The following is a 72089-nucleotide window of genomic DNA, read 5'->3' on the forward strand; positions in this document are numbered from 1 at the left end:
ATATGCTGCCCTTACAAGTCTTGAATCCCTTCCTCCCTTCGCCTTCTTCTGCTCCCTTCCCCTTGTCCCTCTACTAATTCCTGATCTCCCCAAACCATGCCAGTCCTCAGTCTTCGTTTACCCCCCCCCCCCTTTTCAGTCTATATCTGAATTATATTAGGCTTTAGGAAGATTTAATACACACACATGTTAGTTAGGAACACGGGTTGAACATTGGTGCTGGCTAGGATGTTCTGTTTAAATACTGTTAGTAATATTGATAGAGTGTTCCGCTTTCTGCTCAGCTTGATTGATGTTGTTATTCTTTTATAATCAATAAAGCCCATTGAATAATTTAGGATTGGTTTGATCTCCTTTCTTCCTTGCGCCGAGATCCTATATGGTCACTATATAAAAGAACTTGGTTACTTGGTGACACTATGAGACAGGCCTAATTTTATATGCTAGCTAATGAGCATATTTAGTATACAAACCAGGCCTGGATGGTAACAGCACCTTTTCCAGTCCTACAATGTCCTCTTTTAGATGTGGTGACCAGAATTGTATGCAGTACTCCAGGTGTGGCCACACCATAGTTTTGTAATGGGGCATTATAATATTAGCAGTTTTATTTTCAATCCCCTTCCTAATGATCCCTAGCATGGAATTGGCCTTTTCACAACTGCCACACATTGAGTCGACACTTTCAATGAGCTGTCCACCATGACCCCAAGATCCCACTCCTGGTCAGGGTGCAGGGTGGTGATGTCATTGCAGTGCACAGTGGCAAGTGGCAGGAAAACTTGGTGGGGCCACAGCGACCAGGCAGGAGCAAGGCTGTGGCAATGGGGGCCCAAAAGTTTGGACACAGGGTGCCACCAGCCTTCAGATACCATTGAGAGGAGGGGATGTCTGGGAAGGACAGGCGTCTGGGGGCTGCCTGCTGCCTCCCCTACCTCCTCTGCACTGCATCCTGGGCACTTGGCCCCAGTTCACGCCAACCACTCTCTGATGTCATTGAGCTGGTGCAGCCGCAGCTGTTCAGTGAGGAAGAGCCATCCAATTCTCTAGCGAGGTGACTCCCTTTAAGGCAGACCTGTTCTCACTGGCATTGGGGAAGCCCTGTCCCCATTCAGCTGGTGCCGCCAGGCTGGCTTGGTGACATAATCATAATACTGCATTGGTTCGAGTGGAGCATGGCCACCCAGCCGGGCACAAGGTGGATGGCCAGCGATAGCAGGTGGGCCAGGAGGCAAAGACAGGCAGAGAGGCCCATCTTCAAATCCTGTCCCAGGGCCCACTCCAGCCTTGCTACGTTTCTGACTTACATAGCCAAATGATAGACTGGAAGGGGTAGTATCTCCTCAAGAGAGTGATATCTTTCTCACAGAATTTACCCTGAGCCACACACGGACATTCTCAATCCCGTTGAGGTCGTATTTATAGCCATGAAGAATGTGGCTGTTGATGTAATCCAATGCCACGGTGGCCGCTTGTTCAGTCTTGGGGGCCATCGCAGTCAAGAACCCTTGGAGGAGGGTCAATCGGAGGCGCTAAGGGTTTGCAGCTCAAGAGCAGAGCCAAGAGAACCAGAGCTACCAGCAATTCCATGACTCAGTGCTCAGAAGATCTAAAAGGAGTGTGGTGCTATTGGAAGGGAGAGTAGAAGGAGCAGAGAGGCTCACTTTTATATGAGATGCAACAACTCTAGCATTTGGATACATGAAATCCCGAAATATTTGGATACGTGAAGTCCTGGCAGTGATTGCAAACAACAGAAAAGTAAACATGCAGGGACATCCAGTCAAATTACATTTTACGAGATAAGAGAAAATATGCAAAGCCTAAAAATAAGCTGGCATCAGCAAAACAAACAAGAAAGTTAAAAAAGAAATCTAAGCCTCACACAAGAGTCCCATTTCTGCATGATCAAATGCGAAGCAACAGGGATGTACATATTGGCATCCCTTTTCTAGATTGTATAATAGACCTATGAAAAAGAGGGCATGATGGTTGAGAGGAAGCTACTTCCCCTTAGTCCGAATCACCACCTGCAATTAAATATGGGGATAAATTAACTGTCAGACACAACTTTGCAGTGCTGTTGTGAGGAGTGAACTTGAAGGGATTCTCAAACTCGGGCCAGTCAGCCTTCAGCCATTGTGGCTATGGATGAGGAGTGTTGAAATCCAACTACATCTGCAGACCCAAGTTTGAGAACCCCTGGAATATTGAGGACAACACGTATGAATCCTTTGGACGCTTGAATATTATTATCATATATTATCATTTTTAGCATTATTTATTTATTTATTTATTTATTTGATTTCAATGCCACCCTTCCAAAAATGGCTCAGGGCGGTTTACTCAGACAAATGATAAATATATAAGATGGCTCCTTGTCCCCAAAGGGCTCACAGTCTAAAAAGAAACATGAGATAGACACTAGCAACAGTCACTGGAAGCACTGTGCTGGGGGTGGATAGGGCCAGCTACTCTCCCCCTGCTAAATAAAGAGAATCACCATGTTAAAAGGTGCCTCTTTGTCATGTTAGCGGGGGGATTAATGGAATTAATGGAATACCCAAGAATATAAAATACTTTAAACTAAAGAGAGAGGGCTCAATCCATACATCCGTGTCTGCAAAAGAGTGCTATGTGCAATATTTTAGGCACATGTAAGATTTAACCAGCTAATGGTGAAAGCGGGTACCGCACCAGTACTTTGCACATATGTCTCATTGCACAAGGTTATGTGTTAAATTACAAATTGGTGCTTGAGTTATTTGTGACTAGCCTTTAGTTACTCTTTTCAGTTTGAGTATTTCCTGGATCCCATTGATAGCAGGAGCAAAAGGGTGGCAGGTCCTGAGGACAAACAAACAAACAAACAAACAAACAAAGGAACTGGGAATTGTTTTTCTTGCATGTGCCAACTGAAAAGGCTACACAGGAAGATATGAAGCTGCCTTATGCTGTCAGACCATTGGTCCATCTAGCTCCATATTGTCTGTTACACCGACTGGCAATGGATTCTCCAAGGTTTCCGGCAAGAGTCGTTCCTAATCCTACCTGGAAATGCCTGGGATCAAACCTGGAACCTTCTACAATCAAAGCACATGCTCTACAGCTGTCCTATGGCCCCATCTGTAAGGGATTAAAGCCTTTGTCTCAGAGCTAGCTCACATGAGGGAAAGAGAATGCTGATTAATCCCTGCTGAGCTGCCTGGTGGGCTTCTCATAAAACTATTCTGTATTTCCAGTAGATTTAAAATGCTGCCAACACCACCCGCTTATTGACAGAGCCCAAACTCCCCTGAGATTTGGAGTGGAATATCACAGGGAAAAGTCTCTTAATGATGCTATTGGACAAATCCAAAAAAATCTTCCACATGTATGCCTACACAGGATGAGAAAAACTGACGAGTGCTTGAGGATGCTTTTGCACCAGAGAAATCCCCTTTTCTGCCCCCCTTTTTCCTGAGTTAAAAACCAACTCTGAGAGACTTGTAAAAAGAAAAGAATTTTTAAAAGTTTTATTCAGTTACTACAGACTGCTTCCGTCTGAGGCTTTTATCTTTAGATACACTCAAAAATACTTAGTAGGTTACAAAAACAGGTTGTCTTAGGCTTCAGTTTTAGGTTGCATTTAGGCACACTTAGATGTTTACCGAGACTTTTGCAATGCCCTAGGTGGGTTGAACGTAGGCTAGTGTTTCTTATTTTAATTACGTTGCAGGTAAACAATAACAGAATAGTATCAGGGATATACAAAGCACACACACACACAAATATAAGTTCCTAACACCCAGTCTGACTACACAAACTGTTCCCTATGCTGGATTCCCTTTCCCTTGAAAACTTACCAAAACCCCTGATAAGAAATCAAGCTTCCTGCAGATCTCTCACTCAGAGATTATCCTGAAGCCTCCAGCCATAAGGCATCCACCCCCTTTGTTAGTCTGTACTCTCTGCACAGACTCCCTTTCTTATTCCCAGCTACAGCTGGAAAAGACTTGATGATCTTCCAGTCCCACCCATTGTTCAGTAGAGAAATCTGCTATGCTGTCCCCTAATAGATGATCATGAAGAATACACTGCTGCTCTGTTTCATTTTCAAACTCTTACAGTTCTTACAGTTATAATTTCTCTGAATGTCTAGCCTTAGCTGGCTTCCTTGCAATTTCAACCCATTGGTTCTATTCCTTCCCACAGAACAACAGAAAACAAGTCTCATCTTCCTTCTGTGTAACAGCCCTTCAGATATCTCAAGACAGTTATCTCCCCTTCATCTTCTCCAGGCCAAATGTACTCAGATCCATTTATCATAGGACTTGGTTTCCAGACCATTCACCAACTTTGCTGCCCTGCTCTGAACTCATTCCAGTTTATCAATGTCCTTTAAAAAAATGCAATGACCAGCACTGAGCCATTATTCTGAGTGAAGGATAATTATACCAGATCACAATAGAGTGAATAATTACTCCAGAGCAGAATAGAGTGAAGCTATTCTTCTCATGATCTAGACATTAAACCTTTGTTAATGGAGCCAAAGACTGAATTACTCCTTCTAGCAGCTGCATCATACTGTGGAGACACCGAAATCCTTTCCAGCAGAGATTGCTGCCAGAACAGTTCTTCTCCTATCCTATACTTGTGCAATCTGATTATTTTATTTATTTATTTATTTATTTATTTATTTATTTATTTATTTATTTATTTATTTGATTTCTATACCGCCCTTCCAAAAATGGCGGCTTACATAGAGAAATAAGGGCAGTTTACCTAGAGAAATAATAAATAAATAAGATGGATCCCTGTCCCCAAAGGGCTCACAATCTAAACATAAACATAAACTAGACACAAGCAACAGTCACTGGAGGTACTGTGCTGGGGGTGGATAAGGCCATTTACTCTCCCCCTGCTAAATAAAAAGAATCACCACATTAAAAGGTGACTCTTGGCCCAGTTAGCAGGGGTCTTATTCTTACCTCAGTGAAGGATTTTACAATTATCTCTGTGGAACTTTGCGTTATTGGTATTGGCCCAATGTCCACGCCTGTGAAGCTCATTTGGAATCTTGATTCTGTCTTCTAAGAAGTTAGCTAACCCCCAGCTTCATGTCATTTGCAAAGTTGATAGGCATGCCCACTACTTTCTCCCACAAATCTTTTATAAGATTATTGAAGCAGGGCCCAGAACAGAGCCCTGTGGCACTCCACCCTTCAGGAACAGAGGAAACAAATGATTATTGGGCTGAACCCTTGAGCTAGTCGGAGCTGAGTTACTGGCAGCCACTAGATGAGATGCTGGAGCCAGAAGGTGGGACCAGGAAGGCCCAATCACATTCAAGGATAGATATGGTTTGGACATCTAAAGCTTTTACACCATGTATGGAAAGGATGGATATTTTACCTAGGACCTTTTCAGATCCTAACCCAATTTGTTTTACATGGAAGAAGAAAGGAACGACTTCATTTCGTTGGAGATTGGATGAATACCTCCTGAAAAAACTAGATGTTGTGGAAAAAGCGAAAAAGAAGTTAAAGGACTATTTTGAATTGAATTTAAACCAGGGAATGGACAATAAAATTGTCTGGGATGCAAGTAAAGTGGTTATGAGAGGTTTTTTCATACAGCAAAATTCATACTTTAAAAAGCAAAGAGGATTGAAAAAAGAGATATTATTGATGCAGATCTCCAAAAAGGAAAGGGAACTATTATGGGCTAAAGATAAGAAGACGGTTACTCAAGCTATCAAAATGCTACAACAACAACTTTCTATGTTAATAGCAAATGAACTTGAACGGAATTTGAAATATGTTAAGCAAAGGATATTTGAGTTCGCAAACAAGCCAGGCAAGTTGTTAGCTTGGAAAATTAGATTTGAGAAGAAGAAAAATTATATATCCAAAATACTTACCAAAAATGTGCTCTCTTATGATGGAAAGGAAATAAGAGCGGAATTTTTAAAATATTATTCAGAATTATATAAAGGCAAAATAGTAGAAGATAAAAAAAATTGAGCAGTTTCTCAGGACCAAAAATATTCCAAAACTTACTAAGGAACAAATAGAAATTATGAATGCTCCAATAACAATTATGAAAGTAACAGAAGCAGTAAATCAAGCTAAGCCCAATAAGGCCCCAGGGCCTGATGGATTGTCAGCTTTGTACTATAAGTCATTTAAAGATCAAATCTTACAACCTCTTCAATGGACTATGAATGATATTCTACAAAAAGGGATTATGCCGGATTCGTGGAAGTATGCAAATATTGCAGTAATCCCAAAACCAGATCAAGACCCAACATCAGTTAAAAACTATAGACCAATTTCACTTCTAAATAATGATTACAAACTTTTTACTGCCATTTTGGCAAGAAGAATGAAGGTTATATATGAAGATCAAGCTGGATTTTTGCCAAAGAGACAACTGAGAGACAATGTCAGAACAGTCTTGAATGTATTGGAGTACTATGAAAAACATAATGATAAACAGATGGCGATGATTTTTTTTGGATGCAGAGAAAGCTTTTGACAATATTTCGTGGCAATTTATGTGGAGATTACTAGAGGTAATGACTGCTGGCAATAATTTTATTAGGGCAATTAAGACAATTTATTCGGAGCAATATGCTAAGATTATTGTAAATGGGGAACTATCCAACAACTGTGTAATACAAAAAGGAACTAGACAAGGATGTCCACTTTCCCCATTGCTTTTCATACTGGTTCTAGAAGTGCTTTGTAGAACTATCAGAGAAGATGATAAATTACATGGTCCAAAAATTGGGAAACAGGATTACAAGTTGAGAGCCTTTGCAGATGATGTTATGCTGTTTTTAGAGAATCCAATGGACAAGATGGAAAGACTCTTGGATAAAATACAACAATTTGGACAGCTGGCTGGATTTTATGTAAATAAGACCAAGACCAAGGTCTTGACTAAAAATATGGATCAGAAAACCAAGGACAGATTCTCTGAAATAAGTGAGTTGAAAGTGGAGAAGAAAGTTAAATATCTTGGGGTCTGGTTATCAAATAACAATTCCTTGTTGTTCACAAACAACTATGTTAAAATATGGAATTCGGTGAAAATTGATCTACAAAGATTGTCTAAAATGAATTTGTCTTTAATGGGAAGAATTTCAGTGGTGAAAATGAATGTCTTGCCTAAAATGTTATTTCTCTTTCAGACTATTCCCATAATTAACACTCTAACTTGTTTTAAGCAATGGCAGATGGACATAACCAAGTTTGTTTGGCAGGGGAAAAGACCAAGAATTAATTTTAAGAATTTAACAGATGCAAATGAAAGAGGTGGTTTTACCTTGCCAGACTTAAGGTTATACTTTGATGCTGTTTGTTTGACACGGCTAAAAGAATGGATATCATTAAGAAACCCTAGAATTCTTGATTTGGAAGGATTTGACAGAAGGTTTGGATGGCATGCGTATCTGTGGTATGAAAAAAGGAAAATACATAAAGACTTTTTGAACCACTATGTGAAAAGGAGTTTAATGAGGGTGTTGTTGAAATACAAAAATTGGTTTGAACCTAAAACTCTGTTATGGATATCTCTGATTGAAGCCTTATCACGTAAGGAAGTAAATATGCAAATGTGTTGGGGTACCTATAGGGATTTGTTACATTTTCAGGAAAAGGATTGTAAGTTAAAAAGTTTAACTGAAATAAAAGATTTGGTCAGAGATTGGTTTCAGTATCATCTGTTAAATGAGATATATAAGAAAGACTTTAAAGTTGGATTTGAGGATCAGACTTCAAATTTTGAGAAGGAATTATGTCAAAATGATGAAATATTAGTTTCTAAAATGTATAAACTGTTGCTTCTGGAGGAGACAAGAGAGGAAGTGGTTAAAACGACTATGATAAAGTGGGCTCAAGATGTGGGGCGTAATATAGAAATGGCAGCCTGGGAAAAGTTATGGAAAAATGATTTAAAATTCACTGCATGTTATGCAATAAAAGAAAACTATTATAAAATGATGTATAGATGGTATCTGACACCAAAAAAATTGGCATTGATGTATAAAAATGTTTCAAACAAGTGTTGGAAGTGTGGACACTCTGAAGTCACCTTTTTTCATATGTGGTGGACCTGTGGGAAGGCTAAAGCCTATTGGGATATGATATATAATGAGTTAAAGAAAATATTTAAAATGACATTTCCCAAGAAGCCAGAATCCTTCCTGCTGGGAATAAAAAAAAGGTTTAATCTCTACAACTAATTTAACATTTTTTATGTATGCTTCTACGGCGGCCAGAATTATATATGCACAGAAATGGAAGAGTAATGAATTGCCTTCAAAAGAAGACTGGCTGATAAAAATTTTGGAATATGCGGAGATGGCAAAACTTACAACACTAATAAGAGACCAAAACTTGGAATGTTTTTAAGAAGATTGGAAACCATTCTTGTTGTATCTAAAGAACTATTTTCCTACTATGGACTTTACAGCAGGGTTTGAAATTTAGCAAAAAACTGCAGGTTGGGTAGATTAGCTATGATTGTAAGGGTTTAAATTTATGCTTTGAATTATTATTACAGCAAGGGTAAACTTTATAGATGATGATTCATGAAGAGAAGTGTGTGGGAAGTCCACCTTTTTGTGTGTATTTGTAATGAATTACTATTGTTAAAATTAATAAAAATTGAATTTGGAGTGGGGGAAAAAGGAAGGCCCAGCAGAGAACCAGGAGCAAGGGAAGTCTAGGAACTGGAGTCAGGAAGTAAGCCAGGAGTCAGCATCAAAGCCAAGCACACAAACCAGAAGCTAGGGGTTCAGTGATAAACCAGAGTCCAGAAGCAGAGTCAAGCCAAGTAGACACTAGGGATATTGTACCTGAATTGAATCACCCCTGAATTGTTTTGGACTCAAATCTGGCCAGCTAGCACAGGGGCGATTTGTTTTGTCCACAAATTGCCCAAAACAGGTAGATTTGTATACAAATTGTTTTGTGCCCAAATTGATTCACACATTCCTAATAGACACACCAGGAGCAAGACCAGGTCAAGCAGTAAGCTGGAGGTCAGGAATGACACCAAAGACCAGAGAATCTAAGTAACTGAGCTAGACAGACGCACCATAATTCAACAAGACCAAGGAGACGTTGGAACGGAAGCCAAGCCTGAGCCCAGACAGCAAGTCTTTTTCTTGGAAAGAGCCCATAAACAGCCAAGACGCAGAGTCTGTTCAGGGCCCGAGAACTCCGTGCCTGAAAGGCTGCTGTGGTTCAGCTGGCTGTGGCAGGGCAGCAGTCTGCTGGTTTTCCGCTTCCCAGTGCAGGTAGTGGCTGACTGCACTAGGATCTCCAAGCTTTGTCATAGATAAACCTTATCTATGTTTCTGGCTGGCTGAGGCTACAGGTGGGCGGGCTCTTATTTCGCTGCTGCAATCACAAATGGGAAAGGAGCAGGACTGGAGATGGGCGCTGTTGTAGACTGTGGAAAGCCACAGCCGGCTGGAGTAGGCAGTATTTAGCTTGATGGACCAACAGCCTGAATCTGGAGTGCACCAATGGTACGAGTCAATGACAGTACTGGACTGTAATGAGTCTGGCTCCAACCAGAAAGAAAACAAAAAGGCAACGAGGGTTTTGAAAGCACTTTTATTTAACACCATTGTTTGATTTTCTTATTGCTATTATGGGTTTTCCAGCAGTGCCCCCTAATAGGACATAAGGGATCTGGGAAATTACAGGCTGGTTAGTTTAACTTCTGTGCCAGGTAAACTGATGGAAAGCATACTTAAGGACTGTCACGCACTGGCTTGGGATCACAGTCACCAACCACCTCCCTTCCTCTAATCCTGTTCATAGGCCGTGGAAGTGGTCTCAGGACTGATGGGGAGGGGGTTAATTGTCACCCTATTCCTCCACCAGCTGCCAGGGAGAGGTGTGAGAGTAAGACTGCTCCTCACCGGGAGTCTCTAGGGCCAAATCATTCCCATCTCTCCAGGCCGCCTCATCCCTGGCCATCCAAGCCTTAAATAAAGTCCAGGGCAATCCCAACAACCCTTCTCTGACTCCACCCTCTCCAGTGTCGCTGCCTGCATCCTCCCTCCTTCAGCTGTTGCCTGTTCTACAGCTGTTGAGGCCCTGCCTTCACCTCTTCACCAGCAGGAGGCAACCTGTGGGGCCCTGCTGGCCCATCCACGGTCTGTGGGTTCCTGGGTGTCCTGGCTCTCCCTGACAACCATGTAAGATCCCAGCTGGCTCTGCCTGTACCCAGGAGCTGTATTGCCTCCGTCTTCTCCTCCCCCCACCCGACCAGGTGTGTACTTGGGCCTCACCATGGCCAGTGAGAAGGCCCGACAAGGACAAAACTGTTAAACACATAGCAGAAAAAGCCTTGCTGAAGGAGAACCAGATTGGCTTCTGCAAGGGCAAGTCCTGACTCAGTAACCTTTTGGAGTTCTTTGAGAGCATCAACAGGGATGTGGATAAAGGTGATCCAGTTGATATAGGATACTTGGATTTCCAAAAAGCTTTTGATAAAGTTCCCCACCAAAGGCTCTTGTGTAAACTTAGAGGTCATGGAATAAGGGACCAGGTTCATGTGTGGATTGGTAATTGGTTGAAGGACAGGAAACAGAGGGTAGGAATAAATGGACAGTTTTCACAATGAAGGGAAGAAAGAAGTGGGGTCTCTCAGGGATCTGTACAGGGACCAGTGCTCTTTAATTTGTTCATAAGTGATCGAGAAGTTGGGGTAAGCAATGAAGGGGCCAGATTTGCAGATGACATTAAACTATTTAGGGTAGTGAAATCCAAAACAGATTGTGAGGAGCTCCAAAAAGATCTCTCCAGACTGGGTGAATGGGAGACAAAATGGCAAATGCAGTTCAATGGAAGCAAGTGTTAAGTGATGCATATTGGGGCAACACCCCCCCCCCCCAACTTCACATATATGCGGATGGAACCTGGGCTGTCAGTGATTGACCTGGAGAGAGATCTTGGGGTCGTGGTGGAAGTTTGTTGAAAGTGTTGACTCAATGCACAACAATAGTGAGAAGGACAAATTCCATGCTAGGAATAATTAGGAAGGGGAATGAAAACAAGAATGCTAGTATTACAATGCCCTTATACAAATCTATGGCGTGACTACATTCGGAGTATTGTGTACAGTTATGGTCACTGTATCTTAAGAAGGATATTGTAGACCTCAAAAATGTGCAGAAGAGGGCATCCAAGATGATCAGAGGCCTAGAAAAACTTCCTTATGAGGCAAGGATACAGCATCTGGGGCTCTTTACTTTGGAAAAGAGGCAACTATGGGGAGACATGATAGAGGTATATAAAATTATGCATGGAGTAGAGAGAGTGGACAAAAAGAATTTTTTCTCCCTCTCTCACAACACTAGAACCAGGGGCCATCCCATGAAACTGAAAGTGGGGAAATTTCGGACCAACAAATGGCAAATGCAGTGCAATGTAAACAAGTGTAAAGTGATGCATATTGGGGCAAAAAACCCCAACTCCAGATATACGCTGATTGAACTGCCTTGAGGTTGTTTTTAATGAAAGGCGGTATAGAAATTCAACAATAAATAAATAAATTGGACCTGGGCGGCCAGTGACTTACCAGGAGATAGATCCTCAAAAGGACTGCCGAACTGGTTAGTACACATCTCTAGGGGAGAACTGGGGGTGGGGAGGGCTAAGGGCTGCCTTCCACTGTGGTCCAGCAAAAACGTGTCCTTGGGCTGGATGCGGCACGTGGGCCATAATTCTTGTGCAGCCCTGGAATACAGCACCCCGAGTTTTTATAATGCCTGGGTTTCTCTCTCCAGCAAAAGCTGAAACTTTCTTCCCAGAGTCCTCTCCTCTTTCTCTCCCCCACCCCCCACCAAAAGTACTCCCTCAGGCACTTGCCACTGCAGTTTGGGCTCAATGGGACCGGTGTTGAGGGAGTCTGTTTTTCTGTCCAGAACCCTCTGCGGGCTCGCTGACTGCAGGGAGGCCCCTCTTCCCAACATCCAAACCTGGACGGGAGAGCAGGCGGGGGTGGGTGGGTGCGGAACCATGGGTCCATTGGTCAAAGCTGCCTCTGAACCCATATCAAGTCTGACTGACTGTCTGTCTGTCTGTCTGTCTGTCTGTCTCTCTGTCTCTCTCTCTCTCTCCCTCACTGGCCTTGTTCATATCAAAATTTGAATCTAGGTTTAATGTGGGTTACAACACTGAAGTGATTTTGTGAACGATGTCAATGTGGGAATCAAAGAGCCATTGCCAATTGGAGTAGATCAATGTTCTCAAATGTGGCTCCCCAGCTGTTGTTGGATCAAACTCCCATCATCCCCAAGCCATTATGGCTGGGGATGATGTGAGTGTTAGTCCAACAATATCTGGGGACCCAAGTGGAGAACACCCAAGGTAAATAGTGCGAGACTTGCTAGATTAATTGTATCTGTCCAAGATTATCATTAATGGGAATATGCCCAAGACTCTGATGTGTCCTCCCACAACTAAAGAAGGAAAAGCAAGCAAGCCTTTGAGTTTAGAGTTTAATTTATGAAGCACCATCATTGGGTTTGCTTATTTTCAGAATACAGATTTTCCATCACTGATGCTGTAATGTGCCTTAGCAATTTTGGACATTTTAAAAAAATCACTTGGAGAACACAAAAAGATGTGCTCTTTTTCATGAAGTTCTTGGTCCCTTCTGTTCAGTGCCCTGTATAGTCTTCCTTCTAAACTTTGCTTCCCACCAGATTGTGCATAAGAATGACTGCATTTGCATACAGCTTATTCTGCTTTTGCTTTCAAAGGGAGGAGATGAAGAATTATGCAAAATTCTCCTAAGTCCTCCTCCTAGGATAGGGGTTCTCACACCTGGGTCCCAGACTGGACTTCAACGCCTATAATCCCTAACCTTAATTGGCTTTTGACATTGTGACTGGGGATTATGGCACCAGAAGTCAAACAACAACATCTGGGGACCCAAGTTTGACCACTCCTGCCCTAGGATTCCATCAGGCACTATCTGCGTTTCCCCCCAACTGGTGTCTCTAGTCACAGGAGTTAAACTAGATTTTAAAACAAAGATGACGGTAGAGATGGAGGAATGCCGAATTCTGTGGTGGGCAGCAGAATCTGCGCATTTACAAAGCGAGTCATCAGAATACACATATGCTCGCTCTATTAATATGTTTGCAGGCTACTGATATTTGCTGTAGCATCGGGATGAAGCCTCCCTGGACTCAAGAATTTCAGTTCAAACTTAGGACTATATAAGAGATATGCAATTCACTCAGTGGTCTCAGGGTTTCTCTGCATTCTCACTCATGGGGTATATGCTCCAGACAAACCACTAGGCTCAGCCCTTAAGGCTCCAATTCTACAAAGTGAAATGCCGTGTCCTCCCTGGACAGAGTTTCAGGGGCTTAAGAGGAAATGGGGATGCTGCTGCTGTTCTCTTCAGGCTGGCAACCTCTACGGCTGCTCTTTTAACCACGGCAGGTAGTACTGCGGGCACAACACGTTCAGCAGATTCATGGGATTCATGGGATGCGAGTGTGTCATTGTGGGAATGAGTGAGGTTAAACATATTGATTCTATGTCCAGGGGAAGGACGGTTTCCTCCAATGTGTTCCTCCACAACACGTTCCTCAGATTCACGGCTTGTATGGGATGCGAATGTGTCATTGTGGGAATGAAAGAGGTTAAGGACAGTGTGGCCATGTCCAGGGGAAGGACGGTTTCCTCCAATGTGATGTCCAGCCAGGTGCTTATGGCTGCGGCTGTGTCCAGCCTGGAATAGAGAAAAACTCTGTTTAGTCTGCTTGTGCCATTCTTTTCATGTGCCATCCCAATGTGGATCTTTTGGCTTGGCACTCCAGCTTGTACATATACCATGAAGTGATTGATCACTGCCCAAATAACAATGCATCCATCCCCTCACCCAATATTAAAGTGACAATAGAGAGATCCCCACAGAGATATATGGCTGGTGGTCCAGTCTGCAGCCACTGTCCCCACCCCTCTGCTCACAAAAGAACCTTCAATAGCTAGAGTAGCCAGATGCAACAAAAGAAGACCAATCTGATGTACCTTGGAGGGCTGCATTGAAGCAGGAATTGCAGCAAGAACTGCTCCCTCCCCCCTTCTGCAGCACAAGAATGGTGATGGGCTGTGGCCACCAACATTTCCACTTCTACTCAACAATAAAAGATCTTCCGTGGTTCAACCACTGAAGGTCCTCAGTTAGCGACAGCTTATTCATCTGATTATCATGCAAGCTATGGATGTACACAAAGCTATCCTCAACCATGCCATTTACAGAAAATTGGGGTGGGACAGAGTAGGCTGGTGGAACCCATTTCACCAGGTGTCTCCCAGTACGTGTCTGGGCAACTATCAATATTCCTCATTGCAATGTTAGGGGCCAATAACAGCCCCCATCAACTCTAAAAGCAGATCCCTAGTTGTTTCTTAGGCTTGGAACAAAGAAAGATGCCTTATACCAAGTCAGACCCAAAGCAGATGCTCTACCACTGTGTTGCAGCCCTGGTTCCCAACCAGGGTTCCTCCAGATGTTGCTGAACTACAACTCCCATCACCCCTAGCCACAATAAATTGTTGGTAGGAATGGTGGGAGTTGTAGTTCAGCATCATCTGGAGGAACCCTGGTTGGGAACCACTTCCCTAAGGGGAATATCTTACAGCAGACAGTGCTCCCATGTAGTCACTCATCCAAATGCAAAACAAGGTAAACACTGTTTAACAAAAGGGACACATTATGCTCACAACCACAACACCAGCTCTCCAGCTTGCACTGTGATGCTCTGGCTGTAACACAATATTCCATGCAGCCTCCTACACTGTGCAGAGGCCACTTTCCCACTGTTCAGTAATGTGCTTTGTCCAGCACTGGTGGGGCTCCTTTAAGGGAAAAAGATCTAGAGCAGGGGTTCCCAACCTGGGGTCTTCCAGGTGTTGCTGAACTACAACTCCTGGCATCCCCAGCCATGATAAACTGTAGCTAGGGGTGATGGGAGTTGCAGTTTAGCCACAGCTGGGAGGACCCCAGGTTGGGAATCCAAGCTCTAGAGCTAAAGCAAGCTCTTGGAAGGTGTCTACAGAGTGCTGGGAAATGTAGTTCTTCCCGATGCTGTCCCCCTAGAGGTCTATGGGGAAAGCAGGGTGGATAGAAATCAATGACTTAAAAAATAAATAAATTAAAAAATTGGATTTTTACAATTTAAATCTGATTTTTTTATTTAAATCTGATTTTTTTAAAAAAATAAAATAAAATGCTTCTTGAGGGGAAAATCTATCTAAAGATAGTTTTCTATTTAAGATATATTATAGTCCAAAGGTGTTCATCATGAAATAAAGATAAGTTTTTAGTCATGTAGCATGAGGCTGTATCTAGGCCATGTTTAAATTTTTTGGTAAATGAATTCCATTAATCTGTTCGCAATGACATGCTCTTCCAGAGGTTTCTGTAAGATTATTTTGGGCATTTTTTCTATCTAGAAGAGGACCAAAAATGAAACCTTCATCTTGGTAAAAATATTAATATTATACCAGCAAGAATGAGTCTTTATGTATTTTAAAAAACCATGATTTAAATCTCGTCTTACTGACTAGCGATTTAAAAAGTGTTTTAAATCAATTTGATTTAAATCAAATCTACCCTTGGGGAAAGTGCTGGGAAATGGACTACACTTCCCAACTCTCCATCTGAACCGACAAAGATGGCAATGGGGATTAACAGGGCTCTGTTTTTCTTAAAGGAGCCCACCACCACAGCACCCAAATACTGGGGAAAGCACAGCACTGTGCAAATGTGCGGCAGCTGTGAAAAAGGCCAATTCCATGCTAGGGATCATTAGGAAGGGGATTGAAAATAAAACGGCTAATATTATAATGCCCCATTACAAAACTATGGTGCAACCACACTTGGAGTACTGTGTACAATTCTGGTCATCACATCTTAAAAAGGACATTGTTGAACTGGAGAAGGTACAGAAGAGGGCAAAGAAGATGATCAGGGGCCTAGAGCACCTTTCTTATGAGGCAGGACTACAACACCTGGGGCTTTTTAGTTTAGAAAAAAGACAACTGCGGGGAGACATGATAGAGGTCTATAAAATCATGCATGGTGTGGAGAAAGTGGAGAGAGAGAAATTCTTTTCCCTCTCACACAACACTAGAACCAGGGGTCACTCCATGAAATTGATTGCCAGGAGGTCTAAGACCAACAAACGGAAGTACTTTTTCACACAACATGTGATCCACTTATGGGACTCTCTGCCACAGTATGTGGTAACAGCCAACAACCTGGATACCTTTAAGATGGGTTTGGATAACTTCATGGAGGAGAGGTCTAACAATGGCTACCAGAGTCAGAGGACTGTACGCCACCTCCAGCCTCAAAGGCAGGATGCCTTTGAGTACCAGTTGCAGGGGAGGAATGGCAGGAGAGAGGGCATGCCCTCATCTCCTGCCTGTGGCTTCCAGCGGCATCTGGTGGGCCACTGTGCGAAACAGGATGCTAGACTAGATGGGCATTCTTGGGCCTGATCCAGCAGGGCTGTTCTTATGTTCTCATGTCAGCATGTTAGGAAAGGGTTCTCAAATTGAAGGCTGATTCCCCAAGTAGCCCCTACCTGAAAAAGAGTGAAGATTGCTGGCATATTATAGCATCTCCTTCACATTCTGCCATTCTCGGGCTCAGCATGGCTGGACCAAGTTGTGTCTTCCTCTCATCTCTGCAATGAATCACTGGCTTCTGGTAATGTCTCCCCCTCCTTTCAACTCCCCCTACAGCGGTTTCCAGGTCCCTTCTGACCTGTACCATGTCCTTTCTTTCATTGGCAGTTTAAGGCAGAGAGCCATTGGTCAGGCGCATGGCAGCTGGAGATATTCAGGCAATTTCCAGGGATGGCAAGGGAGCTGGTCTTGTAGTAGCAAGCATGGATGCCCCCTTTGCTAAGCAGGGTCCACCTTGGTTTGCATTTGAATGGGAGACTACATGTGTGAGCTCTGGAATATATTCCCCTTAGTGGATGGGAGCACTCTGGGAAGAGCACCTGCCTGCTTGCATGCAGAAGGTACCAAGTTCCCTCCCTGGCAGCATCTCCAAGATAGGGCTGAGCGAGACTTCTGCCTGTAGCCTTGGAGAAGCCACTGCCAGTCTGGGTAGACAATACTGAGCTAGGTGGACCAATGGTCTGACTCAGTGTATGGCAGCTTCCTATGTTCCAGTATCTTTCACTATCAGGGTCATAATGAGATGGTTTGTGACTGTAACTTCTCAGTGGCACATATTTTGCTTCCTATCAACAGCTGGGGATTCTATTTGCATGTACTGATAGATACAGTTAAAGAAAACAGAGCACAGGGAAGGCTGGAGTGTGGTCAAAGGAAGCTCCATCAGGAAGTAACATACCACAGCAATTTGAAAATAATACCTAGACGAGATCCAGGTACTTAGCTGGCTAGTGGTTCTTTGTAAATTTAATTCCTGGCTAATGTATTAAGAGATTTAGACAATGTGCGGCTAATGCCTCTGTGAGTCCTTCCAGACGCTGGTATTTTCCAACATCAGCTCTTATTACAATGGAGGTGGGGGCGGGGTGGGAAGTGGGAAGCAGAGAATCCATGCTGAAAAGACAGAGATCACTTATCTTCTTAGTGCCATCTGCTGGCCATCTGTGGCAATCTATGAAACAACTGTCTTTTCCCATGGTAGAATAAAAGGAGGAGTATCAAAAGACAGGAGTTTAGTGGGTTGCCACAGATGGCCAGTAGGTGGCACCAAGAAGATTAATGCGTCTTTCTTAGTGTGGACACTTTTTGGTTTTTTCCTTTGTAATTTCTGCTGGTGTTGGAATATTCAGCATCTGGAAGGACCCAATATGCTTCTGGATGGTTCTCTTCCTAGAGGAGACCATTGGTGGGATGGCCTCTTCCTTCCTTGTGAGTGTATGCCCTGCCTATTTCTGCCGCTCAAGAGCAGCAGGCTGTGTAGAAATGGCAACGCCAGTTCCTCATCCCCTCTGCTGCACAGGGGGACACAAGCCTTTTTCAGTGTGCAGCCGGACACAAAAGCTGCAGCTCCATCCCACCCCACCACAAAACATGCCATTCAAAAACTCGAGCCATGCAAAAGTGCACTGAGGCATCAGGAAGAAGTTAGAGGACGTAAAAAGTGACGTGAATAGTCTGGGAAGGCCCAGTAATAGACAAGGGGTCTTTCTAATGGTAAGAGAGACTAGGAAAGAGAAGCAGCAGGTCTGGTTACAGGCTGAACAAGCTACAGCCTAAACCGGCTGCTTAGATCCAGGAGCCAGGTCCCCACAGGCAAGCTGGGGGTCCTAGCAGGAGGTTGAAGGAGCAGCTGGAAGGAGAGAAGCTGGAAAGGGCAAAGGAAACGGGGTCATGGGGCTGTAGAGCATCTGCTTTGAGTGCAGACGGTCCCACGTTCACTCTCTGGCATCTCTAGGTAGGGCTGAGAGAGACTCCTGCCTGCAACCTTGGAGAAGCTGCTGCCAGACTGTGGAGACAATACTGAGCTAGATGGACCAAGGGTCTGACTCAGTTTATGGCAGCATTCTATGTTCCTAAGTATGCCTAGGTGTAATAACAAAATAGTTGGGTAGGCCAGATAAGTGCAGAGGCACACCTGGAGCATGGGAGTTGCACGATCTGGTGCAATGGGAGAGGGCGGGCTGGCTCCACAGAGGCCCCTACAGGGTTTCCCCAATGAATGTCAAGGCCAATGAATGTCAAGGAAGGAAAAGGGAAGGAGAGCTGAAAGTGATGCTTAGGATTTGTACCTCTTTATAAATCTCACACTGCACCTCTCCAGATTCATTAAGAGTCTTGAAGACTGTTGCCTTGCAGAACCCAGCGTGCTGAAAAAGAAAAGGGCGCTTGAGTCACCACTGAGGCATCAGGAAGAAAAGATGGTTTTCCAGCCATGCCATGTTGCACAGGAAAAAGCAGACACCCTTCTACAACACTGCAGCAAACTGAGAAATGTTCAATGAGTGTTGTGTCTGAGGATGAGAATGGAAAAAGCTAAGGACTTACGGAGATCCCTGGGACAATGCTAGGCTGCTGAGCATACTCAGAACCATGGTCTATTCAGAGATGGGCAGAAAGAAGACCATTTAATTAATTAATTAATTAATTCAACACACATTAGCTGGCACAAGGAGGAAAATTACTGTAGTCCCATTGAATGGACTTTTCATTCCAATGGGACTACTTTAGTAATTTTCCTCCTCATGCCTGTTATTAACTTTGCCTTATCTCTCTGGGCTGGTTCTCACAATTGATCTGATCTGGACTCTGGGGGAATCTAGAAATCCCGTTGGCACATGTGCGCTCTTGTAGAGCAATCTTGAGAACTCAGAACTTTCCCCTGGTCCCCATTTGGCAATAAACCAAACCCACATGAAACCCAGATCTGTAATCTTAGATCTGAATTTGGCTTGAGCATGTGAGCTTCAAATTGTTTGGTGCATTGCTAAGCAGTGATCGGGGGAAATTTTGGAGTCGTCGTGATCACTCTGTGGGAGCATGCTAATAGGGATCTCCAGATTCCTATGGAAACTATGTTAGATCAATTGTGAGAATTGGCCCTCTAAGAAATCCTGAGTAGTCACTCTTGCTTTGAAGTTTAAAATGTATGAGTGGACCATGGAGACTGTTAAAAAGAAGAATAAATCTCACAAGACTCTGGTCAGTCCACACGCACCCACCTAGAATATATTCGTAATTAAGGGAAGAAAGTGTAGCACTCTGCCTCTTGGGCCACACAGTCATCCAAATGCCTCATATTTTGAGAACCGTCATGTTATGAGAAAGAGCAGAATGATCTCCAAAGGGTGGTGCTGTCCAGTTTTTACAGACAAACTGGGGAGACATTCCCTAGAGATCTTTGCTGGGGGCCCCAAACCAGCAAATGATCATCTCCACAAAGGCACCTCTATTCTCTTACAGATGGTAAATGTCAGAGGCAGAGTGAAGGAATTCTCTGAATGCCCTGCCCCTTCCAGGTTATAGGGATCTCCAAACTTCAGGAGCCATTCCCAAGAATCTGACGGGCTAGATTAAGGCCTGGCCCTTTGGAGGCAAAAATGGGAGGCTGTATTTACTGAGGTGGTTTCCTCTTCTACCCAGAGGTGATGACTATTTCTTAAACAGTCAACCACATAATTTCCCTATTCTCAAGTTATCCTTCAGTTGAACATGTGTGTATGTGGGGTGGGGTGGGGATCAACTGGCAGTGTTCTGCCTAGCCACACCTCCTACACTGATGCAGTGGTTGGCCATGCTTCTTAGGAGTCCATGCTGCAATGCTGAATGTATAGAAAGCTCCTCCACATCATTTGGGACCCTTAGCTCCCCAGAGTTCCAAAACCACGTGGCAGAAGTGTCTCCAAATTCAGTGCTACCATTTGTGTACAAGCATTGGAGGTGTGGATGCCTGGTGAGCATGGCCAGCTAGCTAACTGGTGCAGGTCAGGAGGCATAGCTCTGAACAGCTTAGGTCCAGGTTACCTGCGAGAACACCTTTCCCCATAAGAACCACCATCCCCCACCACACACACTAATTAAGATAATCAGGAGAGGTCTATCTTTGGATGCCACCAGTTCATCAGGTGGCAAACCGGGATCAGGCCTTCTCAGTTGTTGCCCCTAAGTTGTGGAATGCGCTCCGTGTGGGTGGGTATAAGAGGCCAAGCATCTTTGGAGGCTTCCATGAGGACCATGAAGACCCTTCTTTCCAGCCTGGCTTTCAATAAGATTGAATTTAACAGATATCCACAATCATACAGTTCAGGAAGCAGGTAACTCAAATGTCCAAATGTGCCTGTCCTTCTAAAGACAGAAGAGTCCTGTCAGGTGAGCATTCATTCATTCTAAGTCAACATTGGGTTAATGTGGAAGGAACCATCGCTCCCACTTACTGAGTGGTTGCCTGTCTCCAGGTGGCAGTTGTCATCCACATGCTCATTGGAGTGGTGGGTGCAGTTCGTGCTGCCAATTGTAAAGTCCACATAGTCTATCGGCGGCATGTTCTGGGAACAGAGCAACGCACATTTTAGCATGGAAGAGAGAGAGAGGAAGGAAGTCCCTGAGATTAGTAATCTACATATCAAAGGGATAGTATCAGAGCAGTGGAGAAGGGATGACAAATGTCTTGACCCTCTAGCCCTCTGACTTACTAGTCTGTCCGCCACTGACTGAGACAAAGAGGCAGCGCAAAGTCGTTTAACTTCCACATGCTCATTGGCGTGGTGGGTGCAGTTCGTGCTGCCAATTGCAAACTCCACATAGACTGCCGGCGGCATGTTCTGGGAACAGAGCAAAGCACATTTTAGCCACTTGGTGGAAAGCTACAGAACTGAGGAGGAAGAGCCCAAAGAAATTAGCTTATGAACAGTGTTGCACAGCACTGAAGTCATACATGAACCTGAGGCAGGTTTTTGCAGTCTGAATCCTCTACCAGCATCTGAGGCTGCCTTATGCCATCCACCTAATGGGCAATTCAAAGGGTAATAGAATCAATCACGTTACCACTTTTCCCATGACTGTAGCCATAAACAAATTCTCCAGTTGACTTTATATATACCCACTGGCAAGAGAACATCCCCTACTCTAAGGCCAGAGTTTTGCCAAACGCTTAAATATTATATATAGATAACATCAGAAATGTGCAAAATATGTTGGCAACGGAATCAGAAACAATGTCCAAAAATTCTGTTTCCATTACAGACGCATATTGATTGTTTCAGACACTAACCATAATACAGTCGTTGAAAATGTGCTTCATTTCATTACCCTTGGAATTGCCCTAAGCCAGTCTTGTCCACTCTAAGCAGCAGCCGCTCTCCATGGTTTCTGGCAGATGGAACCCAGGCCCTTGTGCATGCAAATCATGTGTTCTAGGGCTGAGCTATGGGACGTAGCTCACAATCCACAAAGCAGCCTCCTGCATTCCTGATGGGAGATGCAGCAGTACACATACTTGGAATGAGAGAACCATCTCAGAAAAGTCAGGTCCCTCTCAATCTTATCATTGTCACTAAAGAGCTAAAGGAGGACAGAGCTCCTGTCTCTAACAGCTGTGTACAAGAGGCCATTTCAGTGGATGTGGCATTTCTCACTGTTATCTATGGCTGCCATAAAGAGCAAGGGTGCACCAGGGCAGTGAGACAGCAGCCTAGAAGAAATCCCCACCTAACTGCACCGGTGCAACAGGGAGGTGACAATTTTTGACACCTCCCTCTTCCCCAGGAAGCCCTCTGTGTCACCTGAAAATATGTCCCCAAGAACTGTGCAGCCTTTGGGGACATATTCTTAGGTGACAGATTGCTTCTTGGGGAAGGGGAAGAGATCAAAAGTTGCTGCTTCCCAGCTGCACCAGTTCAGTTATGTGGGAAACTCTGTTAGGCTGCTCTCTCCTTGCACCAGCGCACCCTTGCTCTGTATGTCAGCCTATGACAAGCTGCACCTTCTGAAATGCCTTTCCCCACCCATTTTCCACAGGAACCTCCTCTTCCTCTGCAGCTGGTTTCCCAATTGGAGCTCTGCAGCCTACAAGCATGCACTTCCTGTGCTGGGCTCACTCAGCCATGTGGAGAACTCAGTGCTGAATACAGCAGCTACAAGTCTTGTTTTGATACTTACTGTGTGTTGCGCTCGGGCAATCTCAGTGATCATATAGTGCTCCAAAGTAGTTTCTAAGCTGTTATACATGAGGAGGGCAGTATCAGCAGCGCTGACCACAGCGGGGTCATTCAGAGGGGCCAGAAGTGGACAATCGGGGCAGAATTTTACAACATCTTCAGCTGAATCTAAGGAGAAAAAAGAGAGGAAAAGATCACACTTTCCTTCAAGCACTGATATAAGTGGCAGTCTGCTCCAAAAACTGCTTAGTTTTTTACACAAGCAGGCATCTTGTGGTGGAAACCTATGTCATTTATTTATTAGAGCTGTGCATGGATCAAATTGGTGGATCCGATCGGATTCCTATTGTATGCAAGGAATTGTCAAATCATTTACCTAATAATTGTACCAGCCCAGATTAAATCATTTGGTACATCATTATAGGGTCGATGTGTCATCCCATAAAATATAATGGCTTATAGGAATTAATGGTAAAACAGAAGAATAGCTATAAATACATGATTGTATTTCACAATAGCATGAAGCTTTCAGGCATGGTAAACCTTCTTAGAGTTCATGGTGGACCCTTGTTAGGGCTTGATACCACTCCCATTTCATGTTTAAGTTCCAGGGCTTCTGAGAAGCCTTCCCTTCTCCTTTTCACAACTCTGCTCATTGGGGCAACTTCCATGGATGTCCCAATGCCATCCTGGCATGTCACTTTACTGCATAGGAGTGGGTTGTTCATCTGAAGGACCACATAGTCATGATGGTTGAGAATGATGGGAGTTGTAGTATACCTGCCAACATTTCAGAATGAGAAATAGGTGCAAAATCTATCTCCCTCCCGCCACCCGGATGGCACACTGTGCATAGCTAGTAAATGGCAGGAAACCAAATTAACCATCTGATCTCAGAAGGTCGCATAAAAGCAAAATCAGTGTTCTGTCAGATAATCTGACCCTATACTGCAGGGACAGATGATATAAATGGAAGAAATTATTCTGAAAAGCAAAGTCCATGCTCCATGCGGTAGAAATTGGGGTTTTCCATTGCATGTTTGTGAGCTGGGAAGCGTGGTGGGAATTCATCTCTGTCCTGGGTAAATCGGGGCAATTGGCAGGTATGTTGTGGCCCAGCAACATCTGAGGACCAAAGGTTGGGAACCCCTGGACTAAATAGGACTTTTTCCCAATGTGGTGCCCTGTCTGCAGAATTCCTACCCCAGAGAAGCTTGCCTGGCACCATGATTACTCAAAGTTTTGGTGCACTGGATTTGAATAGGAGGAGTGGGTGCAGCAAAAAAGGAAGTGTGGTGGAGAGGAACTTGGCCCCACACACCCCAATTTTTGGAGGGCAGAACTAAGAAAAACTGGGTCTGGAGCCGACTTTGAGACGAAGTGGCTTCAAGGCTTCTCCCAACCTGGTGTATTAATTAATTAATTAATCTTGTATACCGCCCAAACCTTCGTCTCTGGGTGGTTAACAATGACATTAAAACAATTAAAATAAATATAAAAGGTTTAAACAGTTTAACAATTTAAAAACAGTATAAAAATAAAACAGTATAAAAGTAAAATTACAAATTTAAAAAGCTGAAAAAGCTTGAGTGAAGAGGTGGGTCTTCAGATGTTTTTTAAAAATAGCCAGAGACGGGGAGGATTTCTGGTTGGAAAATCCAGCTCCAATATTTTGAAGGGATCTAAAGGCCTGAATCTGACATTTTTTTGATCCAATCCGATTGGATCCAATATTTTTGGTCATTGACCTACAATATGTTATCAACTGTTCTAAACAGGCTTTGGCAGATGAAATCTGTGAAATGGTAGGCTGAAGACTATATGGTGCTTTAGTGCCCATGTGCATGCATTTACCTATATGTATTCTAGAAACAATATGTACCCACTTACACACTCAGAAATTTAACATCTTGAGACTCTGAGAAGGGAGCTGAATCCTGAAGAATGACAATGCTAGCAACTCACACAAGATTTACACAAGGCATCCAAAAAAGGGTCAAAATTTAGGTACAAAATAGGGCTGTGGTTTACCAAGAATAGGAATATAGGAAGCTGCCATATATCAATTCAGACCATTGGTCAATCCAGCTCAGTACAGTTGTCCCTCATCAACCACATGGGTTCCGTTCCCGGAAAACCATGCAGTTGGCAAATTGATGGTATATGAGCCATTGAAACCAATGGCAAACAGGGGGTTAGGGGAATCACGGTCACGGAAAGACCAAAAACAAGGTAAAAACCAGATAGAATTGCCCCCTGATCCCCCCCTAAATCACCCCCTGACCTGTGGAAATGACCCCTGACCCACAGAAATGACCCCTCAAACCCCTAAAAATCAACCTGCCCCCCAAATCACCCCATTCCCTGAAAATTGCCCCCTGAGCCTCAGAAATGACCCCTGACCCCAGAAATCCCCTAAACCCCACCAAAACCCCCCTCACTGGTGCAGATACTTAGATCGCAGTTGGCAAAGGTGGTCACAAATTCCCAGTGGGGGATACTCAAATCTGCAATTGGGAAAACCGTGATTGTCGAGGGACGACTGTATTGTCTACACAGACTGGCAGCGGCTTCTCCAAGGTTGTAGGTAGGAATCTCTCCCAGCCCTAGCTTGGAGATTACAAGGAGGGAACTTGGAACCTAGATGCAATTCCCAGATCACCCTCATCCCCTGAGGGGAATATCTTACAGTGCTCACGCATGTAGTCTCCCATTCATATGCAACCAGGGTAGAAGACCCTGCTTAGCAAAGGAGACAAGTCATGCTTGCTACCAAAAGACTCATCCTAATGAACAAAAGGGGAGGGCTTCAAAGGAGGCACAGCTGCCTCTCCTTCTTGAAGTTACATTTACTCCCATCCTTCCCCATCCCACCATGAATCAGAGTCATGCTGCCTCGCAGGCTGGCCATTCATCAGGTAGAGTTGTGCAAGTTCGTCAATGATTAACCAGGTCACGCACCTCTACCAGATGAACGGCCAACCTTCAGGCACCATGGCTCTGATTAATGGTGGGGTGGAGCAGGATGGGAGAGAGAGAGGAGCACATGGAACATGCCCACCCCCACAGCTGTCTCAGTCACTCCTGCCAAGAACAGGTGCCACAGAAGAGGAAACCAGTCCCTCGTAAATAGGGACTGAAGAAGAAACCTTTACCCTCCTGTCTTTGCACCAGCCCTGCTGAGAACCCCCCAAAAGCAAAGTTAATTACCTGGAGTTGAATGGCATCTAGCGGTAATAGAAATGCGTCCCCTATCCTTAAGCATGCGGACATCACAATCCCCCTTAACAGCCTAGAGGTTCAAAAGGAGAGAATAACAGGTTGGTCGCCTGTAAGCTGCACCCGCAGAATGAAGACTGGTAGCAAGTTCCCATTGCACAACCTAGAGCTGATCAGGCACAGCTGCTTTTGGCTGTGGAATACAGTAAATATCCCTAATCAGATTTAGAGAGAGAGAGAGAGAGAGAGAGAGAGAGAGAGGCTGGCTTAGTTTGAGCTGATTCATTCAAATCAATCTTTTGCTGCTTGTATCAGTGCCGAATTTAGGCACATGCTAAGTAAACTACAACCTAGGGCTTCACATTACGAGGGGGCTTTGTCTTCAGGAGCTTTGTGTTCAGAGCTCTAGGTTGTAGCTTGCTTAGCATGTGCCTAAATCCGGCACTGATACAAGCAGCAAAAGACTGATTTGAATGAATCAGCTCAAACTAAGCCAGCCTCCGCTTCTCTCTCCCCACACCGCCCAAATCTTATTAAAGATATTTACTGTATTCCACAGCCAAAAGCTGTTGTGCCTGGTACAAAAAAGTGACCACATTTTGAGTTCTACATAATGTATTTCCATTTAAAGGTATTTCTAATGAAAACAGGTTTATTGCAAGATAGCTGTTTTTGTTAGATTGTTGGTTTTTTGTTCCATCTTTACCAAGTAAAAATAAATATTTATTATTTCTATTTTAATTGCCATACACACACACACACACACACACACACACACACACACACACACTTACTTTATGGGGTCTTTTGAGCTTGACATATCTTAGGACCTCAGCATGTCATAATCCGGCCCTGGCTTGCAGCATGAAAGAGTAATTTAATGTAGGTGTGGGCAGAGGAAGCATTTCTGGCCAACCCTTTAGCTCCCCTTGGCTTGGCTGTCCGGATTCTTGCAAACATCGCCACACTTTGGTCTAGTCCAGCAACACACCTGCTGCAGTCTAAATGCATATTGGGAATCACTGAATGCAGATTCATCATGCCTCATTCTAGTTTTGTACAGTGAAAACACATTGGAGGGATAGAGGCACGGATGTCTACAAAGTAGATAACTCAGGCCTGAGCTCAGCCCACCCTGGATGTGATGGTAAGGAGGCAGGTTGGATGCAGGGCAAACAAAATGTGCCATGTTCTCCGATTCTCTACAAGGATTTCAGATACTCACATGCTGTGTCCGTTTTCGTACGGCACAGTTGGCAACAGGCATAGGGTTTGACACATGGCAGTCAGTCTCTAGTAAGTTCAGTTCAAGAAGCCAAAGCTCTCCATATGTCGGCAGGTAGGGCATCTGCTTGGGGCTCTTGTGCATCTGCTCGGAGGGAAAGAGTGACCATTATTAGGGCTGAAGTTCAGCATCAAACCTTTTTCTTTGGATACTTCTGGTAATTTTTTGTTAAACACACACACAAGCTGCTGCCCCTGCCACAGAGTGCTTCCAGATGTCAGCATTCCCAGGAGTGGATGAGCCAAAACAGGAGGTGGGTCAGGCAATACTCCAGAGAGGTACCTAAACCCTAGTCACATGTTATGATCAGCACCCATACAATCTGTGTACAGTGTACACAGTTATTCACATGGTATTCCATGATCTACTCGTTATTCACATATTATTACATGCTATCTACACATGTTATTACATGTTATCTACACATGTAGAGACTATACACATGTACAGTTATTCAAATGTTCAATGCATGCTCAGTAGTATATCAAAGTGCCTCAAAGGGGCCTGTGCTCAGCTTCCCTTTTAAAGTGCATGCATTCAGGGGTGCAGAGAGAGGGAAAGCTTGAGGGCAACTCCTCACTTAATTTTGTTGGGCGGAGAGAGAAGACACTTTTGAGGGGAAGAAAAATGGCCAACATCCTGATCAATGCTACATGTTTGCAATCAAAGAAGCACACATGCAGCAATTCTGTTTTCGCTTCAGAAGTGTGAGTACCCCTATCACTTTACATTTACATTTATTGGACTGGGTTTGTCTTTTTGTTGCCAATCTGCCCCACTGGGGGAGACTTCTTCGGAGCTTGCTGTGATCAGTTTTGGTTTTCACATGAACCTGTTCCCTTGTCTGGTGACTGCTAAGTTTACTCGAAAGCCTTTGATGAGGGAATTTGTTAAAAGCCTTTTGGAAGTCCAAGAATAGAGTGTTAAGTAGATTGCCCAAATCCACATGCCTGTTGATATTCAAAGAATTCTGAAAGGTTACTGAGGCAGGATGTACCTTTGCAGAAACCATGCTGTGTCTCTTTCAACAAGGTTGGTTCTTCTATATGTTTAATCTTTCCAACTTTCATTATGCCAGATACAAATATAATAAATGTATCTCAAGTTTACATACTTTGGATGACATATAGAGCCTGTTCACACAAGCAGTCCTACCTGGGCTTACAAAGCCCTACCAGAGTAAGGCTGCCCATGCAACTCATCGGGATCGTGGCCGGGATCATGCTCCCGATCAGACACAGAGCCAGGAGCCTAGAGTGCCCAGCTGAGGGGAAGTCCCTCAATGCACAGTGCTCCCTGTGTGGTGCATTTAGGGATATCTGGAGGCTGAGCTGCATTTTCCCAGCCTCCAGAACACTGTGCTTCTAGGAGCAGTGTGGATCATGTGGGCACATGAGCTGCACAGCCCACAAAGAAAAGAAGATCATCTGTGGGGCAGAAGGTGGGAGTGCTTCTGCCTTCCCCACCAGCCCTCCATGGCCAGTGAAAAAGGGAGTGTGAACGACAGCTGTTTTTGAACTACAACTCCCATAACTCCAAGCCATGTGGCTATAGCCAGGGATTATGGGAATTGTAGTCCAACCTCTACAGGAGGGTTGAAGTTGAGCAGCCCTGTTTTAGACGAATGTTTATGCATGCCCAGAAGAAGGTTGCATAGCTCAGTGGCTGCTCAAAGTTGTGCAATCTCAGTCCACTTGCACAAGTGTTGTGTGTGCATGCAGCAAGGTCAGTGGAGAGCTTTGCATCATTCCCTGAAAGATATGTGGGCTGGGGAAGAGGTTTCACCACAGGAGGCATGCCATGGGCAGCGCAAGTGGACTGGTCTGTGATGCAAGCTCCTGACTTCACAGAACTCATTGCTTGTTCAAAGCTTTGCACTAGTGGAGTGTTTGTCGGCTGATTCTTGGAAAACAGATAATATACAGACAATGGGATAAAGACAAGAAAATAAAATACTAGTCATACAAGTCAATTTAATTATCAGTCAATTAACTGTATGATTCATGAGTTAGACTAGAACCTGGATACCAAGATTATTTTGGGTCAGTCACTAGGGCAGTTCACATGACCGTAAAATGAGTGGGATATGAGTCTTACCCATTTTTGGGAGCTGGGCATGATCCTGTTTTACAATTGTGTGTTAGATACTAACAAGTTCGGCAGTGGGGATCTTGATTGCCTGTCAAGCCCCAGCTGGATAGGATGAGCAAGCCAGATTCCGTCTTCAGCTTCTAAACGAGGTAGGCGGGAAAATTGTCCTAATCAGCTGGGGCTTGACAGATGATCAGAGATCCCCACCTCCAACTTTTTATTTAATCTAACACATGATCTCAAAACAGGAGCACACCCAGCTCCCAAAATTGAGTAATATCTCAAGCAGTAAGTTTATCGTCATACGCAGTAAGTTTATCGTCAAATTGATTTCAACTCCTGGTGCTCACAGAGCCCTGTCGTTTTCTTTGGTAGAATACAGGAGGGGTTTACCATTTCTTCCTCCCGTGCAATATGAGATTATGCTTTTCAGCATCTTCCTATATCACTGCTGCCCGATATAGGTGTTTCCCATAGTCTGGTAAATGTACCAGCGGGGATTCGAACCGGCAACCTTCTGCTTGTTAGTCAAGCATTTCCCCGCTGTGGTAACAAGAATGAATTGTCCCCGGCCCTTTGCAAAACAGGGTCTACCCTGGGTTGCATTTGAATGGGGGACTACATGTGTGAGCACTTGAAGATAATCCCCTCAGGGGCTGGAGCCGCTCTAGTTCCAAGTTCCCTCCATGGCATCTCCAGAGAGGGGACAGTCTGGGTGGACAATACTGAGTTAGATGGACCAATGGCCTGACTTGGTAGAAGGCAGTTTCATATGTTCCTGTGTTGATCATGAGCAACTTACAAGGAACATGGGATAAAAAGGTAATAAATACATAAACCAAAGGCAGATTTCCTGATTCCTGAATCACTTTATCAAAACCGATTATTGCTTTATGTTCTTAAAGCTTCAGTTCTAGTTCACTGAAAGAGCTTGAAGCAGGTTTTGGCCTCAGGTTTAGGTTTGGTACAACTCCCTGGGAAGAATGCAAGAGAAATGTCCTATTCACACATTATGTTCAATGCATGGACAATCTGTGCATGCTGTGTGGACAGGTATTCATTCGCCTGTCATGCTGAATGCTGCTACAACAGTCCACTTCCTATCTGCACCATGCATTTGAGGGGCCCTGTGCTCAGCTTCATGTTTAAAATGAAGGCATGTCATTCAAACCCCTGCTCACATGGGAAAGAGTCAGCTTTTAACATGGTGATTCTCTTTTTTAGCAGGCGGAGGGTAACTGGCCCTATCCACCCCCAGCACAGTACCTCAAGTGACTGTTGCTGGTGTCTATCTTGCATTTCTTTTTAGATTGTGAACCCTTTGGGGACAGGGATCAATCTTATTTATTTATTATTTCTCTGTGTAAACTGCCCTGAGCCATTTTTGGAAGGGCGGTATAGAAATCGAATCAATAACAACAACAACAAAAACAACAACAACAACAAAATCTGAACACACATACAAGATAATGGCTGAACAGGGCTGTTAGTGTGTGTGTGTGTGTGTGTGTGTGTGTGTGTGGGTGTGTGTGGGTGTGGCGGGCGGGGAGAGACATTTGGATCCTTCATAGAGGTCTCTCTGCAATAAGGCTCCTAGTCAAGGTTTTGCTCCAGTAAGGAGTGGGATGTGGATGTGGAGTGAGAAAAGGAGGTATGTGGAAGCTGCCTTATATTGAGTCAGACCATTTAGCTCAGTATTTTCTCCACCAACTGGCAGTGGCTCTCCAAGGTTCCAGGCAGGAGTCTCTCCCAGCCCTACCTGGAGATGCTGCCAGGGATTGAACCTGGGACCTTCAGCCTACAAAGAAGATGCTCTACCCACTGAGCTATGGACCCATCCCCGAAATGAAAGTTTCTGCATAGGAAGCTGCCTTCTACTGAGTCCGACCCTTGGTCCATCTCACTCAGTACTGTCTACACCAGGGGTTCCAACCCTCTGGTTCTCCAGATGTTGCTGAACCACAACTCCCATCAGCTCCAGCCAGAATCGCCAGCCAAAGGCCACTGCTGGGAGTGCTGGGAGTTGTAGTCCACAACATCTGGGAATCCCTGTTAGAGGGAACAGTGGCTCCAGCCACAATAATTTGTAGCTGGGGATGGTGGGAGTTGTAGTCCAGCCACATCTGGGGTGCTGCAGGTTGGGGATCCCTGGTCTACAGTGAATGGCAGCAACTCGGTTCCAGGCAGGAGTCTCTCCGAGCCCTACCTGGAGATGCTGCCAGGGACTGAAGTTGGGACCTTCTGCATGCAGAGCAGATGTTCTGCCACTGAGCTACAGTTCTGCCCCTTTGTGGGCACCACAACAAACTGGAAGGGTCAAGGTGCGTGTCATTTCTCCCCCTGTGCAGCACTTACCCAGGGAAACACTCGGACGTTCTTGATTACGTTGAGAGCGTATTTATATCCATGTAGACTGTGGCTGTTGATGTAGTCCACGGCTACGGCAGCAGCTACTTCAGTGTCATGCTCATCGCAGGCAAAGGCTCTAAATAGTACAGGAGAGGAAAAGCTAAAGAGTTGCGCCAAGAGGACGAGGGTGACTAACGACCGCATGGCTCAGCGTGCAGAAGGAGGTCTTTGAGGAGCGTCCTGCTGGAAGGAGCCGGAGCGGGGCTCCCATTTATAGGGGAGGAGACCACCCCCACATTGGCATGCACACCAGGCTGCTGCTACATTTGCCCCAGGTACAAAAATGACAGCAAACAAGAGGAAAGCAAACATGTGAGGACAATGAGTCAATGCTATTCCATTAGATAAGGGGGAGATTGCAAAACAGGCTAAAAGGAAAGGGGCATGAACAGCAACAGCCCCAAACGAGAGGTGGTATTAGGGTTTTAAGGATTCCATTTCACCAGACTTGTATGGGGATGGCTCCACTAGTGAGATTCTGTGCATTGGGTTCCCCGTTGGAAATTATACATTAGTCCAGGGCTTCTCATGGTTGGGTTCCTCAAGGTTGGTGGACTACAGCTCCCATCATCCCCAGGCTCATTGGGAGAAGGCTGGGGATGGTGGGAGTTGTAGTCCCAGCAGCAGCTGGGGATCCAAGGTTGAGAACCCCTGCAACACCTACATAGAAAGAGAACAAAGTGGCTATGAGTGTGAAGGACCCAGTGTGACTCTCAGTTCACCCATGAACTTGTTTGGTGGCTTCAGGCAAGCCACTGCTTCTTAGTGCCATCTGAAACATGGGGGTGATAGCAGTCTACCTCACAGATGGGACAAGTATGGAACTGCAGCAAAATGTTGCAATATATCTCTGGTATGCCTCTGTTACTTGAGCTTATGCCTGAGCATGATGCCTCAGAAGAAGGGCTTCTGAATGTCCAGAGGGAGTATTCTTCAAACTGCTGCTCTTTTTATCCAAGCCCTCCTTCCCTCTCCTTGCCACAGAGTTCCCTTACCTCCATCCACCTGCTTGTCTGTTAACTACACTCTGAGACTGCAAACAGTCCATCCCATTGACTTACATGGGGAAGCTTTTGGGGGTCCCCTCCATTTACATTTTTTTTCTTCAGGTTTTTAAAACACTGCCTTATCTGCAGATCACCTGAGTCTGTCAGTACCTTCTACGCACCCACAGACACTCTGGTTATGCAGCCATAAGGATCATAACATTTCCAGCTCTTTTGAAAATATACATATGCTCCTAAATGTTGGGAAGTCGCTCTAGTAAGAGATACACTTCTATTACAGCAGAGTGCACAAAGGCAAAACACAGCAGAGTCTGCCTAGGCATGCGTGTATGCTGAGAGTAAAAGAAACTTGGAGCCAGTTCATAGTTTCAAATCAATATAAGGAGTCTTTATTGGAGAGCTCCATTCTAGATAGGAAAGTGGAGAGATAGGATCTCTAATCTAGCTAGGTAGCTGGATGCAGAGGGATGGTTTCTGCATCTCTGCACACATGGTGCAGGGAGAGAGGAGCATGGGTGTTGTAAGGGGGGAAAGGGGAGAACGAGGAAGTGGCAAGGCAGGAAGGAAGGAAGTCCCTGAGAGTAGCAATCTACATATCAAAGGGATAGTGTCAGAGCAGTAGAGAAGGGATGACCAATGTCTTGACTCCTCTAGCCCTCTGACTCACTAGTCTGTCCCCCTCTGTCATTGAGACATGAGACAGCGCAGAGTCCTTTACTTCCAACACCAAAGAATAAAAGTTAGAATATAGCAAAGAGCAAAGGCACGATGTAGACTTCCCACTGATGAGTGATTAGTATTAATTCAGCAGACATTATATACTTCAAAAATGCTTTTTGACAAAGTCCCTCACCACAGGCTCTTGAGTAAACCTAGCTGTCATGGATTAAGAGGACAGGTCCGTCTTTGGATTGCTAACTGGTTAAAGGTTGCAATGCGCTGCATTGTGGTGGCAATGAGCATTTGCATCTGGATCCAGGGGTGGAAAGCCATTGGACAGCCTGCAGTTTCCCCTCTCTTTGCAACGTGCAACCAACTCCTCATCTGCCCACAAGTAGCAGCATCCTGCACTGGAAATGAAGCAGATCCAAGAGATTCCCATTCCCATATTGTTATTGTTAGCTGCCCAGAGATGAAAATTTGGGGTGGTATACAAATCAGATAGATAGATAGATAGATAATCCCTGCTAACTCAGTTAACCCCTGCTAACTGAGCAAAGAGCCACCTAATGGCACATTGGGGAAATGCTGGACTAACAAGCAGAATGTTGCCGGTTCAAATCCCCACTGTGTTGGGGACCCCAACATTCAACCCAGAGCTACCAACCTAGAACTATATGGAATTCAGGCCTGTGTCTAGTTCCATTTTATTAAGACAGGAATTAATGCCTGGACTCAGGGTGACTGACACCCAGATCTGCTTGGGTAATGCTTGGTAAATATGTAAAGGCAGGGGTAATCTAGCATCGGTTATCAGTGTTTGTGGAACTCACAAGAGACACAATGGGTCAGGCTTAATTACCAGTCTCACACTGCTGAAATTTACCTGCTGTCCAGTGATCTCCTCACCTCACTGACAGGATGCTTCTGCTTTAGTCAAATGTGTTGATTAACTTGCCTCACACATGTGCCCCTTTGGATGTTACTTTAAATATTCTTTTGTTATAATTACACACTAGATAGAGGTACACAAGAAGTAATTTAATTGCTGTCTCACACAAATAGAAGTAAATCTTTCACTAACTCCTGACCTTTAACACCTTTTGGGACCAGGCTGGCAAATCTGGGACAAGAGAAGGGGCCCATTTGCAACTCAGAGATGCAGATTTGCTTTGGGCAATGTCCCCTCCTCAAGATAGCAGCTAACAGAAGACGAGATTAAGATCTCTCTGGACTGGCTGAATAATTAAAAGACATTATCCAGAAGGTAACAGGATTGTCACCCTTCTGGGGACCCAGGAAAAGATGAGGAGATTTGAATAGACTCTATGAGCGATCAAATGAAAATACAACTATAAAGAAGGAGTCTCTGGACATGGCAGGCTAGCAATCTTGTGCCTACAAGCAAGATCTGCTCACAAGCAATCCCAGAGTTTGCTGCTAAGCCGTGGGGCAACAAGCAGGAACTCTGTCCATGGACAGGAGCTGTCTGTGACTTCCACTGGGCAGTGAGAAGTCTAGACTTTCCCAGCCATGGGACCTCCACTCACTGCCTCACTCTGAGCAAACTGTCTGCTTGACCACCAGAAGCCAGACCACTCCTTCCTGTTTGCTGTTCCCAGCTAAAGCCTCGCTCCTTCAGCTTAAAGATCCACCGTTCTCAAGCCCCTGATCCTGGTAATATGCTGCCTCTACAAGCCTGGGATCACGCCATCCTTTCCCCTTCTTCCCCTTTCCCCTCGTCTCTCTACTAATTCCTGATCTCCCCAAATTTTGCCAGACCTCAGCCATCCTTACCTACCCCCCTTTCCCCCATCTATATCTGAATTGTGTTAGGCTCTAGGAAGATTTAATACACACACATATGTAAGTTAGGAACACTGGGTGAATATTGGTACTGGCTAGGGTTGAAATACTGTTAGTAATGTTGATAGAATGTTCTTCTTTCTGCTCAGCTAGATTGATCTTGTTATTCTTTTATACTCAATAAAGCCCATTGAATCATTTAGGATTGGTTTGATCTCCTTTCTTCCTTGCGCCCAGATCCTACATGGTCACTATATAAAAGAACTTGGTCACTTGGTGACACTATGAGACAGGCCTAATTTTGTATGCTGGCTACTGAGCATATTTCGTATATACGTAAATGAGGCCTGGACCACAACAACTGGTATGTTTCCCAGACTATGGGAAACACCTATAATGGGCAGCAGCGATACAGGAAGGTTCTGAGAGGCATCTCATACTGCATGGGAGGAGGCAATGGTAAACCCCTCCTTTATTCTACTAGAAAATCACAGGGCTCTGTGCGCGCCCGGAATTGAAATCAACTTGACAGCACACTTTATCTTTAGCTGAAGAAAGAAGCACCTTTTAAAAGTGGTCATTCTCTTTATTTAGGAGGGGCAGAACAACTGGAACTATCCATCCCCAGCACATCCTTCCAGTGTCTGTTGCTGGTGTCAACCTTATGTTTCTTTTTAGATTGTGAGCCCTTTGGGGACAGGGGGCCATCTTATTTATGTATTGCTCAGCTTTCTATGTAAACCACTTTGAGAACTTTAGTTGAAGAGCAGTATATTAAAAAATTAGTAGTAATAGATAGATAGATAGATAGATAGATAGATAGATAGATAGATAGAATGTCATCCTTGGGAACCCCAGTCCCCAGCCATGGGAAGGGCTCCAGCTATGGAGACTGTGACAGAACACCTCCCACCTTGCCCCATGAGGCAAAGCACCACGCTCATAGACCCCCACATCCAGCTGAGTGCTGGGTTTACCAGAGAGGAGATAAAAAATATGACTGTAGGGAGACATGATAGAGGTGTATAAAATCATGCATGGTATGGAGAAAGTGAATCCACGTTCAAGTGTAGAGAGAAATTCTTCTCCCTCTCACATAACACTCGAACCGGGGGTCATCCCATGAAATTGATTGCCAGGAAATCTAGGACCAACAAACGGAAATATTTTTTCATACAACGCATAATCCACTTGTGGAATTCTCTGCCACGAGATGTGGTGACAGACAACAACCTGGATGGCTTTAAGAAGGGTTTGGATAACTTCATGGAGGAGAGGTCTATCAACGGCTACTAGTCGGAGGGCTGTCGGCTACCTCCAGCCTCAAAGGAAGGATGTCTCTGAGTACCAGTGGCAGGGGAGTAACAGCAGGAGAGAGGGCATGCCCTCAAATCCCCCCTGTGGCTTCCAGCGGCATCTGGTGGGTCACTGTGTGAAACAGGATGCTGGACTAGATGGGCCTTGGCCCTGATCCAGCAGGGCTGGTCTTATGTTATGTTCTTAACAACTCCATCAGCCACACCAGGGATCCCCAAAGAGAACTATTGGCTTAGCAGGTACAATCAGGCTGCTTCTGTTCTCTTAAACCAGGGGTATACAACTTAATTGCTCCTGCTGATGCTCATTGCTTCATTGCTGCATTTCTAACTTCCAAGTACAATACCCATTATCCCTAGCCACTGTGGTCTATAGCCAGGGATGACAGGAGTTTTAGCCCAACAACAGCTGAAGGGGCAAAGCTGAACAAGAGACAGAGTATGGGGCTATTCTCACGATTAGCAAAACTCGGGCTAGAAGAGCCAAGTCTGATTTTTGCTAATCGTCAGAACCACCAGGCTCGGCTGCGAGCCCGGTGGATCCAGACAGGGGCATATCTAGAGTGGTGCAGGCAGGGCACGTGCTCTGGGCACCACTTGAAGTGGCGCCATTTTAAAAAATTATTATTATTTTTTAAAAATGGTGACCGAAAACAAAATGGCCAACGCACATGCTCAAATGGCGTCTGTGAGGCCCTAGGCCATGCCAGTCCTCACAGAGGCCATTTGAGCATATGCGGTGGCCATTTTGTTTTCAGCGGCCATTTAAAAAACACACAGTTATTTTAAAAAATGGTCACCAGTTATGCTCAATTGGTCCCTACGAGGCCCTAGAGGCCAGAGTGGGAAGAGGGAACCTTTTCAGACCCCCCCCCCCAAGCCAGCGGGGTGAGGGGAAATCTTTGCAACCCTCCCAGCCTTTAGGAAGCCCCCCGAAGGGGCTACAGGTAAAAGAATAATAATAATATAATATGTCACTGTACACATATTCAGTTTGGCACTATGTACAGAGGATCAGGGCTTGGGAATAATGAGCTGAAGCTTATGAGCTAGGATTGTATTCATTTGCTCTTACTTTGCTTCTTGTGATAAGTGAGTTTAATGCGATGTCTTAATAATATGGCTATTAATGGTGAGTTTGTGTTTGAATCAGTGTGAAATCCTTAGTATTAAGGCCCACTGGGAGTTTCTTGCTCTATTTCTCTCATTTTAACTGTCTTTCTGAAATACTAGAATATATTCCAAGCAGTGACACAGTTCACTTTTTATATGCTTTAATTATTTTCAGTGTATCTGGGAATAGTCAAATTCTCCATTTATTTTTAAAACTTATGTAATAGTGATGCTACAATGCACAGTAAAGAATTAGACGGGTACTTCTGTTTAGTTTTCCACGTACACCTCCACATAGTATTTGGGCATTTAATGATCCCCAGCATACTGAAATTTGTAGTTTTCTAGCATTTTTTGGTCTGGCTACATCCACTGCTAAATAGTTTTTGAAATATTAAAAGATTTACGAGCTTGACTTGTATTTTTGAGATGATATTTTGATAAAGTTATCTGAAAGATGGCTGTCAGATATTTGGACAGGGGGCACAATTTCAGTGCTTGCCCTAGGCACTATTTCCCCTAGATACACCTCTGGTTCTAGAGTGGGTAATCCGCTCAAGAACCCCTGCCCTAAAACCAGGTTTGCGGAGCGAGGCAGAGGTCACATCTGAGAGTGCATGGCCATCATCTTCCAAAGGGAAACATGCTCTGTCTCTTGTTCAGCATTAAGAACAGCCAGGAAGGAGGAACTGGACCTCAGGAGCATGAGGAGAACTGATCTTGCGGTGGTAAGCATGACTTGTCCCCTTTGCTGAACAGGGTCTGCCCTGGTTGCATTTGAACAGGATGTGTGTGTGTTGCTAGATATTCCCCTCAGGGGAAGGAGCCACTCTGTGATGAGCATCTGGATGTTTATTTTTTTAATTTTTTTAATGCATATACTGCCTGACTCCAAAGGCTCTAGGCATTTTACAAATGTTAACACAAGCAAAACAAAACCATCTATTAAAAAACCCAGCAATTTGCATGTACCGGCTTGCATGCAGAAGGTTCCAAGTTCCCTCCCTGGTGGCATCTCCAAGATAGGGCTGAGAGAGACTCCTGCCTGCAACCTTGAAGACACCGCTGCCAGTCTGTGTAGACAATACGGAGCTAGATGGACCAAGGGTCTGTCTTGGCATATGGCAGTTTCCTATGTTCCTAACCATCTCCAAGAAGTGTGAGGAGCACCAGTGTATGGAAGCCATGTTCCAGAACCAACCACAGAAGTCCAACTTAGGACAGAATGTTCCACACCTTGCAAGTTTCTTCCTAGAGCACCTTTCTTATGAGGCAAGGCAGGATGTCTCTGAGTACCAGTTGCAGGGGAGTAACAGCAGGAGAGAAGGCATGCCCTCAACTCCCGCCTGTGGCTTCCAGCAACATCTGGTGGGCCACTGTGAGAAACAATATGCTGGACTAGATGGGCATTCTTGGGCTTGATCCAGCAGAGCTGTTCTTATGTTCAGGTTGCTGTCCTTCCTTTGTTGACTTTTCTGGGAAAGTGTAAAAGCTGGAACACAACAGAACCAGCTGGAACACCCTGTTTGTAAATAAATGGCTGCAAAAACCTCTGGGGTGTGTTAGAGACACACCTGAACATATTTTAGAACGGAACCATTTCCAGTGTTGTCTTTTCATTAACTCCTTCCAACTCCTCTGTAATGGATGAGACTGGGACAGTATTCCCTGTAACAAAGAATCCCAGATGTTGTTGACTACAGCTCCCAACATCCCCAGCCGAAGGCCACTGCAACTGGGGATGCTGGGAGTTGAAGTCAACAACATCTGGGATTCCCTTTTACAGGGAACGCTGGACAGGACAGAACAATTTTTGTGTGTAAAATAGAAAGCTGGGGCCTTGGGGGGAAGCCTTGCTGGATCAGGTCCAAGCCTCTGGCAAGCCCACAAGCAGGAGATGAAGGTACGACCCCTCCCTTGCTGTTGCTCCCTGCAACTGATATTCAGAAGCTTCCTGCCTCTGAGCCTGTGGTGCAGCAAGGTTGGAGTGGACCCTGGGACAAAAAATAAAGATGGGCCCCTGCCGCCTGCCAAGCCACCCCGCCACCTTCTTCAGAGAGGCATGGGGGAAGTTCAAAGAGCAAGCTGCCACCAAGCCAGTGAGTGGCCCCATTTGCCGCCTTGTTTGGTTGTAGCTCTGCTTCTGCTTTGAAGCTGGAGGCACCCAGGAATCAGCAGCCTTTCAGAAGTGGTGTGCCAAGTCTTCATTTATTCACTCCAATTTAAGGTTCTGTGTGCCAGTAATAGTTTAACATAGAAGGTCTTTCTCAATATATAACAAGTGATTTCCGGCCCGTTAAATAACGGGAGCTAGTAAACGCTCCGGGGCCCCCGCCGCCATTCCCCCTCCTGCTGCCAGCCTCCATGCCGCTGCCGGTCTCTCCGGCCGGGCAAGGGCCCCAAAAGTCTCCCCCCAGCTAGGCTTCGGCGCTGCCGCCAGGCCTCGGCAGCGGCTCCGTCGCCACCTCGGCCGGCTTCCCCCGCCGCCTCTTCCCCCCGCTTGGTTTCGGCGGCGCAGCCAGGCTTCAGCCATGGCGCCGCTGCCGCCTCGGCCGTGCCGTGTCCTCTAGGCCCGCTTCCCCTGCCACCTCTTCCCCCCGCCCGGCTTCGGTGGGGCTCGCCGCGTTCTCTGGCTCCTCCTCAGGCAAGGGCCCCAAAGTCTCCCACCCGCCCGGCTTAGGCGGCGCCGCCAGATCTCAGCGGTGGCTCTTCCACCACCTCGGCCAGCTTCCCCCGCCTCTTGCCCCCTCTTGCCGCCTCTTGCCCCACGGGGCTCACTGCGTCCTCTGGCTCCTCCTCATCCCCACTCCTCCTCCATCCCCGCTCCCCATGGCTCTGCCACTTCTCTGGCTTTTCCACGGCGGCCGCTTCTGGCCGCCCAACATGGCCGCCTGGTGCTGGCAGTCATGTCTCCCTCGGTCTGTTCTGGGCATGCGCTCTGCGCATGCCCAGAACAGCCCAGGGAGGCACAGACACACGCCTTGGTGTCCACGGACGGACACCAAGGCTTTTATTAGAGAGGATTAAACTATTGCAGTATGTAAATAGTGTTTTTAAAATGTCCAATACACTTAATTTAAAATAAATTGAATTAAAATGCAGCTTTTATCAGTTCAGTTGTTCATGGGCCTGGAGAATTTCTGAGAAACTCCCACAAGTAATGTCCGACCCTGGATATAGATGAGGAGAAATCCCAGTTTCTCTTTCTGGACACAAGGGGAAAAATGATCTAGCACAACAGAACTAGCTCCTGCTAAATTCAGTGGTGCAGCCTCCTCTCAGGAACCAGTGGCTGACATACTGCACAGCTGAACAAAGAAGAAAGAAGAGATCATAGGAACATAGGAAGCTGCCATATACTGAGTCACACCCAGGCTCGGACTGGCTCACCGAGCAGCAAGGCATTTTCCTGGTGCACCCTCGCTTGGTGCACCCTCCTGCGCTCGCTGGGCTCTCCCCATGCCAGCTGCCCGGCTCCCCTTTCCCCCTCTCCCTGTCTGGAAAGCCCCACCTCCTCTCCTTCCAATTGGTCATGAGAAGTAGGCTCAGACTGCCCTTAGGGCAACAGGGCATATTCCCGGTGTGCCCCACCTGCCCCACCCCACCTGCTGCAACCCACCCCACCTGGTGTGCCCCGCCCACCCCTGCACCCCAACTCCCACCCTTAATTATCCATTCTGTTTAAAACCTGCCCCCTCCCCACATATATTCCACCACCCTCTCAGTGCCCCCAGTCCAGCCCTGGTCACACCATTGGTCTATCTAGCTCAGTATTGACTTCACAGACTGGCAGTGGCTTCTCCAAGGTTGCAGGCAGGAATCTCTCTCAGCCCTGTCTTGGAGAAGCCAGGGAGGGAACTTGGAACCTTCTGCTCTTCCCAGAGCGGCTCCATCCCCTGATGGGAATATCTTGCAGTGCTCACACCTCAAGTCTCCCATTCATATGCAAACATGGCAGACCCTGCTTAGCTAAGGGGACAAGTCATGCTTGCTACCATAAGACCAGCTCTCCTCTCCTTAAGATCACTATGAAGAGATGCCCCCATGCTGTAGCATTCTACTGAAAAGCACACTGACACTGTCTGTGACCTTGCAGAGCCTTCATAGCTCCTAAGCACAGCGTCATTGCTGTAGTTGCACAGTTCCCATTATTCCTATTGGGAGCTGCATCTATACAGCTATGATCCTGTGCTTAGGAGCTACAGAGGCTCTGCAGCTTTGCAGGCAGAGTTTCAGCAGAACACACCAGTGTGTGTTTCAAACAGAACGCAGCAGTATAGGGGCATCTCCCTTAGAACATTAGGATTCCCCTTTACAAACATCCTGAACCGGGTCGAACCGATTCAACCCAATTTGAGGGAACAAACCAAACTGCTGGCCGGCTGTAATGAACTGGTTTGCTGACCGGTGGTTTGGTGCACACACTTAACAGTATGTCAGCCAGTGTGAGTGCCATTTAAATTCATTCATGTGCCACTTTTGGCAGGCATGCCATAGGTTGCTGACCCCTGAAGTAGCCTATAGGCATCAAGACTAGAAGCCACTGATACGTTACAGATGCATGAGAACACTATTAAAAGATATGTGATCTGTGCATTATTAAAATTGTATTCATCCTTTCCCAGCCAAAAGCAATTTTTAGCAACAACAAAAAAGATATAAAATGCAAGTACTCATAGGAACCAAATACACACACCCAAATAAACATCATCACATGAGAATGATGTGCTGAACCAGGAAACACCTAAGGATTCCACAGCCCTGTACCCATTCTGGGCAATAAGTGGTATGGCAGCAAAAGAGCCTGGAAGGCCAACTTTCAAATGATCTAAACTAATTCATATGTCACATAAGTCTAAATGGGAAGGACCCATTCCATGATCTAAACTAATTGATATAAATGATCTAATCAAATTCATATGTCACATAAGTCTAAATGGGAAGGACCCATTCCATGATCTAAACTAATTGATATAAATGATCTAATCAAATTCATAGGTCACATAAGTCTAAATGGGAAGGACCCATTCCAAAACAGACATGCAATTACAGAAAAAACCAGCGAAGAACCGGCAGTGAATGGAGCTGCAGTAAGGGAGTTCCCCATCTGTCCTTTTTGTAAGCACATACTTTATAGCTCCTTGGTGTGGTACCAGGTCAGTGGCCTATTGTTGGAGATGGAGTTCCAGTGCATCGACCTTTCGCACCAACTATCCTAATGACCACTAGGGACATTGGGAGTAGAGACAGTGAGTAAAGGTCTCCCTATCTGTCCCTACTCTCTGACCCCTGAACTGACTCTTCAGCACTTCCTATGCTGAGTCACAATCCGTCCTTTCCTCTTAGAGAGTAGATGGAAACATCCTTATCATTATGGTATGGACTCCATTATGTAGTCCTTTAGATTAGGATTAGGTCTTTCCTTTCCAGAGGTGTAGCATGATTGGAGTGGGCCCAGAGACAAGATTTTAAAATGGGCCCTCTCCCTGACTTAAGCTCAGCTCATGAAGTAAAGAAATCTTAAATGAGGCTGAATATATATAAACCTATGTGCCACAATAGAACATCATCCTAAATTATTTTTAAAAAATGTTTTGTAAATTGTGGACGATGCAAGTCATTTAATGGTACTAGAGAAAGACATGTTGTTCTGGTAGCTCCAGGTCTTAACACTCACATCAGTTTTGGAGAATGAAGGGAGACCGGGAGGGTGCGCGGCTGGGGCAGTCAGTCACGTGACTTGCCTCTGGGGGAGGGCCCAAGGCAGTGGGCCCCCAGACAACTGTCTCCCCTTGCCCTATTATAGTTACGCCCCTGTTCCTAGCCAAGTGTACTTAACCAATAAATACTTGGCATTTAGCTCTACAAGAATCTACATTTAGCTCTTTGGCATTTAGCTCTACAAGAATGTATTTTCTCTAAACAGCTGCAACAACTAAACCATCCTCTGCTACCTGCTCTGTAACAGGAGTGAGTGCTCTGCTGTTTGCCTATTGGGGGCAAAATCCACAACCCCCAACACCTATATCAATATGAAATCTTGATCATGAGGCTTGTTGCACAGACCCATTTGCTCCTTCAAGAGGAGTCTGGCCCCATCTGACACAACATAACTGCTGGGCCCACAGTTAGGAGCATCTTCATCTTGGCTCAACTGAATGTCAATCTCTTCATCTGTATTTCGCCCCACTACCTCCAGGCATCTTCCTCCACTTCAACTGGTTAAAAGCATGGGGAGAAAGACTGGAGTTTGTGTCCCAAAGTGCAGGGCAACAGTGTCCTAGTCCCATCTTCTGTCATCCTACCTAATTGCTAGGAGCCGAGCCATTTGCAGGTCCCCAGCTATCCAAGTAACCCAGAAGGATGCCACGGTCAATGATACTGAAAGCAGCTGAGAGGTTAAGCATGGTCACACGCCATAGGTCCTCCACCAGAGTGACTGAGATAGTTTCAGTGCCAAAACCCCCACATGAGCCAGTGGTGGTACACAGGACCATCCGGGGGAACAAATACTCATCGTGGTTTTGGACAAGGTCTACCTCCTGAGAGATGGAAAACAGGGGATAGCATTGCAGTCCTTTCAGCCTTCAGTGTGTCATCATGCTTTTATTTTCCTGACCATCAGGCCTGCAGTGGCCAAATCTAAAATACACAAACTACTATAAAGTTTTATGATGTTGTCAGAGGAATAGAAATGAAAATGAAACAGGAATGAAAAGTGCAACAGTTTGTTCATTCTGACCCTACATGTGACCCTAACCCTGACCCTAACTCTAACTCTGTGCAAAAAGTGACTGCAAATTTGCCGTAATATTTTGGGGATAGGGACAAATAAAGTGTGATAACACACAGAGAGAGCTGTGGTTCGCCGTCCAGTGCCATGGATTCTGTTCATATCCTTAAGGGATATCAGCAGGTACTCAATAAAGCAAATGTAACAGTCAAAGGCTGTGGGTGCCTCCTGCTTAGGATTTACATCCAGCGGGGTTTACATTGAGTGGGTGTGAGTGACTGCAGCCACAGAGTGCTCCACCTGTCGGGGATTTACTACAGACAGTTCTGTGCATAGGATACACTTGTCTATATGAATGCATCATGTGTACTGGCTTGAGGGATGAGTCTGGGTTTGCTTGTCTGCTCCTAACCTTGCTGTCCTGAATTCAAACTGAGAGGTTCTCCCTCTCTCTGCATAAGAGACTGTTAGTCTGTTCATTGTTTTCATAGCCTCTGTTTTAGCGAGTAATAAATATGATTATCAAAAACAACGAAATACCGTATTTTACGGACTATAAGACGCTACGGACTATAAGACGCACCTTAATTTTAATCCAGTTTTTCAGAGTTTTAACATATTAAACTGTTAAAACATATAAGACGCTCCTGAATTTTGGCGGATATTTTTCGAGGAAAAAAGTGAGTCTTATAGTCCATAAAATACGGTATCTATAGATCGCTTTTCAACAAAAGTTTCCAAAGCGGTTTTACAGAGAGAGAGAAATAAATAAATAAATAAATAAATAAATAAATAAATAAGAAAGATGGCTCCCTGTCCCCAAAGGGCTCACAAGCTAGAAAGAAACATAAGATAGACACCAGCAACCGTCCCTGGAAGTACTGTGGTGGGGGTGGACGGGGCCAGTTACTCTGGCTGCACCAGAATTATCAACAAGAGTCATCAAACTCTTGTTTCTCAGTTAAAGCTGCTTCCTGTACAATTACTTACAGAGGATAAGCAATTTCTCTGCAACATTACCAACATCTCACAGTCGCCACGGGTTCCTTTTGCCCACATTGGATGGGAATGCTTTATTGGACAACACTGTGCAAACGCGACGGCTGCAAAGGAACAGGATTTCTTCGCCATTGCCAGGGGTGGTCCAAGGTATTGCAGCACCGGAGGTGAGGCAGAAAACGCTGCCTTGCCCCATGCCTCTGATGGGGGCCAACTGCCTTTCAAAGCCCACTCTTGCCAGGTTTGAAAATGCACAGGAAGGGAGAGAGGGAGAGAGGGGAAGCTTGCCAGCAGCCGCCTCAGCTCTACTTGCCCTTCTTGCAAGCTTTGCCAGGAGTGTGAAGAGAGCCAGTGATGTGCAAACAGGTTCGACTTGGATGTCGAACTGAACCACGCCCTGTTCGGTCCGAACCTGGACCATACCCGCCCGCCCCCCCCAAGTTGTTCAGGGAATTTTCAAATTTTTAAAAAATCCATTTATTTTAAAACTTACCCCCTCCAGGGGACTTGCTCTAGGTGGCTGGTGTGTGTGTGTATGTATGTGTGTCTGTTAGAGCGCACCCTCCCCTGGCCTCCTGGCATCCCAAACTGGCCTGTTTGGCTGGCTCTTTGGCCTGTTTGGGCCTCCTCCACCTCTTGTGCTGCGGCCATTTTGGAGGCCACACAGAGCCTGCCCGGCAGGCCACATAGAGGCCAATTACACAGGTGCAGTGGCCTCCAAAACAGCCACTGCGCCAGAGGGGGAAGGCCCGAATGGGCTGAAGAACCGGCCGAACATGCTGGTTTGGGAGGCAAGGAGGCCGGTGGGAGGAGGAGGAACCCCCATGGACCCTCCCCCCCACCTAGAGCAAGTTCCCCAGAGGGGGTAAGTTCTAAAAAAATGAATTTTAAAAAACACCATGAACTCCTTTCCTGGACCGAACCAAACCGGGGAGTGGTGTGGTTCGAGGGAGTGCCTGATTGAACTGGCCTGGTCCAGTTTGGGTCTGGTTTGGACTTAAACCAAACTGGGCCAGCCGGTTCCATGCACACCCCTAAAGAGAGGCATTCCGCGCAAAGAGTTGCTTCTATGACAACAGTGGAGGGCATCTTGCTGCCCTATTGGTGCTGCAATAATCTGCTGTCTGAGATGACTGTCTCACCTCACCTCATGAAAGGGCAGCACATCCCCCCCCACCACCACCACTACAGAGCAGGCCTTCCAATGGGTCCTTACCTGCTCTTGGTTGCATTCATTCCAACATTGCTCATTTCATTGCCTGCTGCTTCATTCACCCTTGCTGCTTCATTGCCTGTAACATCGTGGAGTACCAGAAAAGGCATGGATGTGGGAAAGGACTCTGCATCTGGAAGAGGACTCCGTCCTCAAAGTTGTTGTGTCAACCTCCCAAATTAACTGTCTCTGTTCCAGATGCTGACCAAATTTCAAGCCTAGGATAGTTTGTGAAGTGGGCTGCAAGCATTTCTAAAAGGCATTCTGGGTTCCTTCAGGGGAGCGGACTGTCTTAACCAGGACAGAGAAATGCCAGAATAATTAATGCCCACATTCACATGCAGGGGAGTTGCATTCAAAGGCAAGTCATCAAGAGGCGAGAAGCTGAATGGTGTACCCGCATGTGGGAACTGACACTTCTTCTTCTATTGTCCAACTTAAATGCATTAATTACATCACCATGAGTATTTTAGAAGGTGTATAACCCCTTTCAAAATAATAATGATAATTAATGTTAGTGAGTCACAGGGTTATTGAGATGATGTGACATAATACATGGAGAGAGAGTTCCCCAAGGGCATCAGACATGATGCTCAACGTCATTGCCAGATGAGGGCTTCAAATAAGAGGGTTAATGAACAAAGTTTAAAACTAACAGAACCCTCCCACTCCTTTGAAAAACAGCCAAAACCAACAGGATTTGATGTAACTTGTTACAGGTTCAGGGCTACATGGTTGCAACAGAAATCTGTGCATACAAGATTGGGGTTTTTAAACTCACCGTGCCGTCTTGCATTTTCCCCCAGGGTCTTCTCATGTGGTTTTTAAAGGACACAGGTTTGCTCTCCTGGGACACATCATGGCTGCAATTGTGTCCCCTCTGAGTGTGGGAAACAGGGTGTGCATCAGAGCTGCTCTTACCACACCCCCTGGGGGCCCCCAAATAACCTTTAGTCTGTCCTGGGTGGTGTGATTTGTGCCCTCAAGAACCTACGTGTTAAAAAATGACGCAGCAGGGGAGCCTCCAAAAGCCTTTAGGTCCATGTGCCAAAATTCCCTAGGGGCACCTCTGGTGAGGATTGGCTTCTTGCAGGACCACAGCGTGATGAGCATTCTCTGGCCATGCCCTTTCTGCACTAGGTGTGCTACCGTAGTTCCCCATATAAAAGATGACACTGAATTTAAGATGACTCCTTAAAAATTATAGGTTAAACATACGTTATACTTGTATATACCCAAAAGAATCAGCACTCTGAATTCAAGACGATGCCTCAAGTTCTAAGATCAAAGTACTTTGAAAACAAACTAGTCTTGGATTCAGGTCAATACAGGATTACTGTGCTGAGCATGCTGCAATGTTCCAGTCTGTTGGTACCATATGTGGAGGTCCATCTACCCATGTCTCAACTTTCCTCCTCTGGTCCACAAACCTTTCGCAGGAAGAGCAGGAACAGCTCTGCAAACAGGGGTCTGTTGAGAGGATGGTCCATTGGATGCTTCAAGGTGAGATACAGGTAGGCCTCTGCTTGGTGCAATGGTCCAGCATGTTGCAACCCATCTGGCATGGCAGTTACATGCTCAGTTGGAGGCATCACGTTGAAGGAGGGATGGATGGTGCTGCAGTCTCATGAGGAGTTTTGACAGAGAAAGATGGGGGTTGTCAGGTCGGAGTGGTGGGCAGCAGCCACTAGGTAGTGTTAGGCTAGAAACTGGGACTGGGAGAAGCAGTCAATCATGGCTCAAAGACCAAAGCAGTAGCCAAAGGCCAAGCCGAGCAGGCAATCAGAACCAGTAGCTGAAGGTCAGGAACACACCAGAGGTCAAAAGAAGCAGACAATTCAAGGAAGCAAACAAGAACCAAACAAGGGGGCATTGGTACTGAGCAGGGGCGTAGGGAGCCCATCGGAGGTTGCTCTCATCAGTGACCCCCTCGTTCCCCTCCCCTGTATTGGTTTTTTGCATTCTCGCAAGTGCACACTGGCCACATCCCTGCGCATGACATCATATGCAGAGGGCACGGCCACAAGTGGAAAGAAGGGCCGTGTTGCCTTTCTGCATCTTCCAGCTGGTGCTTTGTTCATGTACTGTTTGGGCTGGGTGCATTATTTCTCTGCCTCACTATTAGCACAGAAAGAATTCACCCAACCCGAATAGTGCAGGAATGAAGCGCTGAGCGGAAACAGCAGAAGGGCAGCATGCCTGTTTTGCAACTAGTGGCTATGGGCGTGGGGGAGAGCGAGGTGGACAAGAATGTGGTGGCGCACAAGAGGTGTGGGGGGAAAGCGAGGGTGAGCCTCTGCTAGCCCCTGGAGTGCTTGGGGTGGCAGCAGCCTGAGGGTGCTCATGACCCTGTGTTCCATGGTAGCCACACACTTGCATCAGACAGGAAGCCTCTTATTCTTCTGGCTGCAGGGGAGGGGGAGAGAATATGTGATCCCAGAGGATGGGGCTCACCCAGGGCTTCAGAGCCCTGAAATCTGCTGCAATGCAACAAACTGCCAATAGGGGCAACAACAAGCAGAGCCTCAGATCAGACAGAACATGTCAGTGATTGGTCTCTTTGCCTAGATACACTCCGGGATTAGCCTGGTGTCTCCAGGAATCAGTGCCAATTGAGAGGGGACTATTGAATGCAGTCCTGGAGATTCGAATGGTTGGATGTGGTGAAAAATACTGGAAAGCAAAACTGGGGATGAAAAAAATCTCCAGGAATAGCTTTAGTCGGAGCTGGCAACTCTGTCTTTCGTGCTAAGTGCAAATGTAATGCACCTTGTACACCCTGCAGCTTGTTTAATCAGCTAACACATATATGTCTGAAACTAGGAATGCAAGAAGGGAAGAAAGTGCACACTGGGCAGAAGCAGACAAAGGCTGCATTTGCATGTAACAGGGAACCGAAGTTGCAGCGACCCATTGTTTCCTTACCATTACAGCTGAACACGTGCAATTCCGGTCCTGTCCATTGTGTGACCTGAGTTTGTGCTCCAATCTGAACCCTCCATTTGTAGTGAGTTTCACTGCTCCAAACTGAGGGTTCATGGAGCCTCTGTTCTGTCCGAATGCAGCACATGAGGCTGCATTCAGCTGGACTGGAGTTGAGGGAGGAAAGCTTCTCCCTCTCTCCCTCCATGATTGGCTGTGTGGGCTGTCCATCAAGCAAGAAGGAAGTTCACACAGCCAGTTCCTCCTTCCCTCTGCAGTTTTGCTGACTGCAGAGAGGACGCTCTCCCTGTCGTCTGAATGCAGATGGGAGAGTGGGTGGTGGATGTGTGAGCGGAATCACATGTTCATAGGACCTACTCGTCTATGTGACGTGCAAATGTGGCCAATCTGTTCTGAGGACTCTTAGCCTGGCTTGTGCCATGCAGAACTGGTCAGCTGCAACTGGACCAGCAATCAGTCTCTGCTGTGGAGTATCGGAGACAGCAGAAAGCATCCAGACTAATACAGTCATGGTGAAGCACCATATAAATTTATGGGGCTTAAGTGAGTCATGATGATCTTGTCTCATTGTGTTCAGTCAGGACTAAGTTATCTGGATGCAAAGCACTTCACATGTATTAAAGTGTGTGCCGTCAACTCCTGGCACCCACAGAGCCCTGTGGTTTTCTTTGGTAGAATACAGGAGGGGTTTACCATTGCCTCCTCCCGTGCAGTATGAGATGATGCTTTTCAGCATCTTCCTATATCGCTGCTGCCCGATATAGTACCATCAGGGTTTTGAACCAGCAGCCTTCTGCTTGTTAGTCAAGCATTTCCCCGCTGCACTACTTAAGGTGACTCTTCAGATGTATTACCCTGATGCAATCCTTACAAACATATGATAAGGTAAGTATGCATTATGGTCACCATCCCCATATAGCAGCTGGGCTGAGAGAGAAATGATGTGGGTAAAAGCCACTTCACACGTTAATGTCAGAGGCAAGATTTGAAACAGGGAAGGCCATTACAGTTCTGGTATCACACATGGGGAAGAAATCAGGGAAGGCCATTGCAGTTCTTTTATCTCATATGGTACCAGATGCCAGAGCCCGCGTGGTATAATGGTTAGAGTGCTGGACTAGGACCGGGGAGACCCGAGTTCAAATCCCCATCCAGCCATGATACTAGCTGGGTGACTCTGGGCCAGTCACTTCTCTTTCAGCCTAACCTACTTCACAGGGTTGTTGTGAGGAGAAACTCAAGTATGTAGTGCACCGCTCTGGGCTCCTTGGAGGAAGGGCGGGATATAAAATTTAAAATAATAATAATAATAATAATAATAATAATAATAATAATAATAATATGGGGAAGCCCCCAGTGAGGCACTACCTTGGCGTGGTTGTGGGGCTTGTGTGCTCTGATGAAGGTGAGAGCTATGCCAGAGGTCCAACCATACTGGACAGGTCTCACCAGAGGAGCCAGACAAAGAGTGCCTCTCCCATCAACAATATGGTGAGACGTAAATTTAATAAATCTATACCGGATCGGTCGTCGCCCGGGTCAACAAGGACCGCGCCAGGTGCTATAGTCCCTGGACATCTGGTGGCAAGTGGGCTACAGGACTCAGGATCTTCAGTTGAGCAACCAGGGCTGAAGACAGTAAAGCTACTGGAAGAAACGTCGCTTAACCGAAAAAAATATACAAAAAATGCCAACAAGGATAGCAGAATAGAAGAAAAAGAAATAGAAAAAATCACCAAATACAAAGATCTACAAATTGAAATTGAAAGGCTGTGGCAGAAGAAGACCAAAATAATCCCAGTGGTAATTGGCACCCTGGGTGCAGTCCCAAAAGACCTTGAAGAGCACCTCAACACCATAGGGGCCACAGAACTCACCATCAGCCAATTACAAAAAGCAGCTTTACTGGGAACAGCCTATATTCTGAGACAATATCTATAACCATTGACAATAAATTTCTGGCATCCCAGGTCCTTGGGAAGGACTCGATGTCTGGATAAAACAAACCAGTCAATAACACCTGTCTGACTGTGTAAACAAGAAATAATAATATGGGGAAGAATTCTTTTTAGATTTCATCTTTAATGTCTGCTGAAATAAAACAAGTCAAACTGTTTCTAATTTGAAGTCTAGGAACATAGGAAGCTGCCATATACCGAGTCAGACCATTGGTCTATCTAGCTCAATACTGTCTACACAGACTGGCAGCGGCTTCTCCAAGGTTGCAGGCAGGAGTCTCTCTCAGCCCTATCTTGCAGATGCCAGGGAAGAAACTTGGAGCCTAGATGCTCTTCCCAGATTGGTTCCATCCCCTAAAGGGGAATATCTTACAGTGCTCACACATCAAGTCTCCCATTCATATGCAACCAGGGTGAACCCTGCTTAGTTATGAGGACAAGTCATGCTTGCTACCACCAGACCAGCAACTCTTCCCATAAGTCTAAAGCTCTCAATTTTCAAATATTGAGGGTGGGGGGATACTAACTTCCCAAAGTCAAACTCAGATTTCAGATGTCACATTGAAAACCTGAAGGACTAAATTAGAAAATCTGGACAAATTCCAAATATTTGCAAATATTAATTTTAGCTTTAGTGGGCACACTCACTTGCACACTCTGTCAGTCATTCACACACTCACTTTTCAGTTACACATTGATAAATATCCAACAAATGGCCAATACGTGAGATTGGCCATTTTAGGTAACATATGTAACAGTACGTACAGACTTGGGTTTTGGAATATAGTTCTGCTCTGTCTGTTGTCAGGACTGAGTGCACGCTGAGAGTTCTTCCAGAAGGCAATATTTTCCATCTTCAGTTCACATTTGGACAGGAGATTTTACAGGGCATCTACATGATGCTGAAACCTGTCACGTCATTTCTTAGTGCCATCTGTTCGCCATCTGCTGACAAGCCATGAAAAGTCCATATCTTTTCAAGACGACTTTTATTCTAACTTGAAAAAGACACCGTCCTTTAGATAGTCTGGCTCAAAACCATTTAAGGCTTTAACGATGATAACAACCAGCCCCTTGAAATGAGCACAAAATGAATCAGAAGCCACTGGCTGAACTAGCAGTCCAGGCCTGGTTCTTCTGCCAACACCAGTTCCCCTTTCCTACTGGGTAGTGCTCCATGGCAGAAGCTGGTAGTCCGTCATGGAGCTCCCACATATAGAGGCAGACCAAAGTATTGTGGCATCTGAGGCAAGGTGCTAAATCTCGCTTTGCCTCACTACCCTGAGAGAGGTCAGCCCCCTTTCAAAACTGACCCTTGCGAGCATTGGAAATGGTGCAGGGCATGCAGGGAGTGGGGAAGTTTGCCAGCAGTCTCTCTTCAGGTTCTTGCAAGCAGTGTGAGGAGAGGTGTGCCTTGCAAAGGGCATATCAGCCCTGAAGAGCTGCTCCAATGGCAGCAGGGGAGGAGGACATCTTGCCACCCTGCTGCTGTTCCAGTAATCTGCTGCCTGAGGCAACCGCCTCACCTTGTCTCATGAAAGGACTACCTCATACCATATAAAACACTCTGATTGCTGGAGACAGGAATAGTAGAATAACCATACTTTATTTCAAAAATGATTAATGACCCTAGAGTCAGGGGGGTCTGGCTTATGTCATAGGCATAGGCTCCTAGACCCCATGTTTCACCCATGTGGTAGGCATGATGCGTGAGGGATGAATTTAATTGGGTAATGGGAGCACGTGAGAGGAGGCTGCTTATATAGGGGTAATTTGGGAGGGTCAGCACTGTGGGGAGAAAACATGGAACAACCTAGCGCATCTAAAACACCACTGAAGCCTGTGGAGCTCTCACTACCAATGGCTCCATCGAAACTGAAGCCTAGGAGAGGGCGGATCAGACAACTGTGGCCAAGGAGACTGGCCTTTAGTCCAATGGTGGCGAATCTTTGCCCCGAAGAAGAAGAGAGGTGGTCTGCCTATAGAAACCCTAAAGGGCAGACCGAGGCTGCTAAGAAAAAGAGAAGGCCTAGGCTATTTTACTGCCAGGAACCCTGTTGCAAAGTTGATCCGGCAGTTGCACAGCTGGAATGTGATTGCGGGCATTATCCAGAAAGACCAAGGCTAGGATACTGCCTCGATAAGTGCTGCGATTGGAGTGATGACCACTCATCGGAGGACGACAGTACAGTTGGTGGGGCTGTCACAAATTTCATAAAAAGATTTGAATTGGAAACAGAACTCAAGGAAGAGGAGGAGGAGGACAAGGAAAATAAGAGGGTAAGAGCACCATTTTTATTTTGTGTGTGACATGTTATAACAGAGATGGGTGTGTGTGTGTGTGATGTGCACGTAGATGAACTGTTACATTGATAAGGTTTTTATTATTAGATGTGATTGCAAATGAGAAAGTGATCCTAAAGGGTCTGAAAAGTATAGATGTATTCATTTATTTCTGGTCTGTTTCTTCAGGTGGATGAAGAGCTCAAGCCAGCCATGGAGAACCTGAACATTGATGATGATGATGAAAAAGCACAGTGATATTGATGTTATATGCACCCCGTGCAGTTGTATGATTGCTGAGCACTAATAACATTGTCAAATGTTATTGCAAATGACATATACACAATTCTGCTTTATTATTTGTTGGTGCTGATGATGCCATCTGTAAAAAAACAACAACACATGCCATGTATTATTATGTTCTGAGGGGGGAAAAGGGTTGCCTATGTAAAAAAAAAAAGTAATTTTCAACTATAGAATGCTTTGTATCTTCAAAATAAAAATAAAAAGCTATATGAACTATCTGTGTGTCTTTATCTATGGGGTGGGAAAAAGAAAGTAGCATCTGGTTCACATGTACCATCTGGTTCAAATCAGGAAAATAAGTGTTCTACAAGGGGCATGAAGGGTCATCTTCACAGGACCTGATGCATATCTAATTTTATGGTTCATTAATCGTTCATATAATCGATCATTTAAGGGACTTGGGAAAACAAGGGGAGGTATGTGAAGGGGGGCAAGGACAGCTTTGTTTTTGCTTGTGAGTTCATTTGCAGGTCATAGTTGAACTGAAGGGGGAAAAGATCTGATTTTACTAATAAGATGATAATAACACCAGAATATTTTTGAGATGAGCTCCCCATAGATGGAGTTCAAACTGTGTGCCATAAAATGTGGAGAAAACTGAAGAAAATGCCCAGTCAGAACCTACAGTATGCTATCATTGCAGATGGTTGTTTTTTCCCTGCTAGGGTTTTTTAATACGCACTGCTTAATTTTAGCACTCTGCTATTGAAAACAGCTTTATGCATGTGTAAATGGTATTTTGTCACTATCACAAGTAATGGTTTTCACTGATAGAAGTAAGGGGTACATTTATTCATCATTCCTGTCTGCTTCCCCCCGGCAAGCTTCTTTAAAAATTATTTAGGCCAGTTCCCACATAGAACATCAGCAACAAAAAGTTGATTTGATTTTTTAACTGATTCAGTGGTTAGCAGCAGATGTCTAATATCTGCCAGTGACGTCATTTAACAACAACAACAAAAAACCTACAGCCCCCCAAAACTATATATATCTTACTTACTTGCAAAAGACCGTAGAAGTCAGTGTGATCCCCAAAATCTTCATTCTGTCCAAGCAATTGGTAAGTACATACCATTTTATTTCCCCCCTTTCCTCTATTCAAAGCAAAATTTGTGTAGAAGTTCTCATTACAAAATTTTTTGTAATGTATGTCCCCACATTTCCCCCCTATTCACAGACTACGAAATATGGACCCTAATCTGAATCATGAATCAGGTCTGTGATTAATTTTAACATTTAGTTTTAGTGTGGGGTAAGGGAGAAAAATCTACAATACTAAAGATATTTTTCTTATCTTTGTCTTATTATTTTCTTAGATTACAATAATTCTCAATTAGAAGAACTGAAGGCTTTTTGCCAAGGTATTTCACATTACTTAATAATAACATGTGCATGTCCAGATATTAAAATACATATTCCCGCGCTGTTTTATTCATGGAGAACTTTTAAAGATGTACTTTTGCTGCCATCTAGTGTCCTTTTTAAAAACTTTCTGCTAGTGTCATTTTAAAAGAATCTCTCTTTCTGAAAGTTGTTTGTGTGTTTTTGTGTGTGTGCATGAGAACTGGGGATCCTCAAAATAGAATATGGATAGATTCTACCCCCCCCCCCCCCTTGTCATAATACAGTTCTATGACCAGTGTTTCTGTTATGTGTAGTGGCTAAAATTGGCATTTTCAATTCACAGAGTTTAACTCTTTCTCAAAGTTGTGTGTGTGTGTGTGTGTGTGTGTGTGTGTGTGTGTATTTTGCCATCCTTCAGTGTACATCTAGCCTATATGATTTCACATAACTTTGAATCATATATGTGAATGGTGTGTGTGTTAAAAATAATCAATTCTTCAATTAGCGGGTAGGCTTTATGCTTTTTATTTTTTTGTGAAAATCAGACAAATACAAGCTTGTAATTTGTAGATGTAATTTGTTGATATTTGTAGATGCTCCTGGCTTTTTGCCATGGTATTTTACATTCCCACGCACAGTTTTATTCATGGAAAAATGTACTTTTGCTGCCATCTAGTGTCCTTTTTTTGTACTTTCTGTATTCTAAAAGTTTGCTCTGGATGCTGCCCCCCCCACCCCCACCCCCCCCCACACACACCCCTGGTGTGTGTGTGTGTCTTTCCTATTTTTTGTCAGAATGCCATCCTGGTTCTGTAGTATCTCTCTGTGTTTTTCTATGGTATGTGTATATTTTGCCATTCTTCAGTGTACATCTAGCCTATATGATTTCACATAACTTTGAATCATATATGTGAACGGTGTGTGTGTTAAAAATAATTAATTCTTCAATTAGCCGGTAGGCTTTTTTATTATTAACATGGGAAAATTAGATGATTACAAGCTTGAAGATATTTGTAGATTTTCCAAGCCGATTTCTTAAAATAGAATAATCCCCAGCATTCTTGATTCTGTAGAAATAAAAAGAAGAAGAAGTCTTAGCTACTAGTATGCTAGTAATTCTAAAATAACAATGTATTAGTATTGTTAAGATAAGTCTCTCTTACATGGTCTTGTAGTAATTGAATGACGGCTTTGCAGACAAATTGAGACATCTCTGTCTTGCTCTTCAATGGCAAATGTTTTGTAATAAGCGATCCGAAGATTATTAGGGTCAAAATTCTCCCTAAATTAATCTTGTTATCTGCAAATTCTTCAGTCATCACGCTGATGAAAAATCTCTGGGCATCATGTATATTTTGCAATTTTATATTTTGCACTAGCGGAGAAATATCATGTTCCAATTTTGACACGATCTCCTGTAGACTCTCTGTTTTCAGATGAATAATGCCATGTTCCATGTATTCCGTGATGATGCTGTAAATATGAGTTTTGGTTAGTTGCTCCATGAGTGTTCCTGATTTGCTGGCAAGCAGATCTGTGATATAATTTGTGCTTTCCTGCAGGCTATGAGAATGCCACAAACAGTTCTACACAGCCTCCAATGGGTGGTGATGAGGACTTCATTCCATCAATCACAAACGATGATCAAATTATCAATCCTGATTTGGTCATTGTTAAACTGGAAACACCCACCACCACCACCACGCCCTAGAAAGGCTACTGAGAGGGGGAAAAAAACCTTCATCTTCTGCTGCTGCAGCTACGGCTGCTGCTACAGAGATAGGTAAATTTTTAACCTTACATAGACAAAATGATATGATGTAATGCTGTGTTACACTGTGTAAAACTGCTTTATTTTTATTTTTATTGTAGTGAACATTGATGATGGTGATGATGATGATGACATCTCACCACCTCCAAAGCAATTCAAGAGGGCAAAACCAGAGACCCAACCACCTATTCCGCCCTTGATCATAAAATCTGGAAAGACAACACAAAAGATGCAACCCTTTGGTACTAATTTAGGTAAGAAATCAATCATACATACATTGAATGTATTATGTGTTGTTGTGAGCTGTGTAACAAAGCAATGGTGTGTTTTAAAATTGTAGTGAGGTCTGTGGGCAGCACCCAACAGTTCCAAAATCAGCCAGGAAAGTTATTAGCCGTTATTTATCGTGTGTACGTATACAGACTTTTTAAAAAAAAATGTTTTATGTTTTATTCGGGGGGGGGGTTGATTTTAATAATATTTATTCTGTATGGTAGCTGATATATTGTCTCTAACATATGATAAAGAATTAGTAAGCAAATTTAATGAGTAGTATTAGGTGTGTATGTGTGTGTTGACCATTTGTATAGTCATTGCCTGTTTTTTTACTGATAGGTCAATCCTCACAGATGAAATCACTCCCAAGGCATAACAATGATGATGATGATGATGGAACATCACACCCGCAACCAAAGCGGGGGAACCCCTCAATGCTCAACGGTTCTGAATGTGTTGCAAGTCTGCACAGCTATGCAGAGCGGGTCACAATGATTGCAAATTGCTATGAGATGATAGATAATAAGCTCAAATCTGTTGCTAAGTGTAAAGCTGCCTTGGACAAACTTTGTAAGGGTTTAGTGGGTGGGCTATCTGGATTGTGTGAAGTGCAGGACAATATTAAAAAAGAGTGCAAGTATTCACGATGTGTTAATGTTATACAAACGGGTAGAGGTGGGGGCAGGAAACCAATACCCCCCAAGTTAAGAAGCCGATATCTATATAGACACGTTAAAATGATTAAAAAGTGGCAAAAGGCCATGTCTAAACACTCAAATAAAAGGGCAAATGTTTCACAACACCCTCCTGCACAAGCACAACGCCCTCCTGCACAAGCAGTAGAAGCTCCTGCTGATGCTGGTCTCCAACAACACCCTCCTGTCCAAGCAGAAGCCTTAGACGCTCCTGCTGATGCTGGTCTCCAATGAGACCCTCCTGTCCAAGCAGAAGCTCCTGCTGATGCTGGTCTCCAATGAGACCCCCCTGTATCACCCCCAGCCGAAAACCCCCCACATAATGCATATGTGGAACGTGTGCGCAGGTGGGAAAGAAACATCCCCGAACGTAGAGCATTAATGATCGGTGAGGAGTTCGGGTTTGTGAATTTAGATCAAATACCATCCTACCAGGAGGCTGTGACGGTTTTATTTGAGGGTATTCAACAAATCTTTGATGAAATTAACAGGCGGGTTAATCCAGAGGATTTTGTCCAGCTTTGCCTAGAAGGTGGGGGGTTAGCAAATGCACTGTACTCGGTTAGAAGAAATAGAGATGCTCTGAATGTTGAGGACCTTTTAACACACATAAGTAACTTACTGCAAAGCAATGCAGAAATATTAGGAGATGTTACTCTGAGCTTGGTGGTTTTAATAATTAGACCACCAGGAGGAGGAGCGGCCAGATCCATAAAGTCTATACCCTACAGTAAGATTATAGCCAAAAAACGGCAGCATCTGATAGATATAAATATTTTGAATTCCAAGCTCTGTTTTGCGGGAGGTTTAATCGGTGTTTTGAAAGCAGGATCTCTCACTGATGCAGAAATACTGACTGAAGCCAGAAAGCTCCATCATGAATTAGGGTGGTCAGATCAGAAGGTGGTCTGCCTCTCTGACATATCAGCAGTAGAGGCACACCTAAAAATAAACATTCAAATTTTACAATGGGGTAAAAAAAATGGTTGGGTTTTTTTTAAAACTCCTAAATAGAGCTACAGTGAAACACACTTCATGCTATTACACAATGAACATTTCTATGGTATAACATGTATAAAGGCTTTCTTGGGTGCTAAAAACTTTTGCAAATTGTGTCACATACCATTTTCTCACTCACACAACTGCATGAAATTATGTAGGTTCTGTCTGAGTGAAGATTGCAGACACCACGTAGATAAAATTAATAGATGTCCTAACTGTAAGTTCCATTGTAGATCTACAGCATGTTTAGAGAGGCACAAAAGTTTGGCTCTGGAGGGGAGGGTAGAATGTACATTAAGAACATATTGTAAGAAGTGTTGACAGTTTGTCAAATCAGATCATGAAAATGAGAGGGACTGTCTGGGAAAACAATACAGAGTGTGTTGGACAATTATGAAAGACTTAGAGGGCCACCAATGCTATCTGGGCCGGGTTAAAGATTTAATAGTGTCAGATAAATTTTTTTTTTTATATTGAGACTAATCAAGAATCTGGCACCCATAAGGCTGTTTACATATACGCCCGTGCTTTCAAGGGTGAAACAGTCAAAGCGTTTAAGGAAGACGAAGAGTGGACCCCGTGGAGATGGGAGGGTCATAGTTGGGAATTTAGGGGTGATTCATGCTTAGAAGAGTTTATAACAATGTTTATTGATACCCCCTTTGATGGAACAATCTTCTACGCCCACAACAGCCGCGGCTTCGACGGTTTCTTCATTCTGAGTGGACTTATCAAAGAAAAAGTCACTGTTAATCTGATTACTCAAGGGGGGAAATTGATGTCTATTGAGGTAAAATACTTAGATATAAAATTCATAGATTCTCTGAGCCATTTGCCGATGGGTCTGGCAAAATTGCCTAAAGCCCTAGGATTTGAAGGGTCCAAAGGATATTTCCCCCACTACATTAATAGAGCAGAAAACGAGAATTATGTGGGGAAAATGCCAGAAATAAAATATTATGGGGTAGACTCTATGATGCCAAAGGAAAAAGCAGAGTTCCTGGCATGGTATGAAGAGAACAAGTCCAAAACATTTGACATGCAGAGGGACTTGGCACATTACTGTCAACAGGATGTTAAAATCCTGATGAAAGCCTGCACAAAGTGCTGGCACGAGATTGTAGAAATGACAGTGAAGGTAGAAGAGGTGTATCAGAATAAAAAGGGGCTTGTCTCTAAATTAGTGGCGGTGGACCCTCTACAATATTTGACCCTAGCTTCTGTTTCTATGAAAATGTACCGCTTCTTGTTCATGCCTGAAATGGCCATTGCCCTCCCACCCCCAGACCATTATCATCGGACTAAAAGGTTCTCATCCCTGGCAATACAGTGGTTGTCATACATAGAGAACAGAGAAAAAATTCAGGTTCATCATGCTTTGAAGGGTGGGGAATTCGAAGTTCAAGTTGTACCCCTCTATTCGGACGAGCGGTTAGAAGTGAAAACCTACTATCTTGACGGGTATTCAGTAATTGGGGGAAAGGAAACAGCCTTTGAATTTAATGGTTGTTTTTGGCATGGTTGCCCTCAGTGTTATCCTTCAGAGAATTACAATCCTCTGTTGGGGAGAACATATGGATTTCTTCACAATGCCACACAAAGAAAGGCCGCCGTACTTAAAAGAATTGGGTATGAGGTCAGGTCTATTTGGGAACATGAATGGATAAAAATGTTAAAAGCAGATGATGACCTCAAGAGTTTCCTAACTGAAGCCCAGTTTCCCGAGCCCTTGAACCCCAGAGACTCTTTATTTGGTGGTAGAACAAATGCGATTTCTCTATACCACAAGGCGACTGCGGGGCAGTCAATCTCTTATCTGGATTTTACGAGCCTCTACCCTTTCAGTAACTGGACCAAGATTGATCTGAAACGGCATCCTGAGATCATCTATGAGAACTTTGAACCTATGTCTAGTTACTTTGGTTTCGCTAAAGTTAAAGTGTACCCACCACGAGGACTCGTCTTTCCAGTGCTGCCTGTCAAAGTGTGTGTGTGGGGGAAACTCATGTTCCTGCTGTGCAGGACCTGTGCAGAAGCCCGACAGCTGGAAAAATGTACCCACGCTGATCAGGAAAGAGCCCTGGATGGCACGTGGTGTACAGTGGAATTGAATGCGGCCCTAGACAGAGGTTACAAGCTAGCCAAAATCTATGAAGTGTGGCACTTTGAAAAAGCTTCTGACAGCTTGTTTTCAGATAACATCAAATTACACCTCCATCAAAAGCAGGAAGCATCGGGGTATCCACAATGGTGTGTTACGGCTGGTGATAAAATGAAATACATATATGAATATCAGAAAAGAGAAGGTGTGGCTTTGCGCCCCAAGCAAATAGCCGTCAACCCCGCAAAGCGTCAAATTGCAAAACTAGTTCTAAATTCTCTGTGGGGTAAATTCAGTCAGAGATCCAACCTTCCTAACACCACCATTTTAAGAGATCCCGATCAGCTTTTTCAGTATTTGTTTTCGGACTCTTATGATGTTTCAATGTGTGAATTTGTTGATGATGAGACGGCTTGTGTATCTTGGAAACATGCTCAAAATCGGTTAACCACATCAGGTACCACAAATGTTTTTATTGCCAGTTTTACAACGGCCTATGCCCGCTTAGAGTTATATAACCTACTGGAGCGTCTACAAGAACGATGCCTGTACCATGACACAGATTCTGTGATATTTGTGAGTCAGCCGGTCAAGTGGGACCCTCCCCTAGATGATTACATTGGAGGGCTCACAAATGAACTTCCCCCCAGTGAATTGATTACAGAGTTTGTGTCAGCAGGTCCCAAAACATATGGGTACAAGCTGTCTGGAGGAGGTGTGTGCATGAAGGTCAAAGGAATCACTCTGAACGCCAACAATTGTGAGAAGATTAACTTTGACAGTCTTAAAGATCCGGTTTTTGCTCATGTCTCAGACCACGATCCAGCAAGTGAGATTGTGGTGGAAAATTCAGGTATCATTAGAGATAAAAAGCACTGGACCCTTGAAACGAAAACTCTCAGAAAAACGTTGAGGGTTGTGTATGACAAGAGAGTGATTACAGAAGGCTTTAAAACTCTACCTTACAGTTTTTGAATGGATACCCGCTGGCAACACCCCTTCTCTGCTATTCTAGAGGGGCCTAGTAATTGTGGCAAGAGTTTCTTCATTAAAAATATGCTGGATAATGCTCATACGGTTCTCTCTGTTGTACCTGAAAATGTTGTTTGGTGCTACAACTGTTGGCAGCCCTTATATAGAGCGCTTCTCTGTAAATACCCATTTATTAAATTTTTAGAAGGTTTGCCTGAGAAACTTAATGATGAAGAATTGTTTCCGCCAAATAAAATAAACCTTCTTATATCTGATGATCTGATGCGTGATTCATGTGGAAACCTGGAGCTAGAAAAAGCTTTCACACAATATGTTCACCATAGAAATCTGAGTATTATATTTATTACACAGAATATTTTCTGCCAAGGGAAAAGTAACCGGACCATTAGTCTTAACACCAAATATATGGTACTTTTTAAAAATCTGAGGGATAAATTACAGATCGGGATCCTGGCCCATCAAATTTTTGCTGGAGATGCGCGGTATTTTATGGAGGCCTATCGAGATGCTACTCAGAATCCTTATGGCTATCTGATGGTGGATTTAAACCCTAACACGCCAGAATCTTATAGGCTGAGAACGGGTCTCTTCCCACCTGATTGGCCAGTGGTGTACATTCTGAAAAAATCACAAAACGGTTACAAAAGGCACAGTCGCTAGCCTTCTGCACAATATTGATGCTGGACTTCTCAGGAAGGGAACATGTCCGGACGCGTAAGGAGAAACCTACCCCTTTTAAAACTCCTTATTAAGGCGACGCCACACCCGCGGAGGGCTATTCTATGTGCAGCATCGAATGATCTGATTGCCGCTATAGCAGAGATTGCCCTCAATACTTTAAAGGGTAACCTACCCTTATCCCCTAAGCAAGTCCGCATATTAAGAAAAAAGAGGAACGTGATCAGAAATCTCAGCAGTAGGACCATCTCTCTCGGGAGAAAAAGACTGCTGATGAAAGAATCCGGGGGTTTTCTTGCGCCGCTATTAAGCATCGCCATTCCACTGATAACGGGTCTTCTGACCAGTCGATAATGGAGTATGCTGAAAAGATGTATTTGATCCCTAAACATCAGATGGAACAATTAAAAGGGATGCCCCCAAAAGAGGCAGACATACGAGCAACGGCTGTAAGTTCTCTAGATGCCGAGATCATGAGCATTCTTCAAAGACCGGGGTTAACAGAATACAAGAAAGCTAAGCTTTATGATGCACTGCTTCAAAAGTATCTAACTCATGTGAGACAGGGGGCTGCCGAGAAAGAAAAACTAAACTTATTTTTACCTGAGCAGTCACCCGCTGAAACACCTCTAATTTCTGATAAACCTGATGCTGTCTACCATGAAGTTCTGGACAGTATTTCCGATCGATATAAGAATCGGGCTAGGACCCTGTTGAATAAATTGAAGCAGAATGAGCGTGTTTCTTCGTGGGATGACAAGGGCACATTCATATACCGGGGTGAGGCCATCAGCGGCGCTAACATGCTTGACCTAGTCAAGGGGGTCACTCAGAGCCATCTGCTGTCTGCTAAACACACACCTAGCGGTTGGGATATTTTTATGAAGGCCTTGGCTGAAGTAAATGTTCCATCTTCTATAGTGGGCAACCCCACCAACAGGTCAATTTTAGACACCCTGAAGAACTCGGACAGCCCTGCTGCTGCAGTTACACCATCACCTTCCGCTTCTAAACAAACAAACAAACAATCCACGCAGCGGCCATTTAACTGGCTAACCATGTAATTTAAAAATAAAAATAAAAATGTTGATTGCAATTTAAAACCGTATTGCAGACTACTGCCTGTTGATTTATGTGGTATGGCAATAATGGGCACACACACACATTCTTTGAACTACACTGCAAGAGCAGGCTGTTTTATTGAGTAACAGCTTTATGGAAATCATTACATTTAACAGGAGTTTTTCTTGAAAAAATAGATCTGCATGGAGACGACCCAGCAGCTCTACTCTCCGGCTTTCAGTCGTAAATCTTGCTCTCTTAACAAAGCCCTTATTTTGGCCGTCCAACGCCAGGGTTTCGAATTCACCCGCGGAATCTTTGTAGAATAATCCAGCGGAGAACTGTGTGGCCAGAGCTTCTTCACCGTAGTTCAACACGGATTCAATATAGGCCCTATAGGGGTAGGTATTGCTGCTCTGACTCACCAGCTTGTCCCCTATGGTCACATCCATCTGGCTAAACAGAGATGCTATGGGGTAATTTGTCAAGGCCACTGGCGCGGCCTGTGCCAGGTTGGTTCCATTTTCATTTACAATCTTACAGCTTACATAAAGAAGCGTGTTATTCAGATCCAAATATGTCTCACCTGCCCCCGCTATGTAAAAATCCAGCTGGGCCGTGTCGGTCAGGGCTGTCAGACGCGGAACTTCAATAAACATACTTCTCTCAGTACTTGTCTGCGTAGGGCCTATATGGAATAGATCTAATTCAGATTTAGCACATTCTTTAGACCCTCCGTGAATAAAAGCCATGACCGCGTTAAAAAATTTCGTCCTGAGCCGGTGTATTCTTTCTCTTCCTCACACTCCGCTTCTTCTGAGATATCAAACCTCTCTGACATTTTCTTTTAAGGGGTCGTGGGGGTCCATGCATGCGCCTATCAGAAACCTTTCTTTTAACTCCACGGCGTCTCTTAATGTACATGAGACCCTCCCCCTCTTGAAGGGGATTAAATTTCTTCAAGACGGATGTAGAAGCTTGTCCGACTACATCTTTAGCAATATTCCGTGCTGCTAATTTCACTTGTGGTTTAATTATCTGTAGCCCCCTCTTCAAAAGGGGAACGGCTTTCCAGAAAAGACTCCAAAATATACCGCCAAGCCCTGCACCGTACATGACCGGTGATCCACTGTAGCCGGGAAGAGCATTCCCCGCTTGTGCTCTGTAATAATTTCTATAAATTGCAGGGTCACCATAACTTTTCAGAGCCCCCATTGTTTTGTTAAAACACTAGGGCTCTCTGTGGGCGAAAGTGTAGTTTCACTATCACCTTACCAAAACGAAATGGCACATTTCTATTCTGGTCTGTCTTTATCTCCACCGTAATGGTGTCTATATGGTCCCTATTCACGGGAATATAGTGTGGTTTGTCAAATGTAACAGTGACAAACTCGCTGGCCTCGCCGCGAACTGGAACACAGCACAGTAGTGGTATGTGATGATCCCCCACCATCTGCTGCTCTACGATGTCTGTATAAATATACAGAGTATTAAACCCACCCGTAATATCAGCGGGGTAAGGCATGTTTTTTACAGGCGTATCGGGAAGAAGGCCTAATATATGGGCCAGGTCTCCTCCAGCTGAAAAGAAGAATCCACCAGAGCTCTTGAACACGACTTTTTTGTCAACTGAATCATAATACATCTGTGCTTCTGCCGGTGCATCACCGTCCTTCATCTCTGCATTCATATGACCCAACAGTTCCATAATGCTGGCGTAATACCCTGTTCGTAAACGAAAGAACCATTTCTTCATACCCCTAACAATTTCGAATCTGGTATTCTGTGTAACATTGTCTCAACTGTGAGGGTATTGTATTTCAACCAAACCGACTTCCCAATGTCCCTGCAGATCCAGGGGTCGTGCTAAACGGATAGTGAAGGCTGAACTCATGTTCTGTGGGAATGTTTTTGCACTTGCATTACTAGGAAGGGTAATATAAAACCCCCTTTCCTCCATTCTACGTGGGGCTACAAAGATCAGAAGCAGACACCCAACTGTTGAACTTATCAGGCCACCCTTTCCAGCGCACTAAATGCTGCTTTGCTTTACCCCTGCCTTTTGTGGCTAGAATTTTTTCAATCCTATAGACCCTCTCCCTTTTAGTACTAACTTTCTGTAGTTCTTCAGGATAGAAGCTCCCCTCAATAGGATCCCCCATGTAATCTTTCAACAGGAATACAGGTCTCTGTGCTCTTCTGATGACTTGATCTATTATAAAAATCTCATCCGTGAAAGTCTGCTCATAACCTTTCTCAAAAATCCCCTTGATTTTAGAAACCCTAACATGATCTCTAACATGAGTTTTGAGGGTTCAGGTTTTCTATGAATAGTATCCCCGTAAACAGTTCTCCAGACGGCCAAATCATTGCCGCGATTGACATCCGCGGGTCTGGCCTTGATGGTTCTATGAAAACTGTGATTATAACTTCGTAGAAGGTCTGGTAGCACGTCAATATACTTGAAGGTGTTGTTAGCTGTGAAATAGTTCCACATTTTTTATTTTAAAGATCTGTTAAACCGTTCAGAAATACCGGCTTTAACCTCATTATTGGTGACAAAATGTTGAACTCCATAGTGCTTCAATAGCCTGCTCATAGTCTTATTTAGAAATTCCTTTCCCCTGTCAGTCTGGAGCTTGTTGGGTTTTCTCCCTAGACTGAAAATAGCTTTAAAAGCCCCGGATACTTCTCTTCCTGTCTTGTCTTTTAGAGCCACGGCCCAGTCATATTTAGACAGGACATCCACCACCGTCAAAATGTACTTGTACCCCTTATTGTATTTTGAAAATTGCTGCATATCCACCAAATCGGCCTGCCACTGTGCATCCACCTGTGAAACAATGATTCTGTTCCTTTTAAACCGGACTCTAGCGGGCCTGTGCATAGTATAAGCATCTTGCTCTGAAAGCCAGTTTACTACTTGATTTTTAGTGATCTTTTTGCTGTGTCGCCTGGCCTCTTGAAATAGCGGATTCACTCCCCCGAAACTCCCTATGCGGTCAGGGGTATAATATATTTTCTTTAGAATTTTTCAGAGTCTGCCATATCGCATGTTGACACACAAATGAACACGCATGCTTAAAACAAAATGAATTTATTGATACATAGTAACAGACAAAAATGGGGGGGGGGATATGTCATTTGCAATAACATTTGACGATGTTAGGATATATTCGAAATATACATAGGAGTTGGCAGATGTGTGGGTACTAACAATAGAGAAACGTGGTATATGGTCTGTTTGAAACGATAGTTTCCACATGAAGTAAAAACGCTGGATCACAGGCATTCTTCAGCATTTGATGTAAATATTTTGTTGGCGCTTCACTATTTTTACAATTTGATAATGATAGTAGAACCATGTCCATAATTTCACTGTCTAGTATTAAACATTTCAGCGCATAGCCCAAGACAACCATCACATTGATAATTTCCTTATAAGATACAACATCTAAGATCCTTTTAAATTGGATCTCAAAAAAATCTGGCTCCCATGTCAAACAATCGTGGGATGCTTGGCCTGGGGCGGATATTCTGCAACCTTCACAGAGCAAAAACAATTTCTCTTTGTAGCAGTGATTCAGAATACCAAAGACTGTAGAGTGGGCCAGAGATATCATCGCCGCTTGCTGTTGCTGAGGTGTCATCGCAAACGCTTCATCATCATAATCAATAAATAAGCCTAACAATTTTCTTAAGTTAACATGTGATTCAGGTGTCTGCTGCTGTGAAACCATCTTCCACATATTTCTTTCAGCTTGTACAAACTGCAAGAGAAAAAGAAAAAAAAGTCTTAATTTTGTACCAGATCCACCACACACACACCCCAGCCTTCCTGTAAGGAAGAGAAAAAGTTACCTGATCTCTCTCTCTTGCAATGGACATCTCATCCCATATTTCTGACATCTCCCAATCTTCCACTGTGGCTGAAGGACCCCGCTCCATAGACTCTTCTGGAACGTTAAAATTCATAGCCATGTTTTCTCCCCACAGTGCTGACCCTCCCAAATTACCCCTATATAAGCAGCCTCCTCTCACGTGCTCCCATTACCCAATTAAATTCATCCCTCATGCATCATGCCTACCACATGGGTGAAACATGGGGTCTAGGGGCCTATGCCTATGACGTAAGCCTGACCCCCTGACCCTAGGGTCATTAATCATTTTTGAAATAAAGTACAGTTATTCTACTACTATTAAAGATACTGATTTGATTAGGTAGAAATAAATAAAGCACAGTTAATTTCTCAAGGAGAAGGATAGGCTTGCCTGCTCCTGCTTAGTTATTTAATCCTGGGCTTTGTGTTTGAGACTGCCAATCTAATTTTGGGCCGCACATTTATTTATCATCAATATTTGCTGTTTATAGCAGCAACTGCTGAGAACTCTGATTCACATAAGTAGGAGGTTGCAGAAGGAATCAGTAGTTTCATAGCTTTCACACTAAATTCTTTGTATTTGGCTTGCACACAAATCCAAAATCCATCCCAAGAGACATCGTGGGAATTTATTAAAGCTGGCTCTGTCTCCGAGGTGTGGGAAAGTGGACAGGGAGAGAAAGGAGGAGGAGACAGCCACCTGACTCCTTTGCACTTTTAAAAGAGGTGCATACTTCTCTAAGTACTGTTTACTCATTCACCAGGGCCTTTGTGTGTTCACTTTATAGACTGTAAAGTGAATGACTGATTCTCAAGGAAGCAAGTGAAGGTGCAAGGCTGCAATCCAGAAATCCACTCACACTGCCCCTTTAAAACTTCCAGTTAAATGGGAGATGCAGCAGACCCAGCTTCTGCTTTGGGGATCTCTCAGCTGGAAGGCTCAGGTGCCAGCCTGGTGTCAGGACCTGGACATGGACCTGGCTCCTCTGGTTCAGCTCATAAGAACAGCTCTGCTGGATCAGGCACAAGAGTGCCCATCTAGTCCAGCATCCTGTTTCACACAGTGTCCCACCAGATGCCTCTGGGAGCCCACAGGCTGGAGCTGAGGGCATGCCCTCTCTCCTGCTGTTACTCCCCTGCAAGTGGTATTCAGAGGCATCCTGCCTCTGAGGCTGGAGGTGGCCTGTAGCCCTCAGATTAGTAGCCTTGAACTAGTCTTCATACTCTCCTCCATGAAGTTATTCAAACCTCTCTTAAACCCATCCAAACTAGTAGCCAACACCACATCTTGTGGCAGAGAATTCCACAAGTTGATTATGCATTGTGTGAAAAAGTACTTCTGTTTGTTATTGTGCAAGCTCTTCCCTCTCCTCAGAATCAGACTCCATGCTACTGCTCAGGGCTGAGGTCATGACAGAGAGATACAAGCACATGTACCAGCAAGCCATATACTAGATCAATGCCCACTTTTGCCTTCCTCCTCATGCTACATGAGGACTCTTTGCCTTTATGTCCCCAAACATATTTTAAAGCAGCACATTTTGTGTTTATATGTTTACCAGAAAACATTTTAAAATAGCAAGTTTGAAATACATTTATATAAACCTGTTGCTCTAGAGACTGGGTTGTGTTTCACGATGTCACTGGCACTAGCCAATAGATGCCCACCATTATTGACTTTCCTTCAGTTCAAACTGAACCACACTGACACTGTTAAGAACCGGTTTTGTCTGATTATTCCCCAGAGTTGAAAAACACACACGTATTGAGGACAATAGAGGCACTTTCAAACTCCATCTGCCATGCCTGAATTGTTATGGACTGGAGAAAAGTGTTTTCACCCTAAAACAGGGTCCAGCAACCTGTAGCATGGGTGCCAAAAGTGGCACATGAAATGATCTTGAGCAGCACTCACACTGTTAGAAAGACCAGACACTATGAAGCCCACTGCCTGCCTCTGGCTGGCGTGTTGCTTGCCGTAGCAATCAGCGGACATCCAGGATCATTGGTGGATGTCCCGCTGGTTATGCTGGCTGGCTGGTTCTCTCTCTCTTGAACATGCATGCTCGGAAATAAATGAATGTGCATGTGTGTGAGAGAGCCAGACAGCTGGCACAGCCAGAGAGACCTTCACTGCTGAAGCTGGATGTCTGCTACCTGCTACAGCAAGCAGTGACATGCTAGCTGGAGACAGGCAGTGGGCATTGTAGCAGCCTGTCTTACCCCTACACTCATCCTGTTCCCTCTCCAGCAACTAACTTCTGTGCTATGTCTGCTCCCAAAATGGAGGTGACATAGCACAAAGGGATAAAGAGACAGACCAGATGGTGATGCTTCAGTAGTGTGGGGAGGCCCCCTGGCCCCACTCCCCCATCTGACGTCAGATGCAGGGGCCCGGCTAGCCATGCCCCCATGTCTGATGTCAGATGCAGGGGCGTGGTCTCCCTCCCAAATGGGGCCACGCAGCTCTGTTTGGAAGGGAGACCAGCCTGCACTGCATTGGGCAGTGCAGGCCGGAGCTGTTCCGGCCACGCTGCCAATACAGTGCGGGCTGATCTCTCTTGTAAACGGGGCCACGCAGCCCCGTTTGGGAGGGAGATCAATCAGCCCCGCTGCAATGGCTGCAAGACCAGGAGTGGCTCTCCCTGCCCTTGATCAATCAAGATGGCGGCGTGTTTGGACGCTGCGGCTGAGAGCTCCTTGACTTGGAGACAGAGATTGATTTACAGTCGTCAGGAATTGTTTTTTAGAAGTAGAAGGAAGAACTGTGGAAGCTGTGTTGTGTGGGAGCGTCTGCAGGCTTGTAAGATTCCAGAAATCATAAATTACCGGAGTTGGAGGAGGAGGAGGAGGAGACGGAGAGAGCGAAAGCAGAAAAGAGGCTGCAGAGGACGGGGTCCAATGAGAGTGAGGACAAAGTTAAGGAAACAACAACATACATTATCACTCCCAAGTATCTTTTACTCTAACGTGAGGTCCTTAGTAAACAAATTGGACGAGTGGAGGCTGCGTGTTGGAGTTGAAGGTGATATCCGAGACTGCTGTTTGTTGCTGCTCACAGAGACATGGTTTCACTCATAGATTCCGAATACAGCTATTGAATTACATGGCTACACGGTATACCGGTGCGATAGAACAGAGAATTCCAACAAGAAACAAGGTGGGGGTGTGTGTATCTATGTAAATCACAAATGGTACACAAACTCTGTTAGGTTGGATAGCCACTGCTCCCCGGATGTGGAGTTTTTAATGATTAAATGTAGACCTTTTTAATCTGCCCCGGGAATTTACAGCAGTTGTATTGACGGTGGTGTATGTGGCACCAACTGCAAACGCACATGAGGCCATGAGTATTTTGTATGAGAACATTAATAGTAAACTGAGTAAATACCCAGAGGCGGTGCAGATTATTGCGGGGGATTTCAACCACACAGATTTGAAGGCAGTATTCCCGAAATTTCATCAGCACATTAAGTGTGCAACGAGGGAGGGAAATACGCTTGACAAGGTGTATACGAACATTAAACGGGCATTTGAGGTTAAGCCCTTGGCTCACCTCAGCAGGTCAGATCATGTGTCCCTGCTTTTGACACCAGCGTACATACCTCTCAGAAAGCAAGCCCCGATATCAACACGTACTGTTATAGTGTGGCCTGAGGGAGCCTCTCAACAGCTGCAGGACTGTTTTCAGGAGACTGATTGGAATGTGTTTGACCATCATGATTTGGAGATCCACACATCAACGGTCCTGGATTATATTAAATTTTGTACAGCCAACGTCACCAGGGAAAAGTATGTGAAGATGTATCCAAATAGGAAGCCCTGGATGACAGGGGAAGTTCGGAGGCTGTTGAAGGCCAGAAACTTTGCTTTTAGAACTGGAGATCGAGCATTGTATAGTATAGAAAGGGCGAATTTGAAGAGGGGTATTAAGAAGGCAAAAGTTGAGTATAAAGGGAAAATTGAGAATTATATGAGCAGCCATGACACTAGACAAATGTGGCGGGGGTTCAGCAACTTATTGGCTATAAATCTAACAATCCATCAACTGTAGAGAGTAGTGCCTCCCTGGTGGGGGAGCTGAATACCTTTTTTGCCCAGTTTGAGGCGACACCGGCAGTGGTTCCAGGAGTGCTGCCGGAGTCACTGTTCTTACTCCCCAAGGAAAATGTTGTTAGAGTGGAAAATGCTGTTAAAGTGGAAGGGGGGAAGTGAGGTGGGTACTAAAGGAAATAAATGTGAGGAAGGCTATGGGCCCTGATGGAGTGGCTGGTAGGGTGCTGAGAGATTG

General features: G+C 44.8%; 1 protein-coding gene across 1 annotated transcript; it reads right to left on the minus strand.

Annotated features, from left to right (window-relative positions):
* Positions 1 to 12494: 12494 nt before the first annotated feature.
* Positions 12495 to 31843, minus strand: LOC128352054 (antihemorrhagic factor cHLP-B-like). The gene is made up of 8 exons (XM_053312240.1): positions 31605 to 31843; positions 27099 to 27242; positions 25865 to 25946; positions 22656 to 22822; positions 21191 to 21319; positions 20933 to 21043; positions 18791 to 18868; positions 12495 to 13755 (listed from the first exon to the last, which is right to left on the minus strand). The coding sequence occupies exons 1-8, from the start codon at positions 31800 to 31802 to the stop codon at positions 13342 to 13344; spliced, it is 1323 nt and encodes a 440-aa protein (XP_053168215.1). The 5' UTR covers positions 31803 to 31843; the 3' UTR covers positions 12495 to 13341.
* Between the last annotated feature and the right edge of the window lie 40246 nt (positions 31844 to 72089).

This window comes from Hemicordylus capensis, chromosome 3, assembly GCF_027244095.1.
Source record: "Hemicordylus capensis ecotype Gifberg chromosome 3, rHemCap1.1.pri, whole genome shotgun sequence".
Lineage (NCBI taxonomy): Eukaryota > Metazoa > Chordata > Lepidosauria > Squamata > Cordylidae > Hemicordylus > Hemicordylus capensis.

Excerpts from the sequence above, each read along its gene's own strand:
- LOC128352054 (XM_053312240.1), bottom strand. The coding sequence starts at position 31,802 with ATGCGGTCGTTAGTCACCCTCGTCCTCTTGGCGCAACTCTTTAGCTTT. Across the intron at positions 21,044-21,190 it reads AGTCAGTGGCGGACAGACTA|AACATGCCGCCGATAGACTA; the intron begins GTAAGTCAGAGG and ends CTCTGTTCCCAG. Across the intron at positions 13,756-18,790 it reads AGTGTGAGATTTATAAAGAG|GCTGGACACAGCCGCAGCCA; the intron begins GTACAAATCCTA and ends TCTCTATTCCAG.